Source organism: Phragmites australis, chromosome 10 (assembly GCF_958298935.1).
Source record: "Phragmites australis chromosome 10, lpPhrAust1.1, whole genome shotgun sequence".
Taxonomy (NCBI): Eukaryota; Viridiplantae; Streptophyta; class Magnoliopsida; order Poales; family Poaceae; genus Phragmites; species Phragmites australis.
Genome location: NC_084930.1, coordinates 30,936,949 through 31,007,787, shown reverse-complemented (window position 1 = coordinate 31,007,787; position 70,839 = coordinate 30,936,949). Strand labels below are relative to the sequence as shown.

General features: G+C 43.0%; 5 protein-coding genes and 1 pseudogene across 8 annotated transcripts in view; 4 read left to right on the top strand and 2 right to left on the bottom strand.

The window, feature by feature from the left end:
- The window catches only part of LOC133930698 (3-oxoacyl-[acyl-carrier-protein] synthase I, chloroplastic-like), a 10,655-nt gene extending 1,960 nt beyond the window's left edge, over positions 1 to 8,695 (bottom strand). The window contains exons 1-2 of the mRNA XM_062377409.1: positions 8,143 to 8,695; positions 1 to 402 (exon numbers count right to left, since the gene is read on the bottom strand). The exon at positions 1 to 402 is cut by the window's left edge and continues 30 nt beyond it. Coding sequence (XP_062233393.1) covers positions 1 to 402; positions 8,143 to 8,568 — 828 coding nt within the window. The 5' untranslated portion in view covers positions 8,569 to 8,695. The remainder of the gene's footprint in view (positions 403 to 8,142) is intronic.
- A 14,668-nt stretch (positions 8,696 to 23,363) lies between these two features.
- LOC133930696 (auxin response factor 16) lies at positions 23,364 to 30,320 on the top strand. 3 transcript variants are annotated; one of them, XM_062377407.1, is made up of 13 exons: positions 23,364 to 24,233; positions 24,485 to 24,597; positions 24,685 to 24,780; positions 24,885 to 24,941; positions 25,027 to 25,182; positions 25,283 to 25,367; positions 25,616 to 25,706; positions 25,794 to 25,958; positions 26,039 to 26,234; positions 26,456 to 26,594; positions 27,078 to 28,762; positions 29,461 to 29,651; positions 29,779 to 30,320. In XM_062377407.1, exons 1-13 carry the CDS (start codon positions 24,188 to 24,190, stop codon positions 29,921 to 29,923), a joined length of 3,165 nt encoding a protein of 1,054 aa, XP_062233391.1. In that variant the 5' UTR covers positions 23,364 to 24,187; the 3' UTR covers positions 29,924 to 30,320. The 3 variants fall into 3 exon arrangements, with proteins under 3 accessions (XP_062233391.1, XP_062233390.1, XP_062233392.1); XM_062377406.1 differs by having other exon boundaries at positions 24,482 to 24,597; XM_062377408.1 differs by lacking the exons at positions 23,364 to 24,233; positions 24,485 to 24,597; positions 24,685 to 24,780; positions 24,885 to 24,941 and having other exon boundaries at positions 25,045 to 25,182; positions 25,266 to 25,367.
- A 12,340-nt stretch (positions 30,321 to 42,660) lies between these two features.
- On the top strand, positions 42,661 to 46,035 carry LOC133930695 (20 kDa chaperonin, chloroplastic-like). The gene is made up of 6 exons (XM_062377405.1): positions 42,661 to 42,805; positions 43,248 to 43,428; positions 43,577 to 43,756; positions 45,054 to 45,209; positions 45,369 to 45,446; positions 45,634 to 46,035. The coding sequence occupies exons 2-6, from the start codon at positions 43,276 to 43,278 to the stop codon at positions 45,805 to 45,807; spliced, it is 741 nt and encodes a 246-aa protein (XP_062233389.1). The 5' UTR covers positions 42,661 to 42,805; positions 43,248 to 43,275; the 3' UTR covers positions 45,808 to 46,035.
- Positions 46,036 to 49,116: 3,081 nt separating this feature from the next.
- Positions 49,117 to 49,900, top strand: LOC133930235 (ethylene-responsive transcription factor ERF010-like; annotated as a pseudogene).
- A 7,781-nt stretch (positions 49,901 to 57,681) lies between these two features.
- On the bottom strand, positions 57,682 to 60,251 carry LOC133930694 (uncharacterized). Its single transcript, XM_062377404.1, has 3 exons — positions 60,037 to 60,251; positions 58,326 to 58,447; positions 57,682 to 58,254 (listed from the first exon to the last, which is right to left on the bottom strand). Exons 1-3 carry the CDS (start codon positions 60,185 to 60,187, stop codon positions 57,934 to 57,936), a joined length of 594 nt encoding a protein of 197 aa, XP_062233388.1. The 5' UTR covers positions 60,188 to 60,251; the 3' UTR covers positions 57,682 to 57,933.
- A 109-nt stretch (positions 60,252 to 60,360) lies between these two features.
- Positions 60,361 to 62,832, top strand: LOC133930693 (protein GET1-like). 2 transcript variants are annotated; one of them, XM_062377402.1, is made up of 7 exons: positions 60,361 to 60,564; positions 60,791 to 60,870; positions 60,980 to 61,050; positions 61,220 to 61,290; positions 61,381 to 61,462; positions 62,073 to 62,122; positions 62,425 to 62,832. In XM_062377402.1, the coding sequence occupies exons 1-7, from the start codon at positions 60,484 to 60,486 to the stop codon at positions 62,509 to 62,511; spliced, it is 522 nt and encodes a 173-aa protein (XP_062233386.1). In that variant the 5' UTR covers positions 60,361 to 60,483; the 3' UTR covers positions 62,512 to 62,832. The 2 variants fall into 2 exon arrangements, with proteins under 2 accessions (XP_062233386.1, XP_062233387.1); XM_062377403.1 differs by lacking the exons at positions 62,073 to 62,122; positions 62,425 to 62,832 and adding an exon at positions 61,573 to 62,066.
- Positions 62,833 to 70,839: the final 8,007 nt, after the last annotated feature.

Genomic DNA, 70,839 nt, shown 5'->3' with positions numbered 1-70,839 from the left:
ACCATCACGGTCCTTGTCCCAGGGTCTGGATGCTGTTTTAGGGTCATCATTCCTCTGTGACAGTGCTCTACATGCAACAAACCCGCCGACACCAATAGGGATTATTGCGGCTTCAGTACCACCAGCAACCATTATATCAGCTTCGCCTCTGCGAATATGATTCGCTGCAGCGTAGAAACAGTAGTTCGAGGTAGCGCATGCAGTTGAGATAGAGTAGTTTGGACCCATGAAACCAATGTCCATTCCAAGCAGGGCAGATCCCATGTTTGTTATAGCATATGGGATAAAGAAAGGAGTTATTTTTCTGTATCCCTTCTCAATAAGATTCTGAACACCATCAGAAAACACTGTGAGGCCACCCATACCGGTACCCACAAGCACGCCAGCCCGGGCCTTGTCAATCTGCCAGAGGGAATTTTACACCAATTAGCACCAAATATCCTTCTCCAAAGAAAGTATGAATGACAATAGCAAATCTTGCAGGATTAGTAAAAATATAAAATGAAGTTAACAAAGCTACTATCAATACTGAACAAACCACAGAAGTTTGCTGTGCTAAAAGTGAATGTTATGCAGGGCATCACGTATGGCCGACACAAGGCCCAGGATTAGTGCTTGCCGATAGTTTTGGTTAGTTTTCAGTTAGTTCGGATTGGATTTGTTAGAATTGCTTTGGATTGGATTTGTTAGGATTGCTGTTAGTTTGTTTCAGGATTGATTAGCAAGATTGTAAGCCGCTTCAATATAAAGGAAGGCACCTCAATGAATAAAGGCAAGCAGAATTGATCTCCTATCTAACTCCCGGTGCTTTGTTCTGTCCACCATAGCTCCAGGGCAGCAAGGGATCAAACCTCACCCTCCTGTCGAGCACAATTTCTTCCTGCGCAACCATTCCCAGCCACTTAGCCATAACATTATGCTATCAGATTCCATTGATCCTGGTACCGCCGCCATGGGTGAAACCTCCACGCTGGCCAACTGCCTTTCAGGCGTCGCTGGACACCATCGTCACCAAACTCACCAAGATGGACTCCACGCTAGGCGACGTCGCCCAGCAGCAGGCCGTGCATCACGTCGCCATCACACAGCTCGAAACATGGCAGCGGGAGCTCGTTCCAATCCGCAGCGATGACATGCACCATTGGCGCGATGAGGCGTGCCCTACTCGCGCGCCCATGCCGAGGGCTGTCACGAGTTCCCTCCATTGTTCCACAAGATGGAGTTTCCCAAGTATGATGGCAAAGGCGACCCACTGTTGTTCATCAACCGGTGTGAATCGTACTTCCGCACCCAAAGGATTGCAGAAGAGGAAAAATTGTGAATGGCCTCGTTCAATCTGTTGGACGCAACGCACCTATGGTACATGCGCGTTGAACGCGAGGAGGGCACACCATCTTGGCGCCGCTTCGCCAAACTCCACTTGCAGTATGGGCCACCCATGCATGCCAATCCTCTTGGTGAGTTGGCAGCTTGCCGCCGAACGGGCACGGTGGCCGACTACCAGTCGCGGTTCCTAGAGCTACTAGCTCAGGTACGGCTCTCCATGTCTGGCCTGCAGGAACCAATGAGCATCGATGTGCAGATGCAAAATCCGCAGTGCGTGGAGATGGCGATGAGTCTCACGTGCATTGGAGCGACAAAAACATGCGGTGACCAGGGGCACACGCGGCAAGTGTCCCCGCGCATCCGCACCAACTCCGGAGGCACCACCCTTAGGCTTCACGCCCGCAAGGATAGACAAACCCCAATCTTCGACCGCAAGCGCGGCAGATCGCACGGTGACGGTGGTGGGGCGCATGATCCGCCGCCTCTCGCCAGAGGAAATGGAAGAACACCGTCACCTCGGCTTATGCTACAATTGCGACAAGAAGTACGGTTGCCGCCACAACCAATCGTGCAAGTGCTTCTTCCTCCTCGAGCTCAAAGACGACCTCCCTGACCCCAACACGCAAGACGACACCACCGAAGAGTCGTAGATCTCCCTGCACACCATCGTCGGCATCCACACCAGCGAGACGATGCATGTGTCCATCTCCCTCGGCTCCACGGTGCTCACCACCTTGCTTGACTCGGGCTTGACTCACAATTTCGTGTCTGAATCCATGGCGGCGCACACCGACTTGCGATACCAACTCTGCAGCAACCTCCACGTCACCGTCACCAACGACGAGCGCGTGCCATGCGTCGGGGTGTTCTGTCGCGCCATCTTTGCCATCATCGGCGAGGAATTCGTAGCGGATTTCTACATCCTCCCGCTCAGAGGGTACGACGTTGTGCTAGGCACTCAATGGCTCGCGATACTGGGACCTATCCTATGGGATTTCAGTTGCCTCCCCATGTAATTATGGCACCATGATCACCGGGTGTCGTGGCACAGTGTGTTGGGTCCCGCTAGCCCCCAGCTGCATATGCTCACCGGCCACAAGCTCTTGGAGGCCATGCTCGCCGAGTTCAGGGATGTCTTCGCCACACCTACAGGACTACCACCGCTACGGTCCCAGGACCACCGCATTCATCTGTTCCCTGGCATGACGCCGGTGGCCATCCACCCATACCACTACCCAGCCCTGCACAAGGATGAGTTGGAGTGACAGTGCCTGTCGGTGTATCAGGAACCAGGGGTCCCTGAGTCCCGAGACCAGGCCGGCCATCCGCCACGCGTCACCATCCCGCGAGGTCTACCCTGCAAGATAAGAAGAAGCTAAGTCCCGGGAGAAGGTGCTCGGGGCCGCCGCCTCTGGTTCCCGAGCACCCCAGTTCCCTGATGACCCGCAGAGTCCAAGTACAGGGAAGGAAGTACTCGGAAGGGTCCTCGCCTACCCCCGAGTACTGTAATCCCCCGATGATACAAACAGCCAAGTGCTCGGGAGAGAGTACTCGGGGCTGCACGTGGCAGCCCCCGAGGACTCGGTTCCCCGAAGTTTTCCCCCGAAGTGCTCGGGAGAGAGTGCTCGGGGCTGCACGTGGCAGCCCCCGAGGACTCGGTTCCCCGGCAGCCCCCGAGGACTCGATTCCCCGGAGGTCTCACCGAAGTGCTCGGGAGAGAGTGCTCGGGGCTGCACGTGGCAGCCCCCGAGGACTCGGTTCCCCGAAGGTCTCGCCGAAGTGCTCGGGAGAGAGTGCTCGGGGCTGCACGTGGCAGCCCCCGAGGACTCGGTTCCCCGAAGGTTCGCGCAAGATCGTCCGACGACCCGAAGGGTCCCATCGTCGGGGTGTCAGCCAGTCAAATGCCCAATGCCGCATTTAATAGGCACGCGCGGCCTGACATCCTGACATCCTGACATTCTCAGCTGCCAACGCCCTAGTATCAGGCCCTGCCATGCTCTGGCAGGGGAGCGTGGGGCCATTAAATGCACGGGTCCCGTCCCGTTTCACCCGGGTGCCTCGGGATAACGTTGCCAAAATCGAAGCGCTCTGCCTGCCACCCTGCCCCGGCAGAAGAACAAGACAGGGTGAGCGCACCGGGCACCTCTGTGGCTGCCCGGTGGGCCCTCTTAATAGCGCCGGAGGACATCTACAGTAACAAATGGTCGGATGCACGCCGCATTTTTCCACCGCCTCTATCACTTCGCCAAGACGGAATGATGACGCCTTTCTCCGTGGCGCCTTGGCACTCGCACCCCCTCTTTCCCATTCAGGATAAGTCGAGGTCGGCGCGCCTATAAAAGGAAATGATGGAGAACACATAAAGACAGGCCCCCGAAGCTCAGATCAAAAGACGAAGAACATCACAAACAAGCTCGAGCCAAGCTAGAACACGAGAGTCTCAAGCTCTCTGTAGACAGCTTACCCCTGTAACCAGATACATCCTTGAAGAATTCCCTTCAAGGAAAGGTATAGCACTCACACAGGAGTAGGGTGTTACGCCTCCGTGCGGCCCGAACCTGTCTAAACCCCGGTGCACCCATCTTTCTTGCACTAGGACGATCATCTCCCACCACCAGCCACTGCATTTATTTCCGCTCCCATCTATTTCCCAGACAAGCTCGTTCAGGATCATCCCCCCGACCGAATCTTTAAAAAAGGGGTCTCTCGGGATCCCTGCGACAGGAGTTCATCCTCCAACAGTGCCGGACAATGGAAGAGCAGGATCTCATCCAACGTGCTTTCTCCTCACCGGTGCTGTTGGTGAAGAAGGCTAATAGGTCCTGGAGGTTCTGTGTTGATTACCGCGCTCTTAACGATGACACGGTGAAGACAAATTCCCCAATCTTGTGGTGGATGAGATGCTCGACGAACTTCATGGCGCAATGATCTTCACCAAGCTGGGCCTCCGATCACCAACTTCATGGCGCATGCACCCGGAGGATGTCGAGAAGACCACCTTCCGCACCCACAACAGCCTGTTCGGCATGACGAACACACCGGCGACATTCCAACCACTGAGGAACGACGTTCTACGGCCCTTTCTCCAGCAATTCATCATTGTCTTCTTCGACAGCATATTTATCTACAGCTCGTGGTGGTTTGCCCATCTTCGCCATGTATGTGCTGTCATGGAGGTCCTTATCTCGCACAAGCTGGTCATCAAGAAGACCAAGTGCTCCTTAAGGAAAAATTCGGTCACCCATCTCGGCCATATGGTGTCGACCGATGGGGTGGCCATGGATGCAAGCAAGATTTAGGAGGTAGTTGACTAGCCCACACCACGCTCTGCTCACACCCTGCGCGGCTTCTTGGGCCTCACGGGATACTGCCGGAAATTCATCCGCGAGTTCGGAACGGTCGCAGCACCGCTCACCCAACTGCTGAAGGACAACTTCGAGTGGTCCCCAGCGGCCGACATGGCGTTCTCGACACTCAAGAGTGCGCTCACATCAACTTCCCTTCTCTGGCTGCTGAACTTCGATAGGCCTTTCACCATGGAGTGCGACGCCTCTGGCACGAGCTTCGGCGCGGTCCTACATCAAGGCAAGGGACCTATCGCCTTCTACAGTCGGCCAGTGGCGCCTTAACATCAAGCGCTGGCGACCTATGAACGTGAGCTCATCGGCTTGTTCAGGCCATCCGGCATTAGCGGCCATACCTTTGGGGACGACAGTTCATAGTAAAAAATGATCATTATAGTTTGAAATATTTGCTCGATCAGCGCCTGGCTACAATTCCACAGCTTCATTGGGTGAGCAAAACCCTAGGCCTCGACTTCACGATGGATTACAATCCAGGGAGCCTGGACGTTGTGGCAGACGCTCTCTCTCGTCGCGACGCAGACCAGGGTGTCATGCACGTCGTCTCGGCGCCAAACTTCAACCTCATCAGCGACTTCCACACGACAGCCTCCACCAACCCAGCTCTGGTGGCGCTCGGCGACCAAATTCGAGCATGCCCCCTTGGTGAGCCTTGGGCGCTCACGGACGTGCTGGTGAGTACCAGCACCACCTGTATGTGCCACCGATGTCTCCCTTGCTCCAGGCGGTCCTCACTACGGTGCAAGATGACAACCATGAAGATGTGCAAAAGACCTTGCACCGTTTCCGCCGTAATTTCCATACCCCCCACGAGCGCATGGTGGTGCAGGAGTTCGTGCGTGCCTGCGTAACATGTCAGCACCACAAGACAGAGCATTTGCACCCGGCTGGCCTCTTGCTTCCTCTGCCGGTGCCCAGTGCAATTTGGTCGGATATGTCCCTAGACTTCATCGAGGGACTACCCAAGGTGGGCGGCAAGATGGTGATCCTCACGGTGGTGGACTGATTCTCCATGTATGCTAACTTCATCGCACTGACGCACCCGTACACCATTGAGTCCATCGCAAAGGTGTTTTTCACCGAGATCATTCGCCTCCATGGGATCCCAACATCCATCATCTCTAACAGGGACCCGGTGTTCACTTCCACGTTCTGGCAAGAAATGTTTTGAGCCATGGGCTCCAAGCTGCACATGAGCTTGGCTTTTCATCCGTGGTCCGACGGGCAATCCGAGGTGGTGAACAAGGTGATTGCCATGTATCTACGCTGCATAACGAGGGATCAACCGCGGAATTGGGTGCAATGATTGCCATGGGCAGAGTGCACTTACAATACCTCATTCCACTCGGCTCTCCGCGACACCCCGTTCCGCATAGTCTATGGCCGCGACCCGCGTCTCTTCACTCATATGACGCAGGTGATGTTCGTGCCACCACAGTGACACGCACGATGAAGGACCGCAACGAGTTCTTGGAGGAGGTGCACTTTCGCTTGGAGCAGACGGAACAACACGCCAAGCGGACCTATGATCGCGGTCATCGCGACGTCTCCTTCAAGATGGGCGATTGGGTCTGGTTGCATCTTCACCACCGTTCATCAGCTCGCATTCCGGACTCCATGAGAGGCAAGCTACAGCCGCGTTTCTACGGCCCGTACAAGATCGTCACCCAAGTCAACTCGGTGGCGTTCCGCCTCGAGCTCCCTTCCACAGCTCACATTCACGACATCTTCCATGTTGGCCTCTTCAAGAAGTTCGTAGGATCACCACCTGATGCACCACCAGCTTTGCCACTACTACAAGGCGTGGTAATTCCAGTTCCGACACGCGCGCTCAAGGCCCGCCTCTATCGCGGTGTTAGCCAGTTGCTCATGAAGCGGAACGGCCTATCGGACTCTGCTGCTTCCTGGGAAGACCTGGACTCCTTTCGACAACGCTATCCAGCGTTCCAGCTCAAGGACGAGCTTTTGGTAGAGGGGGGAGATATTATGTGGGGCATCACGTATGGTCGACGCAAGGCCCAGGATTAGTGCTTGCCGATAGTTTTGGTTAGTTTTCAGTTAGTTCGGATTGGATTTGTTAGGGTTGCTTCAGATTGGATTGTTAGGATTGCTATTAGTTTGTTTCAAGATTGATTAGCAAGATTCTAAGCCGCTTCTATATAAAGGATGGCAGCTCAGTGAATAAAGGAAAGCAGAATTGATCTCCTATCCAACTCCCGGTGCAAAGCACCGTTCTGTCCACCATAGCTCCAGGGCGGCGAGGGATCAAACCTCGCCCTCCTGTCGAGCAGCCACCTAGCCATACAGTAAATGTGACTTAGTCCTTAGTCTACATATCCTACTTCGCTATAAATCGCAACAACCCAAGGGAATCATCAAATGCAAAAATGAATTGCTGCAAAGCTCATGTTTTGGTACAGATTAAACTTATTGTGTCCAACCAATATTTTTTACAATAAAAGTACTCCATTGATACAAATTTGAAACCAATTACACACACATATCATTATGAGTCCAACTAAATGTACTTTGCAAATAGTGCTGTTGTGAATCAGGATTTGTAAGACATCTGATATTCCACTTATTGAACCAAACACCAAGACAAGTTACTCGCACAAGAACCCTCCCAACATCGCACAAATTGTTTTCACTCAAATCAAAGTAACACCTCCATTCTCTATGTCATTCAACACCCAACCAGCTCTAAATTAGACACTAACCAAAGGATACACCAAGAAGCAAAGCAGATGAATGTCATTCTCACTAAAGAGCAAGTTTGCCTCTAATCCACCGCAGTTCTAAAATAAATAAATGTATCGCTTTAGCCAATTTAAAAAAACTGAACGTTGCACTTTTCAGCCCCAAAAATATAACGTGTGCTACCAATCTGTGCTGTCGCTCAAATCCTGACAGAGTAACTCAATGGTGAGATCACACGGGCTTCACACTTTCTAGATTAGACAACGCTCCCAACAACCTTCTTCAGAAGGAGTTCCCATGTTGCTTGCAAGATTGAATTCAACTAACTTTTACAACCAAAACAAAATTATTACTCTTCACTCCCTATGATCCCAAAATTGGATCGACTAAAACTACACGAACCAAATACTAGCATTCACCAGCTTCAGTTCCGAAGTAAGAAAGCTTGATCATCTGTTTGGCATCAAAGAGTAGAACTGATGACCCAGGATGCCACATTTTACTTTCTTACTGCTCGAGATCTACCCGTGACCCGGAGATCTCAAACCAACAAGTGAAAAGGGGCCAGCATCGCACAATCAATCAGCCAACGTCCCCTGATCTATCCAAAGCGTAAAACTCCATGGCACTTTCTCTAACCAAAAGTTCCCAACTTTACTAGCTAATTAACAACTTAAAGGATCACTCGTTATATCTGATCCAGTAAAGGTGCAGCATTTTGAACAATAAATCGAAACTGTGTTGTCAGCGCTACCTTCTCCATGGGCTTCGAGCCGTGGGGCAGTCCGGCGGCCTCGAGCGCCTTCTTGCCGCTGACGATGCAGTAGCGGAGGCAGTCGTCGAGGCGGCGGTCGTTCTTTCCGTCGATGTATCCCTCGGAGGAGAAGCCCCGGATCTGGCCGGCGAAGCGGGTGGGGAACTTGGACGCGTCGAAGCGGTCGATGGGACCGATGCCGCTCTCCCCGGCGAGCAGGCGGTCGTAGTAGGCGTCCACGTCGTTCCCGAACACGGAGACCAGCCCCAAGCCCGTGATCACCACCCGCTTCTTGGGATCCGTCTCCCGCCGCGGGGCCGCCGCCGCGGACGCGCGGACGGAGACGCGCCCCGGGAGACGCCCTCGCCGCGGAGCCGCCGCTGGGGCCGCGGCCGCGGAGGCGACCGGAAGGAGGAGGCTCTGCATGGCGGCGGCGAGAGGTGGGGAGGAGGAGAGGGTGGCGGCGATGGAAACGAGGCGGAGGAGGGAGAGGAGGGGTTCAAGCGGTGTGCTGGACTGCTGGCTGCGAGATGGAGGGGTCCGTTTGTGTATGTGTGGCCGGTGGGGTCGTGGGGCCCACAAGGGGGTTTGGGGTCGTGGGGCTTTGGAGGCTCCGGAGGAGGGCGATGGGTTCCGTTTTTCTCAACGGAACGGGGGCGGACTTTGCAACGGAACTCTTGTTTGCCCTTGTGATTAGTGTAGCAAAGTTCACGCCTTCCCTCATTGGAAAATGGTTTAAGTGCAAATTTTTTTCTTTCGATGCTTTAGAAATGTTGATATGTTAGTTATTTGATCGAATTCTGGTCGATGAATTCATGAGTGAATAAATCTAACGTACGAGGGTTCATGGCAAACAAATTTTAAACGGACATTTATATATATATGGATTTAAAAATATAAAAAAACCACGGTTCGGTAGGCGAGCTGCGTGCCACGTCGATTCGAAGCATTTAATTAGGCCTGGCCAGGGCCCAGGGATCCAGGTCGCCTCCCATGAGTCCATGACGGGCAGGAAATGTTTGGTGGGTTTGGGCAGGTGGCCTTGGCAGGAATTTGTCAGTGAAGCGGCCGGTGAAGTACACATTTCAGTACGTGCTCCTTCACTACCTTTGCCCTTTGGGAGAAAACTATAAGTATTTATCCAGAATTGAATGAGAAAGACAATGTTGACGGAGAAAGGTAGAAGCAAGTCTGTCGATAAGATCATTTCCAATAGTTACTTTAAATTTTTATTTTTAAAATATTATTACAGCATCTTTTATCACTATTATAGTATCCTCTATCACTAACACTGTAGTGGTACTGTATCACTGGATAGAGATCGGTTGGAGATGAATTTTCAGTGCTACAGTAGACCGTAAAGTACTGTAGCACTGGAATTTACAGATTGATGACTCTGTTGGAGATGGCCTAATTGCACTACTGGCACGTACAGTTTCAGTTAAAATTAGAAGAAACTTAGGATGTGTTGGAGGAGAGGGTGATTGGTTGGTTGGTGGTATAAATGGATCTTTGTTTTGTAGATGCGTATAATTTTAAATAGAAGCATATTTGTTTACTCGTATGTACTATTATAGTTTGGTCTGATGTATACAAATGTACGTCCGCAGCTTGTTCCGGGAGAGAAGCTTGATTTAAGTTTCTCTCCGCAGCCTGGTTGGGCGGATGCAGGCTATTGCATCCACTTATGTAAGCGGGTTATCACGTCCTGAAACTGTAATCACGTAATTAAGCATAATCATGATTCTTAAGCATTATATTTAATTATATGTAATTTTGTTTCGAAACGCTAGAGCATTTCATTTAGAGTCAATCGGTTGAGAGAAAGTAACTCAGGAGAGCAAGAATAGAATTCGTAGCTAAAACAGATTAGTTTCTCTAACACATGAGGCCCACAGGAGTTAGCCAACCGCTCCCCTCCCTCTCCCTCTCCCACCCATGTTCTCTCTCCCTCCCCCATGCCAACAGTAGGAGTAGTAGCCCCTCTCCCTCACTCTCTCTCACTCTCACACCCTCTCCCTCTCCAGCCGAGTCAAAGAAAGGAGAAGGAGCAAGGAGGAGAAGATAGCCTAAGGAGGACCTAGTGAGCCCCTTCACCGCAACCCGCTGGAGGTCGTCGTCCCCATCGAGCTCGAGCCTTTCAATCACCTCTTCTTCTTCCTCAAGCCGACCACCACCTCCCTGATGTCATCTTGAGCTCTGGCCCTTCTTCAACTCCTACGACCGAGCCACAAACTTTGCTAGGACGTGGTGAGCATCCCAACCCCCTCCCATTTCATTCTCATGGCCGGATCTACCGGCATCAAGCTTAAAAGAGCTCAACAATGGCCACCGCCACCATTGGAGCCAATAGTCAAGTTTCGATCATTTTCGGCTTATGCATGTTATCCTATGAGGTAAAGGAGGTCAAGATGATGCTTTAGATCCAAAATCTTTACTCCAAAAGCCGTTGGAATCGTTGCCAGAGAGATCCCAGTGAAAATCAACATTTATGACCTCATCAGAAGGTTCCGGGTGATCCTAACTAAAAATATCCTAGCACCCGCACCTAGAGGTTCACCGGAAGGTCCGAGTTAAACCTGAAACATCCGTATTGTATTGTTATTATGCATTTTTCTTTTTTTCTTTTCTTCCTAAAACTTGTAAAATTTATAATAATTTCTCTATAGCTCAAAATATTATGAAACTAATTTTTTATCATAATATCCTCCTCTACCTATTAAAAAATTCTCCTGTTATGAAATAATTAATTAACTTTTTGAGATAAATTAATTAGGTTAGGCTTCAGTAATTCATCATTAGTTCTTTATAAGTCCAAATTGGTGAAACTAATTTTGCTAGTCTTCTTATGACTTGTTCTAACTAGGACAAATGTTTTCATACATTATAAAGTATATTTTATGGTATTTTATTGTATGCTTATCGCGATGCCTTCTTTTCTTTAGTGATCATCGAACCAGAGTGTAACGGGTTTTCGTAAAGGGGTTTGACATTTGATCCCAAATTGAAGAAAAGCAGCAAGTCAAGCATCTAAGCATATTGCACCCTTTGGTTCAAACTGAATGGAGTCTAAATAGATAAATTATTGTTTATGTATGGTTGCATATTCAGTGAGTTGATGTCGGACTTATATAAGTAGAATCTATGTTGATTGCATTACCTCTACCTTGAGTTGTTGTTTATCCATATCCTTGCAGTCTTGATAACATTGTTGATGTCTAATTATAAGTATGTTCGATATGCTTAGCAATGCATAGGTTATCGGTAGAAGTCGAGTAATGGTATAACCGTTGTTCGCGAGCTTAGAAATTACTTATTATTCACAAATACAATAATGATGTTGAGATGTATGAGATGTGACGATAAGACGAGATGTGAGCGGTGCTAGGGAGAGAAGCCCGGATACCATAGACTGCTTGCATCGGTTAAGCACCATCTGTCGGTGCCGTTGGCTTTAGCACTTTTCTGTACTTACAACATACCCGGATATGGAACGGGTAAGCCAAGTACCGTAAGTCGCCACGTTCATTTGACCTATTCGTCGAGATGTGAGCGGGGATGCTGTTAGGGGTGCGTGAGATTGTACCGGTAAGTCGTGGTACGCACGGGATCTAGATAGCCTCCGCATTACTCAACATGGGAACAAATGTTCTGGGTGGGTACGTGAACGGTTGATACGTGAATCATCACTCGCAACTGATGGATTGTATGGGCGGTGGTCTCGTTTCGTGTGGGTCTAGGAGTACTCCCATGCAGGATGTAAAATCAATTCGAATTATCGCGCTCTCGGTTATGAGCATACTTTTGTCCATCCGTATCGGCCGTAGAGTCACAAATGAGGGGTGATGGTTTGGTATGTTGGTTTGCGGTTGAGATGGTTTTGTTTTCATATATATGTTTATTATGTTTCTAGTTACATTTATATTTTAGTTTGTGTTAACCAAAAAAGAAAGAAGTTGTTTGGTTAAGTATAGATGCTTACACATATGTCTTAAGGTTGCTACCGCATATGAAATTACTTAACATTGTGGCCTATTCTTGCTAAATACCTAAATACAGAATTCTTGGAATCATGTTATTATATATATATCCTATATGGATTGAGTCTTGCGAGTACCTTCATACTAATACTGCTCTTTCATGTTGCAGACGAGGAAATATTAGCTTCTGGCTACTTTATGTCTGTCAATGCCGGCGACGACCAAGAGTAGTGACGTCTAATCGTGTGACGAGATTTTAGGTGAAGCTTAAGGGCATATGGCTATATCGGTCTTTTTTTGTTAGGTTTTAATTCTTTTGTTGCGTAGTTTATCTCTTTTGATGCAAATAGTTAAATGCTTAATAATTTGTAATATAATATTAATTATTCGCTCTTTCTTAAGCTTTGTTGTGATGTTATATGTTAGAAATGCATGTGTTCTGATCTTGGACACAAAATATGTGTCGGAACTATCGGGCCAGTATTCTGATTAATTATTATAGTCATGATTATGTAAATAATCGACTTCATGATTAATTAGAATATTGTTTGGACGGTCCTCACATAAGCCCACTTGTTAGTGTCATAAAATCACCTTCACGCGAGCAATCAATCAGAATCTCAGTTCTTGCATCCGCTCATACGACCTCAGATTCAATCAACCAAACAGAAACACAGCTCAGTCTATTTAGACGGATACACCCAACCAAACAATCTTCTTTTTAATACTTTTGCATCTACTCAATCTGCTTCCCCTTAGCCGGCGTATACGATCCATACGAATAACAGGATATGCGAGCAACCAATCGCACCCTTGGTACTCGAGTCTCTGTAGCTTGTTGTGTAGATACGTATAATCTTAAAAAAAACATGTTTGATTGCTCGTATTCACTGTTTCAACCCGACCTAACCTAACGAGTGCAAATATATGACATCATCTTGACTTCAGAGTGAAGCTAGATTCAAGCTTTACTCCATAGCTTAGCCCGTCTACATCAGTTTATACGGGCGTGCTAACTTATCAGTAATACATAATCATCTTTTATGCTAGTAATCATTTACAATATCAACTCTTGCATCCACTTATGTGGTTTTAGATTTAGTCGATCAAACATAAATCTAACCTAACGTTTTCAGACAGATACAACAAATCAAACACTCTCTTGTTAATAAATACTACTCTAATCAGCCTACTTGTATAATAAAACTCTATGAAACCTGTTTGGAGGAACCAAACACACTATTGGTGAAGCACTGATTCACTACACCACTATACATGCCAAATGCTGACCATCGGATCTGTAGAATTCTTCTACCCCTTTGAGTCTGACTCCGTGGGCCAGCTGGAATACACGAGCACAAATGGCAGCATGACCGATACGGTCCGAGGAACCAAAATACCAAACCACCAAGTATCAGCTTTTGAAGAGGAGAGATAAAGAGTTATAATTGTAAGTCACCTCAGCGTAGCTCTCCTCTATAAGGTACGAAGAATTGTGAACGACAGAACCCCTATAGATTTTAAAAAATATATTCTCTCAATTAACAAATAGTAATTGTCTATAACTATTAGAGATACCCTAAGATACGGCTAAAAATAGCTTATTATAACTAACGTTTAAAGACCTGATAGAATAGATATAAATAGACAAAATATTAAAGGACTAAATGATAAATGATGCCGTGGACCAGCCAGTGAACTGAACAAAGTATAGGCCCTGTTTGGGGGAGCTTCTGGCAGCTTCTGCTTCTCAGAAAAGCTGAGAAGCTGAGAAGCTCCCTCAAACAGGCTGGTTGTTGAGGAGCTTTTCTGAGAAGCAAAAGCTGGTTTCTGGTGAAATGAACTAAAAGCTGAAAAGCTGGCTGAGGGTGGCTTTTCTGAAAAGCTGGTATGCTGAGAAGCTAAAAATTAAGCCCATAAGCCAAACCGCTTATCTCAGAAGTCATAAGCAGCTTTTCAGAAAAGCAGCTTTTCAGAAAAAACTCATAAGCTCCAGCTCCCCCAAACAGGACCATAGTAGATTACCAGGAAGTAGATCGGACGATTCAGATCTCCAGCACGTGATGCAAGCTGTGTCCATCTCACCGGCCAGGCGGCAGGGCCGACGACGCCGTTCCTAAGAAACAGCCACTCAAGCTTCATAAGATCATCTTTAATTATATTTCTTTCATTTCGTTTATTTTTCGATTCTCTTCTCTGTTCTTATTCCTTTTATTTGTTCGCATTTTCAACAGCTTCTCTTCGAGAAGAATCGTAAAGGAAAAGAAGAGAGAATCCGTCCTGAAAGGAATAATCTTGAGAATTCCTTCGTGATAGGGACCGTGAAGGGAAACCGTTGAAACGCTGAAGGGAACAAAAATCTCTTCACACAAGAAAACCGTTAGCCGTCGTAAAAGAACATGCTTTAGCTTGTATGTTTAGCTGAGGTAGTTGTATCTTTTGTTTAGCTGAGGTAGTTGTATCTTTTATTTATCAGTGATTAAATTTGAGGTTTGGTTTTTACACATCTTATTAAGTTAGAATTTTATTTTAGTGATAGATGACGCACAATGAGATATTTATAGTGCCTTTATCAATCCTCAAGTTTTATATCTCTAGTATTCAGTAGGTATTAAATAAATACATATATAATGATATAAGTATATACGTATATCTGCGTATCACAGTAAGTTTTTTAAAAAAAGTTTGCTACACAAGCGTACTACTGCGTACTCACCGTAACGCTCTCGCTATGGGCTGGACCGGTTGAGAATTGCCACAAGGCTTTTTACCGCATAATCAATTGTGAGAGCGTTAAAACCGGTCCTGTTGAGAATTGAGATGCAGTTGACTATGGGCTGCAGATGTGCAGACGATGGACCATTCCAAATGTTGTGATTTTACCATGTATATTGGCCTATTTCACAAGGGAAACGGGGGCCCAAATTATGCAATATATGGGCGAAGCCTGTCTTGGTGGCTGGAAAACTCTTCAGGGCTTGTTTGGCAACATGGTGAAATAACACACGTGTGACCAAATATACGTTTGGATTGGGTTAATCCACCTCCAACTACCCAATCCACATCGGGCTTAAAACCAAACCAAGTTACAATCCAAGGAGTTATTTGGGTGTTGTTCACGAATAAATCCCGTTCAGCCTTTTTTTTTCTGAGAAAGGCCTAAAACAATTCGAATGAAGAAGAACCAGAAATTCCAAGAAAAAAGAACTCAAAGCAGCTCACAATTGTCAAGGAAAAAACATGAATGAAGTTTCTGCAAGTTCTCGCATTTCATCGAACCAGCGGCGGTACATGTCTGAGGTCACATGGTGGCCGGCAGGAGGAGGCATGCACAGGCCTGGGTGGCACGGGAGATGCGCGCTCAAGCCTGGGGCAGGCTGCAGGCGCATGAAGCAAAAGGGGAGACGGGGAAGGAGGATCGGCGAAGTACCAGCCGCTGGGGGAGAACATCTGGAGTCAAGTAGGAGAGCCACCAGAGCTGTCTGTGAGGTGAGCAGCGCACGCGAGAGGACGGACGCAACTCGCGAGAGCCGAGCTTTTCCTGTTCCTGGCCTCGACTGGTGGTGGTTACTTCTTTCGTGAATTGATGAGAATTTGATCGGGATTTCCCCCATCCACGCCTGAGCCAAATGCAATTTTTACCCACACTAGGATCGTTTTTGTCACCTGTGGATTCCTCCCCCGGGGTGGCCGGGATCGGACCTCGATCCCTCCCCGCGCAGCCAAACGAAGCCTCAAGCATTTTTTCCCCGGCCATGGTTTCAAGGTCAACTAGGGATACGACAACGGGATGGCCAGATCAAGCTTCATATATAATCCCAGGCTCTTGCTGTTTTCAGACGGAGCAGTATCCGGTCCGCTCTGCATTGAACCAACCGAGACTCCAAATTGATTTGGACAGGACTTGAGATCTCCGGCCGGGGCCCTGCCGCCCTAGTAACAGCATTGAGCCTTCACAGTCATGTCAGTTCGTTGCACCTCGCCTCCTAGAAACAACGCCACTGGCCAACTGTCCTGTTGCGTGCTGTGAGTCTGTGACACTTCAAATTCAGCCGAGTCTGGTTATATCTTCAATCGTATTCTTTTCCTTTTATTCTTTTTCTGATTCCCTTTCTCATTTTAATTTTATTTTATTTTTTTTCATCTTTAATAGTTTTTTTTAAGAATCGTGAAGAGAAAGAAAAGAGAATACTGTCCTGAAGGGAATGATTCTGAGAATCAATTCGTGACAGAAATCGTGAAGAAAAACTATTGAAACGCTGAAAAAAACAAAAATCCCTTTACAATAAGATTTTTACTCGCGACAGAAATCTCTTGGGCGTGATCTTAGATAGCTGTAGCTGCATGCCTGACTTTAGCCTTCACCACAGACACAAACGCGTGCACGACGAGATACGAGAGTGGTTCAGATGTCGCTCGCATAGTTGCTTGCATGGGACCGTGCACTGCTCTCCTCGACAGCCATGCATGCACGATCCTGCCGGAGCCAGAGGTCCTGAACCGGAACATGTAGCCAGACTGAAAAGACCGCTTGGGGCCTAGTGGTATGACCAATCGAGCGAGAGAGCGGTCGTAGATGCCAACCAAGAGCATTCACACAAAAGGTCCCCAGATCAAGCTTAGGACAAGATAGGCCGGCCGGGTGTGCAAACCAATGTACTTGCTACAACCAAGCTATAGCCTGGAGTTAGCAGTGATGATTGTACCTCTGTCTATCGGAATCATAGAATCTTAAATTTATTACTGGTATATCTCACTAATGTAAAAAAATTCGATCGTAGACAACATATCTATCGACACTGAAATATTTATAGTAATTTTATTAATCTTTCAGCTTTGTATAAGCCTGTGTGAGATGATATGTGTGTATCTTTCAGCTCCTGTTGTACTGGGTAAAAAAAAAAGAGAAAATCTACGATTTATCATCGAATAACTACTAATTCTACAATCCGTCATCGAATAAATTCTGTTTACTTCTATACCATCGAATAAATATTTCAGTTCCTTATATGCCATCTGCTTCCGATACTACCTCCGCTGCACTGTTTATGAACAGTATGAACAGTATCCGTGAATAAAAAAAGTCACAAAAAATATGTTGATTTTTGTGCACGCTCTATAATTCATAATCAACCCGTTTTAACTGTATTCACCTAAAAATACTGTATAGAATTCAAACTAAAATTCTTCAAAATATACTACTTTTGTAACTTCTTGCAATTTTTAAGCCTCATAAAAATTTACAAAAAATCTGAGAAAATTTACTAATATTCCTCTAATGTGATGTAATAATTTCTAAAATTATCTCCCGCGGTGAAAAAATTAGTTCTATGTAATGCACAGTATTACAAAAGTAGCTTATTTTGAGAAATTTTAGTTTAAATTTTACACAGTATTTTTAGGTGAATACAGTTAAAATGGGTTGATTATGAATTATAGAGCGTGCACAAAAATTGACATATTTTTTTGACTTTTTTTATTCTCGGGTACTGTTCATAAACAGTATAGCGGAGGGCAGTATCGGAAGCAGATGGCATATAAGGAACTGAAACATTTATTCGATGGTATAGAAGTAAACAGAATTTATTCGATGATGGATTATAGAATCAGTAGTTATTTAATGGTGTATCGTAGATTTTCTCTTAAAAAAACTAATGTGCTTGCATCCCTTGTGCCGTCGTGTCGATCCGACCGTCGATCTTCCGGGAGGCCCGGGCGCTCGTGGTGTATGGATGGGTAGAGACTAGAGACGCACGCACGGACCCACGTACATTGCCTCCAATGGCTAGCTATCTGGCTGCCTCGATCCTGCGCCACTGATCATCTTGTCGGACCATCGAATCATGCATGCCAATCAATCCGGCAAAGTCAACAACGGTGTGGTGTAGTGGTGTGCTCTCCGTCTCGTCAGTTAAAAACTTAAAATAAATCATGCTGGGTTAGTTGTGGCGGCAAACCATGCTAACGCAGCAGTTGAAACCGCTCGATGTACTTACCATACATGAATGTAAAAATTTCAAAGGATTCCTGTGTGAATAATATTGCTTTCTACGAAGTCTCTGTAAAACTCCGGCATTTCAAAGGGTGCTTCAACGGGACGACAAGGTCACACGTGCAGTTCCTGCGACTGTAGACCGACTTGTGGATGACGAAATTTTAGCACGCATGCCGACGGAGCACCCAACTCTGCTGCTGAAACACTACTGTTGTTATATAAGTAATAACCATCCCTTGTCGACAAGGGCGTACGCACATAAAGTGTGCATCGTCACATGCCCGCACGTACTGCCGTACCGGCTACTTTTGCACACGGAGAAACGGATCCCAGATGCGAGCGAGAGACGTCGTCATCATCACGTACAAAGCTACTCCTAGCTTAGCTTTCGCAGGACCGGCCGGCCGGCCGGCGATACGACGTCGTGTGAGCATGTGGCCGCGGGACAGCGGATGGACCAACCAAAGCAGCTCAGTTATGCCAACTGCTTACTCCTAGCCCGTGGTCCTAATCCGTATGGCGCCCATGAACTCGATCGTATCTGTACGCGCAGCACATGGCGTTACCGGTGCCCGGCCGGCGATCTCCCTGACACCGCCGCACATGCCCTGCCGGGTCCCTGCTCAGCCGCTGCTAGACCGGCCTGTCCTCGACGCGTGACCACCTTGGCTTAATTAGCAACCAACGCAACCACCTTGGCTAATCAGGTCCAGATGCACGCACAGGTTGTCGGTGCACGCATGCTTTTGCCATGAAACAACGCGGCAATGGGGTTTGCGCGGAGACGGGACACGGGCGCCAGTTTCCCAGCGCGTGCTGGTGCACCGCCGGACACAACACATACGAGCGAGTAGTGCCTTTTTACTGCAAACCAGCGGAATCCTCGGACGTGCGTGCACATTGGCAGGAATCGTTGCATGTGTGACCAGATAAGTTTGACATATCTGGACTTAGAGCATCTCCGACCAAGCCCTCATATTTGACCCCCTATCCCTCTTATTTAGGGACTCCTCATCCAGATTTCATCCCCTATTTCTCAACGTGTTCCAACCGACCCCTCATATTTGACCCCCTATATTTGAATCATCTCTATTTTATTAATATCCGGTAACTCTCTCTCCTCTCTCTCCCCTCTCTTCCTCTCTCTCTCCCCTCTCTCCCAAATGAGGGGTTGGATGAGGAGCCCCTAAATGTAGGGGATGAGGGAGGAGATTTGAGGGGTCCTCAAATAAAGGGGGGTCGGATAGGGGGTCGGTTAGAGATCAATTTTTATCGTTTTTTCCTCAAATGTAGGATAGGGGGTGAGAAGAGGACTTGGTTGGAGATGCTCTTAGCTACCATATCTAAGTTTAGTCACATTATAGATTTTCAAATATTTTTTAAATGATTGTTATTAGCCACACTTTGTTAGCTACGGGTCTACACATCATAAATTCATTTTTTTAACTAATTTTATCACATATCTGATTAGAAATTTATTAACCATATTTTTTATAACAAGTCATACTTAATTAAGCTTAGACATGATAAATATAATTATAATTCAACTTAAATGAGAGTAAATTAAGCATGTGTTTGGTTCGCTGGATGAAGCCACCCAGAAGATGGCCATCCAACTTAAATGGTAAGGTACCTTTGGACAGGGCCCTTTTGTGGGTGTGTACATAGATTCCACTGCAAGTATTGGTGTAGTACAGCGCAGTGGTTATAAATATGATGACATGTCGGGTTAGTAGTTCTTTGAAGAGCGTAACAGAGATTAATAAAAGCAAGGGATGCATTATTGTTCATTGTTACCATCAGGGCTTGCCCCTAGAACAGGGGTTAAGAGTTAGTAGGAGGCACCAAAGACCACGGAACTGGTCTTCCATTGAGTAATAGTAGATGATTGGAGTAGGATATGCTAAAACTAACATTGTGTTGCTTCTTTGTAGTCCAGCTAGGCTCGCTTCGAGTTGGGGCTGTTGGGCATGTGGCAAGAAGCTTGAAGGAAGAAGCTAGGATTAAGATCTTGTTTCGTGCTAGCGCAGTGTATTATTATGCTCTAATGTTTGGCCGAATTATGGGGTCAATGATGGATCTTTGGTGCATGTTTCGTGTCAGCTTTGAGCTCAACAAAGGTCTATAAGCCGGACTTGTGGTCGAACTGTAATGTACTGACTCGAAGTACCATGGATTCCTCTGTTTTTATGGCGCACCTCAAGCTTCTGAATGCGAAAAAAAAATGTAACTTGTCAATGATTTCCCTTCAGAGTTTAATGATTGCGGGCTAATCTTTTCCCACATGTCGGCAATCCGTTAGACCATGTCCAATAAATTCACTTCGCGAAAGTATTTCCATTTCCTTTAATATTTTAACGGTTTCTCTTTACGGTTCTTTTCATGAATAGATTCTTAAGATCATTTCCTCGAGGACGAGATTTCTTCTACTTTTACTTTACGAATTTCTTCGAAAGTAAACTGTTGGAGATGAGAGAAAATAAAGGGAATAGAAATAAAGAAAGGAATCAGAAAGAAAACGAAATTAAGAGAAAATAGTTAGAGATGGTCTTACGTAGGAGCAAAACAATCTTTTTTTTTTAACACCGAGCTCCTTTTATCTAGGGTCTTTATTGAAGGTCATACGAAGGGTGCGACATCAGGGATCAAATTCTGATGGACTCAACAACACCCTACTGCTTTCTCACCACGCTCCTTGCATGTTCGCAGGAGCAAAACAATCTGGCATAAAAAAAGAAAAAACAAGTTGACTCTTGAAAAAAGTATAAAGAAATAGACGAGATCAATTAGTATCATAACAACATTCCTAACTATATTCTCTTTATTTTGTTATTTTTCTGATTCCCCTTCCTATTCTCATTCATTTTATTTTCACCCTATCTTCAACAACTTCACTTCAAGTGGATCCGTGAATAGAAAGTAAAGAGAATTATATGGTGAAAGAAATAGAGGTGAAAATCACTAAGTGATAGGAATCACGAAGTGAAACCGTTAGAATACTAAATAGAACGAGAATCCATTTACGAAAAGAACGAACTGGTGAAGGGATTCAATCGGAGATTGTCTAACTTCAATTAGTAGACAACAAGGCTAACAAGAGAAGAATAGATTAATAACATGATGCCATCCCAACATTGAGAATCAACATAAATACAGAACACGATAGAGACATAACCTGTAAGGTCATTTTTAATAGATACTCTAAAAATCCATTCCTTATAATAATATTACAGCATCCGTTAACACTATTACAATATCATCTATTTTTTTTATCTTCAACAGCTATCTTATTTTCTACCTTCTATTACTCTCCTTCTTACCTCGAACCCATACGTATACTCTAGAACCAGTAATACAGACTCCTGTTTCCATCGACAAATTTGCCGATCGCTGCTGCCACCCGTTTCCCTGTAGCACGAGAAAAATCGATTTTGCCGATTCCGCTGGACACAGATGCGGCGTCGTCGAGCGGCAAATCCCATGTCAACAGCAATACTGTAAGTAAACCTGCTGTTACTGTTGATCCCATTCAACCCCTAACCGCCAACGATTGGTGATGTCCGTTAGAAAGATGTCTCCCAAACGACATTCATATATATATACTCAATCAATGAAATGAACAACGATTTTCCCGTTCGATCTAATAGAATTCGACTACTGTCTATTCTCATTCAATACCTGCAACGGGCCACCCAGTTTCTTGTGGTGGTAGCAACTAGCAACTCCTCAAACAGTGGCCAAGAAGCAGACATTACTCCTACCAAAACCGGAGTAGGAGAGCATTCAGCAGCTCACGAAAACCAGCTCACGAGAACTAAGAAACATCGATTCTCGGGTCAGAGCGCTTCTGCACGGGACGTCACGGCCTTGCACGCACGAGGGACCGCGTGAGACCGAGGCAGGCGCACCGGAGCAGGCGCGCCACGGCACCATGGTGATCCCGTCCCACCTCGCGCGCCCGGCTCTGGGAGCCGCGAGCAACCACGGGCGCCGCCATGCGTTTGCGTGCTCTGGTGCGCACGGGACGGCAGCCGGCAGGTGGGGGCTACGCGATTCGTTGGGCGTGGCGCGTGCCGTGTAGCTGGACATTGACTTGGGCGGCGCGAGCGAGGGACTCCGGGTCCACGGGGAGCGGCGCGGGCACGGCGCTGCACGGGCCGGGCGCGGGTTCCCGAGGCCGCCGCGCCGTCCGGGGAGGGAGACGAGCGCCGTCCGTCCTTCCCCTGGCCCCGATCCTGCGGGGGCAGATCCAAAAGAGATCTCTTCCCATGTACTGCATCCCAAGTAAACAAGTTTTGTTGTACCCACTCCTCCTAGTTTATGCCTAATTAAGAGGCGTATCAAGTTGTTACTCCCGTGTAGTGACGACTCAGCCGGTCAAAGCATACACAGTTGTACGATGGCCGGATGACGGTCTCGTCCTCGCCCTCATCATCCATGTTGCATGTGCCATGTGGCCTTGTCCACTTTAAGTGTTTTCTTGGAACGCAATATTCTTAAAACGCAAAAATAAGAAAAAAAATAGAATTAGAGTTATCTAATAGTATTTTGAATGACCGTATATAGATGGAGCGTAAAAAAAACAAAAGAATCAGAAGAGAGAAAGACATAAAGTAAGTTTTATAAGAGGTTGGATCTCATGTTAGAAATCCTCCAAAATTCCTATGAAACAAGCCATTTCATAGGAATTTCATAGTATTTCTAAATGTTCATCCTTCATTCCAAATGTCTTCATAGAATTTTTTTTCTATAGATTTGAATCCTATGAAATTCCTACGTTTTTACTTTGTTCCAATGTTCCAAAGAGGGCCTAACTTTTCAAACATCTTGGTACAACTGTGCGCCATAATTATCTACCGGTAGCCTAGTTATAGCGCAGTAGCACGTAGGGATTTCAATTTTATTTTATATTTTTTATAGTCGAAAAAAAATCAAAATTTGTGAAATTTTAATTATTTTTTCTCTGTGGGTCTTACACGTTAATGAAAAAAATTGGAATTAGATATTTTATTCGGCTCCGAATTTTCCATAATTTCGACGGAATTTAGTCTGGTGACACGTGTCTCCAAACAGATCTAGCCAGACAAAGCGAAACGAACTCGACGCGCCTGCGACCGATCGACACCCACATCCGTTCCGTGCGCCACTAGAGCACGCCGCTCGTCCCCCTCCACACTTTCTCCGTGCGCGCCGGTGTGGCTTGTCGCGCGGCGCAACCATCCACCATCGCCATCGCCACGCCGCGCGCGGCCGCATCGCTCTCGCGCCGGCACGAGCGAACAAAACAGCCGTCGCGATCCGCCCTTCTTGGCACAGCACGGGCCCGACACGGCCGCGGCCGCGGCCGCAGCAGCGCCCGACCCCAACCCACACCCACCCGCGTCGCGGCGCCAGTTTTTTTAATCCCCCGCCGCTGCCGCTGCGCGCGGCACGCCAGCGCGCACGAGCCGACGATCCTGCCGGCTGCCTGCCTCTTCTACTACTCTTCTCGTCCCGTGCGCGCTCGAGCAAGCCAGCGAGGAGACCCGCCATCCGCGCGGCCATTTTTTTACCCCGCCCCTGCCGCTGCCGCCGCGGCACATCGCCAGCCCGCCCCACCACCCGGCTCCGCGCCCCCCGGCCCCTGGCCCCCATTTTTTAAACCCCCTTTGTCTCCCTCCTAGTCATCCTCCTTCCCCTCGGCTCCCAGTCCCAACTCCGCAGCTCCCCGTCCAACGCCGCTCGACCAACGGAGAAACCGCGGGGACTCGGAGGCCTGGTAGTCTTGGGTGCTTGGGAGAGCTGACGGAAGCTTCAGAGGGCGCCTGAGTGGAGGCGCTGTGGATGAGCTGGCGCGCCGGTACGACGGCGACCGGGTGGTGGGCAGCGAAGATTCATTCGGCGGATTACGCTGCTGCCCACCTTGCACCTCTGCTGACCCCGCATTTTATACTCCGAACTGCCTCGTGCCGCTCACTTGGGCGCCTTCCTAGCGACTAGTTATTAAGTTCATAAAAGGTGGCGGTGGGAAGAGAAGGGTGTTGAATATTCGCGTATCCGGACAGGAGATTTGGATCGGGATCTCGGCGGGATGAAGGATCAGGGATCGGGCGGCGTCACGCCCAGCCCGGCAGAAGGTGAGATTTTCCTTTCCCATGCTTGCTTACAGCCCAATTTCTCGTGGATTTAGGTCACTCAGCTTAATCATTGCTGGATTCAGCATCTTGGCATGATTCATGGTAATCACCATTGAGGTGTTCTGCATTTGCAGTGAGTTCCAGTGGTTTGTTGCAGCTAATCGTAGTTCATGGCTCTCATATGAATCTTCCTTACTTGACCGTGGTATGATGCAGTGTAATGATTGGGTTTGTGTGCATTTGCAAAGCAGGGGAAAATAAACCCATCAACTCCGAGCTGTGGCATGCTTGTGCCGGGCCCCTGGTGTCATTGCCGCCGGTGGGCAGCCTCGTCGTGTACTTCCCGCAGGGCCATAGCGAACAGGTGCAGCATTTATCAGTTTACTGCAGGAACGAGCTGAGTCACCGAGTAGTTTCTGAAACAAAATCTTTTTTGGTAAATCTTTGTTAGGTCGCTGCTTCAGTGCATAAGGAGCTGGACACCATCCCAAGTTACCCCTCTCTGCCTTCTAAGTTGATTTGCAAGCTTCTAAGCCTCACCTTACATGTATGTCGGTGCTAGTTTTCCCCCCATGTAGTCTAGCTGTATCCATTCTTTTTTATTTTTTTCTATTTTACTAATTGGGAACATAAAACATATTTATTGTGCAGGCAGATTCTGAAACTGATGAAGTTTATGCTCAGATGACGCTTCAGCCTGTAAACAAAGTATGTGAGCGGATCTTAAAATCTTTTTTGTTGCTGTTTATCTTCCATGACAATGAAACACCTTTTTTTCTCTCTTAACATCTAGTATGATCGAGACGCAATGCTGGCATCCGAACATGGTCTGAAACAAAACAAGCAACCAACAGAATTCTTTTGCAAGACATTGACAGCAAGCGATACAAGTACTCATGGGGGATTCTCGGTGCCACGCCGTGCAGCCGAGAAGATATTTCCACCACTAGTATGCAGAGTTTCTTCATAACATTGAAATAATTTTGATATATCTATTAATTTATCAGATGCAACAAATACCTGCCTTACCAGGGTAACATGTTCGATAGGACTTTACGATGCAACCGCCAGCCCAAGAACTCATTGCCAAGGATCTGCATGATATTTCTTGGAAATTTCGACACATCTTTCGAGGTATGCAAATTGCTATGCACAAAGAGTACATGCACATGAACTTGGTACTGCATATGAATATACTTTTGTCACGCAGCTGTGGTTCAGTGCCAGAATTTTTTATGGATCCATTGTTTTTCAGCCCTTTGCAGCTATTAGCGTTCCAACTTTTTTATTTTTCAAGAAAATTTGAAATCTATACTGGGACATGGTGTCTAATCAACCAGAAACGCTCTGTACTTACCACTCTACCGTACCTGTACATGCAGGTCAACCGAAGAGGCATCTTTTGACAACTGGTTGGAGTGTCTTTGTCAGTACAAAACGGCTTTTAGCTGGCGATTCAGTTCTCTTTATAAGGTAACATCACCAAATTCATAAATTAAAGGACCTGTATATCTAAAAAAATCACAAGTAACATGGATCCTACACATTTTCTTTTTTCAGGGACGAGAAATCTCAGCTTCTCTTAGGCATACGGCGTGCTAGCAGACCCCAACCAGCTCTGTCATCATCAGTTTTATCAAGTGACAGCATGCACATAGGAATCCTGGCAGCAGCAGCTCATGCCGCTGCAAACAGTAGCCCATTTACTATTTTCTACAATCCAAGGTATTTTAATTGTTAGTTGTATCTTATATGTACTCCCTGCCAACAATTATGACAATTAACTCAAACTATTCTTCGGATAGGGCAAGCCCATCAGAATTTGTCATTCCTTTAGCAAAATATAACAAGGCTTTGTACACACAAGTGTCCCTTGGAATGCGATTCAGGATGCTGTTTGAAACAGAGGATTCAGGGGTTCGAAGATATATGGGCACGATCACAGGCATTGGCGACTTAGATCCAGAGCGGTGGAAAAATTCTCATTGGCGAAACCTTCAGGTTTGTCACTCATCTCTGTTTTTTTCTTATGTCTGTAGTGATATCCATGTAATTCAGCTACACTGAGTAAGAAATTAGCTAGAACAAGAAGTTCAAAGTAAACCCTGATACTGTACAAGTGTTTGATAAGATTGGCCGTACACCGCTTGGAAATGATATTTGAAGACTGTATCATAAAGGACAGCAGTTTCACCTGACTTCATCTCCCTTTTCCAAATTAGGTTGGTTGGGATGAATCAACTGCATCTGAGAGGCGCACCCATGTTTCAATATGGGAGATCGAACCAGTTGCTACACCATTTTATATATGCCCACCACCATTTTTCAGGCCAAAACTTCCTAAGCAGCCAGGAATGCTAGGTATGGATACAACTATTTAGTCAATGCTATAGGTATGGTAGGAACTGTTCAGGAAATAATCCAATATGTAGAGATTCTCAAATTTACGCCTTCTAATCCTATTTTAGTTGTACTTTTGTTGCATTCATTAAGTGGATTGACTGGCAAAGTGCCACACCGTGAATTTAAGTTGGATTTAAATATGTTTCCTGAATAAGTCACTTCTTTCTTGTGTATAAATTTGACACATCAATTATCAGCAAGAAGTGTGGGCTACTTGTTGGGCATTAATAATATAGATCGCATAACCACACAAAACTTTCTTTCGAAATTTGGTTGTTAATTGTTTTGTATAAACTCGGTGTTATTTGTGAGCAAGAATTCTGGCCTACTTGTTTGCTATCCTTGTGTATGAACTTATTTCTTGATCAACTCTCAAGCTAATTTGCACTGTTTCTTTCTTCTGAAGATATGGTTCATCCTCTTATAAAATGAATCTTGCAGATGACGAAAACGAGGTTGAGAGTGCTTTCAAAAGAGCTATGCCATGGCTTGCTGATGACTTTGCTCTGAAAGATGTCCAAAATGCATTATTTCCAGGCCTGAGCCTAGTTCAATGGATGGCTATGCAGCAAAATCATCAGATGCTAACAGCTGCTGCCCCAGCTGTACAGTCACCATACTTGACCTCTAACGCATTGGGTGTGCAGGATGGGATGAGCACTGTCAATGAAGACCCAACAAAAAGATTGAGTATGCAGGCCCAAAATATTGGCTTGCCTAATATACAGGCTGGTTCAAAAATTGATCATCCTGTAAGTACCTCTTTGGCTCAACGCCAACAGCAGCCTCATCATGTATTGCAACAACAGCAGGTCCAACCACTGCAGCAAAGTACTGTGATTTTACAGCAACAGCAAGCCCAACTGCTGCCGCAGAATGCCATTCACTTGCAGCAGCAGCAAGAACAACTCCAACGGCAACAGTCACAGCAGTCGCAGCAGTTGAAGGCTGCAGCATGTCTTCAGCAAATGGACCAGCACAAGCTGAAAGAACAACAGCCTTCAGCTGGACAAGTTGTCTCGCAAGCACAATTGTTAAACCAGATTTTGCAACCATCTTCATCTCAGCTACAACAGTTAGGTTTACCCAAGTCACCTACCCAGCGCCCAGGATTACCAGGTTTAACGACCGTGGGTTCTTTGCAGCAACCATCATTAACTCAGACTCCACAGGTGCAACAAACAGCAGACTACCAGCATGCACCCCTACAAAGTCAGCAGCCGCAAGTACAACAACTATCACAACCAGAATTGCAGCTGCAGCTGCTTCAAAAGATTCAACAACAAAATCTGCTATCTCAGCTGAACCCACAACATCACTCCCAGCTGATGCAACAATTATCTCAGAAAAGCCAGGAGATTCTCCAGCAACAAGTTCTTCAACATCAGTTGGGCGGTGCTGATGCTACGGGTCAGCTCAAGCATTTCCAGCAAGCACATTTAAACCACATCACAGGATCCCTGACACCGCAGCAGCTTGTAAGATCTCAGTCAGCACTTGCCGAGAGTGAGGAACCATCAAACTCAACAGCTCCATCTGGCAGCCGTATCTCACCAATAAATTCGTTGACTAGAGCACACCATGGAAGCAGAAATTTGCCTGACGTGCCAACAACACCACACATTGATCACTTACTTCAGGAAATTCAAAGCAAGTCAGATAATCGAATCAAGAATGATATGCAAGGTAGTAAAGAAACGGTCCATGTATCTAATCGACATCCTGCTTCAGATCAACTTGATGCATCATCTGCTACCTCTTATTGTTTAGATGAGAGCCCACGAGAAGGCTTTTCTTTTCCGCCAGTTTGTCTGGATAGCAATGTTCAAGTTGATCCAAGAGATAACTTTCTCATCGCGGAAAATGTAGATACATTAATGCCCGATGCCTTGTTGTCAAGAGGGATGTCTTCAGGAAAGGGTATATGCAATCTACCTTCTGGACAAAGGGATCATAGGGATGTGGAGAACGAGCTATCCTCTGCTGCATTCAGTTCCCAGTCGTTTGGTGTGCCTGACATGTCTTTTAAGCCTGGGTGTTCAAGTGATGTTGCTGTTACTGATGGTGGAATGCCAAGCCAAGGTTTGTGGAATAGTCAAACACAGCGGATGAGAACTTTCACTAAGGTTGGTTACTTGGTATCATTTACTTAAGAATGCTTCTATTATGCATCCTATATATATATGCACGCACTCAAATTGTGGAGTAATCTACTCTTTTTTAAAAGTATATTTGGTGCAGTCATCAAAGCTGATCTTATCTGCTGCATAATTTTCAGTAATACTAATTTGGACATCTTCCTGCAAATTTCATGTGAAAAGACGTCTTTATTAACTAATATACAGGTGTTATGGACATTAGTAGAGTACTGTTTTTAGCTCAGGTGCAGAAAGTTGTTTGGATCAAGGAATATATATTTGCATGCCACCCTGTAGTATGCATTCCACGTAAGGGATAAAATGTCACCTGATGCAAGATGGCCGCAGACCCACGCCGAGTGTCATTTTTCTGGGTCACAAACTAGAGGGCAACATGTACCTAAAAGCCCCGATGACCAATTGTCACGTCATTCCATACAAACAGCGATCAAGTTTTGAAGTGTTTTGTACTGTTCTAGATAGGTGTGCAATAGTATTCTCAGTCTCCAAGCCTATTTTGGTCTAGGTCTCAATATCCTGTTCAGCAGGTTTTATTCAGTTATTTCTATGTGCCAAACTGAGTAACTGACAGCTAATGGTGCAATTGGCCAACAATGATCATTTACTTCCGCAGCTGTCATAAATTCTTTTGTAACTATCATAACTTTTCTATTATATGATTGAAGGTTCAAAAGCGTGGATCTGTGGGGAGATCAATTGATATCACACGCTATCGAAATTATGATGAACTTCGGCATGATCTTGCATGTATGTTTGGTATTCAAGGACAGCTTGGAGATCCATACAGAACTGATTGGAAGCTGGTCTATGTTGATCATGAGAATGACATCCTCCTTGTTGGGGATGACCCCTGGGAGTAAGTTCCTTCTCATGGATCCAGTATTGAAGTTCTTTCATTTCCTCCCCTCGCCTCTTTGGTACCATCCTTACCATTATATATTTTTAAGCTGCCCCACTCATGAATTGGAAATCTTGATCTGCAGGGAGTTTGTAAGCTGTGTGAAAAGCATCAAAATATTATCATCTGCTGAAGTACAGCAAATGAGCTTGGATGGCGACCTCGGTTGCATCCCTCCACAAACGCAGGCCTGTAGTGCTTCTGATGATGCAAATGCATGGAGGTCATGACGTAAATACTAATGTGCCTCTTACCATTGTTTAAAAGATATCGAGAATCAGATAAAAGATTGAATACACGCCTTAGGCCTATAGCCATCTGACTAACAATATCGGTGAAAATACTTCTGGCAGAAGTAGTTCAGCAAACTGCCTTATTTTGGAAGTCTTGATGCTTCGTTCCACCAAAATTGGGTAATTGCTCAACATAACCCGATTAGCTTCTTTTTCTTTTTGGGGATACTAGACTGCTTTGAATTTGATAAGCTACCTTTTTTCATTGGGACCTACATTCATTGTAATCTTACAAATTGTTTGATTATCATTGTATATATGTATTGTAAGAGCATCTCTAATCGGTCCTCTATATTCGACCCCTTTATCTTCATATAGCGGTTCTCTTTATTCATACTGATCTCCTATTTCTTGATGTATTTCAACAGACCCTCTAAATTTGATCTCCTATATTTCTCATCTATATTTTACTACTTTCATGTAATTACCATATTAATTCTAATGGATATATTGCTAACAAATTTTGACCAGCATCTTTTTTTCTCGATGCCTTTTTTTTTTCCAATAGCTGCTATTTTTTTTTCTTCCTAACGGGTATTTTTTCCCAACGATTATTTTTTTTCTTCCTAACGGCTATTTTTTTTCCTAACGGCTACTAGTTCCAACTCTACATATACCTAGCCAGTTCTCTGGTTGCTGCTATTCACCAAGTCTTACTCCTTGTAGTTCTCTTTTTTGGTCGAAATGAGTCATCGTTTTCTAGGAGATTCATCGTCGTTGTCGGAAGATAATGACGATGAACTTATTCTTGCTACACTACATTAAGCACACACTCAATATGGGCTTATAAATGTTGCACGATCTGGCAGGATCTGGCAGTTTTGTGCCTAGACGTTAGTATATCAACCGTAATAGAGAAGCGCTAGACATTGGAGGCTATACGAAGACTACTTTTTAAATACTTCTACTTATGATCTAACTTTCTTTCATCCCAGGTTTGTAAATGGTATATTTTTGTTTGTTCATCATTTTTTTATCTTCTTACGTTCGATTGATTCTTATTTCTTTCTTCAGGTTTAGAATGGCTTGTTCTCTATTTCTTCGCACACTGCAAACTGTAGAATAACACGATGATTATTTTATGCAGAAAAGAGATAGAAACTGATATCTTGGGTTATCTTCTATAACATTTAGGATGCTAACTTATAGAGTAGCAGTAGCTAACTTATAGAGTAGCAGTAGCTGCTACTGATGGTTATATTTGGATTAGAGAAAGTACTACTATAGAGTCTTAAAAGATTTGTGAAAGCTATTGTTGAAGTCTTCGGTGATGAGTATCTGAGATCCCTAAATGATAATGACACAACTAGATTACTTATAATTGGAGAACAAACGGGTTTTGCATAGGTTGCATACAATGGAAGTGGAAGAATTGCCCTGCAACATGGCAATGTGTGTTTACCGGCCATGTACACGAGCCCACCATTATTTAGAAGCCATTGTTTCACACAATCTTTGGATTTAGCATGCCTTCTTTGGTTTACCAGGGTCTCATAATGATATTAATGTTCTTCACCGTTCATATCTGTTTGTAAAACTAGTTAAAGGGTACGCTCTAGAAGTGAACTACACCGTCAATAGTCATAATTATACATTGAAGTATTATCTTGTAGATGGCATATAACCTAAATGAGCCACATTTGTGAAGCCAATACCATCTCCACAAGGGAATAAGAAGAAATATTTTACAAAAGCACAAGCAACAGTGAGGAAGGAGGTGGAACGAGCCTTTGTAGTTCTGCATGCCCGTTTTACCATTATTCGTGGACCAGCATGATTTTAGGATCAAGACACACTAAGATAAAATAATGATAGCTTGTATCATTAAGCATAATATGATCGTTGAAGATGAGCGAAATATAGAAGGTGACAACCATTTCGATGGAATGAGAGAAGTTGTGATAGTTTCTCATCATCCTACGCTTGAATTGCAAGAGTTCCTTCGAACTCGTCAAGCCATTACTAATAGGGAAACTCACTCACAACTTCGTGATGATCTAGTCGAGCACCTATGAAAAAATATGGAGGAGTGTAGTATATGTAGTTGTACCAATATATTTGCTACCTATCATGTACTATTTTTAATTAAGTATGCACTTGTAATAATGTAGTCAGTACCTATTATGTAATGTTTTTAAGTATGTATGTAGTTGTAATAACGTATGGTAATATATGCAGTTTTCGTATCACACAACAATATCGGTCATACAACAAACATAATAGTCCATACAACTAACATAGAATTCGTACAACACACTAAAAATTCATACAATATACTTAAAGTTCAAACAAAATACTTAAAATTCAATATATGAAGTAGCTCAATCCGAGCCTATGCTAGACCGCCGAGCGATGATCTCATCCTGCAATCTCATATAGCATAGTCGTTGTCACTCACTCATACCACCGAGATCCATATTCATCATCTTACCATCTTCAATCCTTCTCCTTAACGCAATATCTTGTTTTTCAGTTCAATCTTTTTCTTCTCAAGTGCAAGCCTTTGATCATAGCGCTCTTTTTTTGCAACCTCTTTCAAGGCTTCTACCTCTTTCTTCTTAGCCTACATATTTTCCAACGCTTCCACGTAAATATTATCTCTAGGAGGATTTGATTTTTACCTTGTCGTTGTCGCTCCTTCTCCACCTTCTTACCTCTTGGCCTAACCACGAGCTCTGAAGTATGACCCTCTCCATCACCCTCTTGATGACTCTCGTTGGTCTCAGGAGTGGACGATAGGCTTCTCGTGGCAGACACCTTCTGTTTTTTCTGGACGCACTTATCCTTCCACTTTTACTCGTGCTGCAAGATATTCCAACAATTTAACAATCCGAATGATCTGCTCTTCGAGTCTTTTGACTTATACAATTCACATGCATGCATTAACTACACATGTAAATATGCCTTATTAGACTTGCACCAACATATGAAATGATAATCAAATAAAGAAGAGAACATTATACTTTATCTTGCTCTGTCACCCTGCTTTGCCTCATGTTTTGACTTAACATCCATAAAACTGGTTAACACCTTCTAGTATGACAAACCAACGGTACTTGAGAGAATTGAAATTACGATCAGATGTAAAGTCCTTGCGCTCATGAAAATAATTCGTAATTCTTTGCCAATACGTAGTATGAGATTGTTCGTTCTCTTGTATAGCATCCAAACTAACTTCTAAGCATGCCGACACCAACATGTTGTCTTCTTTTATACTGATTTTTTTATCTGGCCTTTTTTGCTTTTTGGATGCACCGGCTTCTACATGTGGCAGTTGTTGCTCCTCAGGTGAGCTTACAAATTGACTATCATCCTAGTACAGTCCATCCATTGTTTTCAATGTTTTGCTCACTCATTAATTCCAAAAAAACCATCCATTATTTTAACCTGCACTCGCATAACAAAAATGGTATCATGATACTAATTTCTAGCATTGCAAGATATAAAGTTAATCAATTTCTAACACCGCAAAGTTGTATCATGGCACAAAGGAGGCCAACCCCCCCCCCTTTCTTCTCTCCCAGCCGGCCTCCATCTCTCTCCAACCAGCCTCTCTATGCCGGCCCTCTCTCTCCCAGCCGGCCTCCCTCTTCTTCTCCTAGCTGGCCTCCCTCTGTGTCGGCCCTCTCTCTCTCTCTCTCTCCCAATTGGCCTTCCTCTTCCCCGGCTCTCTCTCGCCTAGATCTAGGAGGTGGGGCACTGTAGGACCGGAGGCGGCGACACAGGTGGCCGGTGGCGCAGGGCAAGCGGAGGAGATGACGGTGCATACCTGGCATGGTCGGCAAAGGAGATGTCCGTGGTGGGAAGGAGCGGTCGTTGAGGGATAAGGAGCCGACGACCAATTCCTAAATCTGAGGATCGATGGATGCAAAGTAGGGATCCCTCAAAAATGAGGAGATGGATGAGCGATCGATTGGAGAACCGTTTGAACGTTTTTTTCGCTAAAAAATAGGCTAAGGGGTAGGATAAGGGCTCGGTTAGAGATGCTCTAAGAGCAACTCCAATCGGCTCCCTACACTCCTCCCTATCCTAAATTTTAGCAGAAATAACAAAAAAAAAACCTCTCCAACTGGTTTCCTATCCAACTCCCTATTTTTAGCTCTCTATTTACCCTCTTTTGCTCCCCACATCTAGCACATGGGAGAGATTCCCTATCCACCTGTTGCTTCTCTTGCGCAGGTGAGGAGATGAGGGGGGGGGGGGGAGAGCAGATGAGGGCTTACAGGCGATATGAGGAACGGTGGCGTCCTGAGGGTGAATTAGGGTACTTAAAAACATAAAATAAATTGGCTCTAAAAACTCCACAAGATAAATATATATTAATTTCTATCTAAATGTGCCCTAGGTTTACCTAGTGTGTCTACTCTATCTCTCAAGAAAATTGTAACCTATTCTAGCAAGGTAAATTGCAAGTATGTAAATGCGAAAATGTGAATAAGTTAAAGAGATAAACTCGACACAAGGGATTTTTATCCTGTGGTATCGATAGCATGAATGTCACCCCTAGTCCATGTTAGAGCTGCACAAAGGATATACTCATAGTCGTCAAGTCTCTTCCGGTCATAGCTCTTGAGCTATTAAGTCACCAAAACAAGGTCTCAAGCACGATGAGCCACCAAGGCACCAAGGCAAGATCTCATCACTAGCTTCTCTTCTGATCACTTGCCACCGTGATCACTTCGGAGCTTGAGCCACCAAAGCAAGAGTCTTCGCGTCCCTGTACACATGTCTTGTCGCCGCTCCACACTACGTCAGAAGATCAACAAGCTTGAGCCACCAAGAACCAAGATGTCGGCGAATCACCAAGACTCCACGGTGCCGGTGTACCTCTTGGTACAAGCTAGGATCACTCCTTGATCCCTTCTATGAGATTATAAAAGATACATTTAGCAACATATGTTAGTCTAAAAATCACAATCCATAGGATATACTATCCCTAAATATGTGGATAAAAGTTTTGAATATTTGTGAGACATATGCACTTATTATTAATAACAATGGAAAGGATACCATATAGATTTGTTCCTGGCACATAAAGATACTAATTGAGAAACTAATGTCATGAAAAGAACCTACAATTAATAAATCATGTAAGTTGCTCATACGTTAGAGACAAGCACAAGCAACCTACCATATGAAAACTAGGTATTGCAATAAATTGAAATATGCATATACAATCCTAGACAAGGCAATGGTTCAAAACATGAACAAAAATTTAGCTACCATTACCTCATTACTTTTGGATGATGATTTGAGTATATGATGATCATGATATTCATCGAAGCACCCAAACTTATATACTTGGCTTCTTCGATTGAACCTTCACTTAATGTTCTGAGCCAAGTCTCCAAATCCCTGTAGTTGCCTCAGACTTCATGTCTTCTTTAGAATCCAAACCGATTTGGCCATTTCATGTTGGTAATAACTTCCTTGGGCACCTAAATAGGTTAGTTCTACCCTCAATTCTTTCTCCTAACCATATGTGCAACCACCTTGCCATTATTCTTCTTCTTGAGCTTGTAATGGTTGCTCTTGGTCTTGGTTTTGTAGTTGGACTTAGTGTAGATGTTAGAGGTCTTGTTGGAGAGGTTCATTGCTTTCTTCTTCTACTTGGCCTTCTTCTTGATTTGGTTGCATTGGAAGGACTTGTGGCATTCTTAATGACATTTGAAACATGTCATGGTGGATCTCTCCATAAGCTTCTTCACCATGATTTGTATGGTTATCTTGAGTAGATTGGATATGATTCTTGTCATTTAATCTTGCTAAGTCCTTCTTGAGCTTTTTGACCTATTACTTGAGCTCATCAATCTCTTACGCAATGAGGTCATTAGACTGTTCTACAAGAACATTATTAACACATATCTCATTGCAAAGGGGTATGCTAGATAAATCAATTAAATCATCACAAGAAATGCAAGCATCTACCTTAGGATTAAAATTAAATAAAGAGGTAGATTGCTCCAAAAGGACCTTGTTTTGAGATTCAATGCACTCAAATTTAGCCTTAAAATTATTATGCTCATTGTTTAGCAAATTGAATTTGCTCAATAATTGTTTATAATTAGAAACAAATGTAGCATTAATATCATTAAGTGCAATTAAATTTTTAAGCTCTTTTGATTGTTTCTTGAGGGTCCTTTGTTGATCATTCATCAAATGAAGGAGTTCATCATAGGAAGAAGAATCCTCATCCGATTCATCATCACTTACATCGTTATTCATACTTTTGGCCATAAGACACTTGTGTGATGACTTGCGTGATGATGACTTCAAAGAAGAGTTTTCTTAGAGGAGTGGGTGCCAAAGCTCTCATCACTTGAGCTTGAATCTTTATCTTCACTCACCTATCTTCCTATACTTACAAATACTTTGTTTCTTTTCTTTGTCTCCATCTTACTCTTGGTCTTCTTCTTCTTCTTGATGGGATCAATAATTTTGACCAAGTCTTTTAAGAGATTCGTTGATCAATTTTGGTATTGATCTTCTTGATGTTCTCATCATCCTCATTTTCATCATTTTCGCTTGAGCTTGACTCTTGCTCTTGCCTCATCATCTTCGCCTTTATTTGTGGGCATGGTGCTTTTGAGAGCAAGGTTTTTAGCGTCGGATGAGAAAAAGGATTCCACTCATATGTTTGTGGTTATCTCATGAGCGCTGATCTTACCGAGTACTTAACTTGGAGTCATCTTGTTGATGTCGTTATTGTCATAGATAATGAAAACTATCAACTTGTATTTTAGAAGAAGAGCTTAAAATATTGTTCTCACCACTTGATCATCGTCAATTGGCGTCAAAACTAGCTCATTTATATCATTGACAAGAATATTCAAACGTGAGTATATATCATTATCACTTTCATGGGCAAATTGTTTAATGTTATTAAGGTTAGTAGCAAGCACATGATATTTCTCATTGCGCATATCATTTGCGCCTTCATGTATTTCAAAGACTATTCTAAATATCATGTGCATTGATGAGAGAATAAATACGATTAAATGCATCAACATTTAAAGATGATAAAATGATACTCTTCGCCAATGCATCTAATTTTCTCTCCTTGTTGGTGATATAAGGTCTCATCCCTTCCTCATTAAATCTCCAAATATATAGACCTTTGGCTTGTAAATAACAAGATATTAGAATTTTCCAATGGAGAAAATTTATGTTATTAAAAAGTGAAGCACTATAGGTATCTATCCCAACTCGAACATCACAACTGTAGAATGCTAAGCCTATCAAGAGCATGAGGCTCTGATAACCATTGTGAGGAATGGTGACGTCCTACAAGCAGGTGAATTAGGACACTTAGAAACCTAAAATAAATTGGCCCCAAAAATTTTATAAGATAAAACTATATTAATTTCTATCTAAATGTGCTCTAAGTTTATTTAGTGTGTCTATTCTACTTCTCAAGAGAATTGCAACATACTCTAACAAGGTAAATTGCAAGTATGTAAATACGAAAATGTAAATAAGGTAGAGAGGACAAACTCGACACAAGAGATTTTTATCTGTGGTATTGATGTCATGAATGCAACCCCTAACCCACGTTGGAGCTCCATAAAGGATATGTTATCGGTCGCTAAGTCTCTTCCGGTAATGGCACTTGAGCTATCAAGTCACCAAGATAAAGTCTCAAGCACGATAAGCCACCAAGACACCAAGGCAAGGTCGCACCACTGGCATCTCTTCCGATCACTTGCCATCGTGATCACTTCAGTGCTTGAGCCGGTCTCCACGTCCCTGTATACGTGTTTTGCTGTCGCTTCACATCAAGTCGGAGGGTCAACAAGCTTAAGCCACCAAGGCTCAAGATACCGGCGAGTCACCAAGACTCCAAGGTACCAACGTACCTCTCGGTACAAGCTAGGATCACTTCTTGATCCCTTTCTTAAGCCGCAACACCTAACTACAACTCACTCTAGACCTATAAGCACTAAACACTCTTTAATCTTGTGTTTATTTGCATTGGATGATAACTTTAAGGATTTTGGTGGCTTGGATGTCTTCTCAAGTGTATATGAGCTTTTTCTAAACTCTATTAGCATGCAACATGTCAAATGACTGGGTGGAGAGGTATTTATAGCCTCAAACCTGTCATCTAGCCATTTTTCCAACTACTTAGAAAAACTATTAACACCGGATGATCTGATGAGAACAGTAGTATTAAAACCGGATTATCCAGTGAGTATAAACTCAGAAACTAGCTGTTGGAACTTCACTCACTGCCTTTGTGAATACCGGACATTCTGATGTGCCTTCAAATCCATCACCAGACCTTCTGATGAGTTATCTTGATCCAGACCGCGCCACTTCTTCTCTGCAAAAAAATGCTTTGGTGCATTGATCTTCAGAGCATCGGACCTTCCGATGGGTTGTTCTTCATTCTTAAACACTTGCAGCCGCCTCTGCAAGAAATATTTTCGGTGTGCATAAACTAAGCATCGGATCTTTCGCCGGGTTGATCTTCAGTCTTTGCACTTGCATTCTTCTTTGCAAGAAATGCTCCGGTGCTATCCAGTGCAGATCACTGGACTATCCAATGAGGTCCTCGCCCTTCTTCCCTTTATCAGAAATATTTTGGTGAGTTCAACACACAGAGCATTGGACTATCCAGTGAGGTTATCAGCCTCTGTGCACAAAGCACAAGTGAGTGCAAACTCCTCAACACCGGACCTTCCAATGAGGTCAATTCTTTTGGGACTTCTCCAATTAAATAATACTTTGTCCCGGTTATGGTGACTTCTTGATGTATGGCATCCATATGAACTACTAATATATATTCTTGATAAACATGTTAGTCACAATAACTATGTTGTCATTAATCATTAAAATCATAATCACGATCTAATAGGGTCATTTTCGCTACAGGTGAGGGTTAACACGTTGTAAAAGCAGTTACCTCGTAAACACATATATTGTAAGAATTTGTAAGAGTAATTATCACACAAACACACACATTATAAAAACAATTACTACATAAGCACACATGTTATAAGGCCAGTTACCACACAAACACACACGTTGTAAGAATTTGTAAGAACAGTTGCCACACAAGTACACGTGTTATAAAAAAGTTATCACGTAAGTATACACGTTGTAAGAGAAGTTATCACATAAGCACACGAATTGTAAGAATTTGTAAGAGCAGTTACTACACAAGCACACGCGTTGTAAGAGCAGTTAAAAATATAGTCATAAAAAAAATATCGTTTAAATATGAAATGATTATTTGTTGATTATAAGATATTAATAAAATAGAGATGATTAAATTATAAAGAGATAAATTTAGAACCAGTTGGATCATGCTGGAAAGTAGAGAAAAAAATTTAGATAGTAAATAGAGAGTAAGTTGAAGTTGCTCCAAGACTGTTACTTCTGGGTTCTCTTTCTCGTAAGTCCCAAATGTAACTTTTCTGCACTACTGAAGTAGTAGAAGTTGTACTTGACTATTTGTAACAGAAAACTTGAGTCTGAGGAGATACTACAGTCTTGTTCTTTTTCTACTGTAGATGAGCCTGCAATAGCATTTGAGAATGTTTATTCTACTGCCTCGGCCTGAGCCTGGCTCATACTTGCACTCGCTAATCACGTATGCTAAAATGCAGAATTAACATGCTTTGTTAGATATATTTTCAGTCTTAGGGCGTGTTAGGTCATCTCCAACGGGTGTCGCAAATTCAGCTGCCGCATCACTATATGTCCTTTTGCCGATCGTATACGTCGACGGAGAGCTCCAACAGAGTCTGCAAAATCGACTTTCTCGGTGCTACAGGGAAGTGACTTCCAGCATCTATCGGCAATTTTGAGATGGATACGGGAGCCCGCATTACTGTTCACGGAGTTTGCGCGTGGGTTTGAAATGAGGAGAAAAATAATGAAAGATAGTAAATAGGGTAGTTGTTAGAGATGAAAAAATAAAAAATACTGTAATAGTATTAGATGATGCTGTAATAGTGTTATATGAGATGAATTTTTAGAGTAGTTGTTGAAGATGGCCTTATGATTTTATGGTGCCCGTACTAGGCACACCAAACAGTTGGTGGAGGTTTTCATCGCTATGGTTTGGCCTGTGATTTGGCGAGAAAAAAGCTAGCAAAGGCAAGGTAGGTTTGGGCGAACCAAAACTTGACTTCAATCAAATGCCCGTCGGAGCACAACGTTAACGCCAATTTTTTTACAGGGCAACTGCAAGCTTTCATCTAAACATGTCCTTACTCCACAACATTGAATGTTGCGGTGCTACATTGTTTAGGGGCCAATATACTGTTATTTGACATACTTCATCCGTTTAAAAATAATATATGTATTTTTTTCCAAAAATCAAACTTTATGTACTTTAATTAATATATAATTAAATTCTAAGAATATCTAATATATAAAAATTACAAAACTAAGTTTATAATTTAAAATAATTTTATACTATATAGATTTTATAGCTATAAATAATATATTTTATAAGAAAACCTTAGTAAAAAATATAACTTAGACCAGGCTAAAAAAATACTTCCATAACGGAAGAGTAGCATCAAATAGGGTGTGTGCACGGCACTATTTTGTAGGAATTTACAGCAAATATGCTAAATATCATTGGTGATAATGTTATATATAGGATCGATACAAAATTTGCTGAAACCGTTTACAGAACAAATCTAGAGTATCATGAGTCCAAAATTTACTCAGAGCATGCCAACCTATCCTTCTAGTATCCCCTACAAACTTCCTTTCCGTCGCCATTGTCACCCAGACCACATCTGTGATTTGTGGTGCACAAAACAAAAGGTCAAAAGCCAACGGATCACTCCATCGTCCGGCCTCGTTTCAAGCGGAGCCCCCTACAACATTCTAGAACCATCCGGGGTGTGCCAATCGCACCACCAACCACGCGATCGGTTAACCCAGACCCAGGTGGGACCCTGCTCCGGAACAACCTACCTGGGCGAATCCACGTGAAATTACACCAAGATTCGCCGTGTCCAAGCTCAGAGGGTTAAATTTTATTTATCACTATAAGGGATGACACATTCTTAAAAGCCACCTACTTAAGATAATATGTTAAAATATTATCTGAATCTCATAAAACTTATTTATTTGTCATTTTGAGACTTTTTTCTGCCACATGATATTTTTCTTTTCTTTTTACCCCTGTTGACATTTCACGAAAAATGTCTCTGCCCTCTCAATTCCTCTCCCTACCACTCAGCTGAGCATCATCGCCAGCCATTGTCAAGCTCTTCTGCTTTGACATGTCACTCAGTCACGCCCGTCATCGGCAGCTCTATTGCGACCTCGTATCTCAGGCTCTCAGTTGCCCTAATATGCATCCTACTGCCTTTGCCTGCTGATGGCGGGAGCTCCTCCGCTGATGGATCTAGAGATGTGGATGCCGCGGATTTGGCCTGCGGTGGCCTGTGAGCTGGCCGGGAGGTCGTTGCTGACGTTGCTAGCCACGGGATGCGCTCCCTCCGACCTCGGCGCTGTCAACCTCACCGCAGGGGCCAACTCCACAGTCGTTGTCTGTTCGTCGATGTCGACCTTGGGCTTGAAAGCCACCACCTTCACCACTATTAGACCATGCCCAAGGGAATCCCTTCACGGGCAGATTCCCGTCGTGAAGGGATTCCCGTTCCCTTCAGCGCTCCCAACGGATTCCCTTCACGGTTCCCTTCACGACGGGATTCCCAGGGTCATTCCCTTCAGGACGGGATTCTCTCTCCGTTCCCTTCGCGATTTCCCTCGAAGGGAAGCTGTTGGAGATGAGAGAAAATAAAGGGAATGGGAACGAGGAAGGTAATCGGGAAGGGAACGAAATGAAGAGAATATGGTTGGGGATAGTCTTAGTACCATCCCGTATAGCCTTATCGTGCTTGCAATCAGCAGCCTCTTTGTCCCCTTCGGATTCAACCTCGCGGCCTCCGAGAGCCACCCACTCCAGAAGCTATAAGCTTCTGGTGTGTCAAGCGAGTTTGAGGTTGACGAACACGACATTAGCATCACCGTCTTCGTCCCCATTAACGATGCCTTCGCCTGCCTCCCCACCACCAATCGAGAGGAGAGAGAAAGAGAAGCGAGTGACCTCCTGCATTGCCTTGCCGACGGTGAGCGACGACCGCCACAGTCGGGCTCGGTGGAGGAAGAACAAAGATAGATGAGATGAAACAGGGAGGGAAGCAGAGGGTAGAGATGACACTTCTCGTGAAATTCCACATCGGTAGGGAAAAAAAAGAAAAAAATACTATTTGACAAGAAAAGACCTAAAATAGCAATCGAACAAGTTTCTGTGGGACCCGATGTTATTTTGATAACATCTTAAGTGAGTGGTTTTTAGGAATATGCCATCCATCAGCGGTTAAAAAATTAATTAACCCCCTATCGGAGCAGGGTAACCCGGTGACCGTCAGACAGGTGACGCGCTGGGGACAGGGTTTGAAATATCGTTGGTAATTACTCGGCTATCGTGGTTACCGAACGATTCGATCTGAACCGCATTCATAAACCAAACGGTTACCGATCAAATTCAAATTTATAATTATTTTTTTAAAATTTTAATAAAATCCAACGGTTTCTACTGAATTCTACCAAAAATTACAGTACAATTATTGAAGTTACCGCCGTCGAGCGATTTTCGGAGTTAAAAAATACATTTGTAATCCTTGGCTCGGGGTTGGGGATAAAGTGGGGCTGGGCTTTATCTCGAGAGCACTTTAGCCGCTGCTCTGCTCTCGCATAGGGTTTATCTCCTCACCTCTTCCTCCTCAGCTCCAATTCGCTTCGCGCGCACGGCAGCCGGACCCCAAAGCGCAGTCCCAGCCGGAGGTACTAGCCACTGGTGGCTCGTGGTCGATTCGCGCTGGTTGGGTGTTGGATTTGGCGGGTTTTTGAGTGGGATTGGGGTTTAGTTAGGTGTCCTCCGATCCGATCGGGGTTCCTATTTGGCTTGTTTTTGTGGGTGGGTCTGTTGATTTGGTTGGGGTTTAGCACCACAACAGGAGGGGTTTGATTCGATTGACCTTCCCCGTCCACGTGAATCGGGTGGGCTCTAATTTGTTCCAGGCATGATGTGAGGAAGCTGGTTGACTGCCGCAGTTTTGTTAAACCTTTTCTTGCGGCCGAATCTGGTGAATTTTGTGCTTGTTTCTCAAAATTTCCGGCATTTCTCGCGTTCGGTTGAGATTTGGATTATTAATGTGCTCTTCTCGATCGAGTCGTTTAGTTTTTGACCAATTTTAGCTCAGCTCTTGTCTGTCTCAACTCGCAGCTAGTCGTCGTTCGGCGAGCGCGCGAGAATGTCGTCGGTGCGGCTCTCTGGTGCCGGAGTTGCCGCTGTGGCCTTCACGAATAAGGGCCTAGCCTCGCAGCCGTCGGCGCTCAGGATCTGCTCGTCGAGGCGCTCGTTCCGTAGTCTGGTCATCAGGGCCGCCACTGTTGTCACCCCGAAGGTATACGGGTTACGACCATCACAATGAAGTGCACTATGCATCCAATTTTTCAGTAGAATGTACACGCTTTGCATCCACAGTTTGGTAGATTCTACATGTACTTTGTGTGCTTTGCAGCAGTGAGTTACAATTTGCTACCATATTGCAGTACACTTCACTGAAGCCTCTGGGAGACAGAGTTCTCGTGAAGCTAAGCTCAGCTGAGGAGAAGACGGTTGGTGGGATTTTGCTTCCATCGACCGCACAGACTAAACCACAAGGAGGTGAAGTTGTTGCTGTTGGAGCAGGAAGGACCATTGGGGATAAGAAAATAGAGGTCGGCATCGAGGTAATTTTTTTCCCAGTGGTAGACTTGTAGTGCATATGGATATATGTCTGATTCATATGGCAAAAATGCAAAAATAGACAACATACGCCGGCGTATTTTCCAAAATAGATAACAGAGCGGCGTATTTGCAAATTTAACACCTGTATTCGGCACCTCAAAATCCGAAAACCCGATTTCAGTACCTCAAACACCGAAAACGGGCCGGCCCCACCTTTTTCGGCAACTGAGGTGCCCAATACGACACTGTTCACCATATTCAGCACCTCAGTTGCCGAAATCTCCATGTACCGAATACGACGAATTCAGTAGCTCAGTTGCTGAATTCGGCCTCTACCGTGCGCCAAGCCAGCGAGAAGCTAGGAAGCTGACGATTTTTTATTTAACTCACAATTTTTTTTGGAGTACAAAAATTCTCCAAAAATTCTAAACGTTTTCATAAGCAAACTAGAGATCACTAGCAACCTATTTTAATTGGTTTGATACAAAAAGCTTAAGCAATATTTAATTAATTTTCTCCAAATAAACCAACCATTATAAATTCTAACAATATTTAATGCCTCAAATAAATTCTAAAAAATCTAGAAAAATTCACTAATATTCTTCTCATGTGATATATTAATTTATAAAAATGTTTTCAACCCTATGTTATTTGGTGAAAAAGTGAGTTCCTTTGTAACGCTATATTTATATGCATTTTTATCATTTCATGTGATATTCTCTTTTTAATTCAATTTGAATAAAAATAATTCAACATACACAAAACCTTGGTTCTCATATTAATATTAAGCCTTTGTAATGCTTTTATATGTATTTTTATCATTTCATGCGATATTATCTTTTTAATTAAATTTGAATACAAAAATTCAAACATGCACAAAACCTTGGTTCTCATATTTATTTTGGGTCCCATTGTATAATTAGTGTAAGGGAAATGTCCCACAAGGCAGATTTGGTTACAAACGCATGTGTATTTGGTTGCTTACAAATATGTTTCTCAACCAGTTATGTTCTGTTTTGTGTTTAAGATACGTTAACCTATTGAGATTAGTATAACTGAGCGCAGTCTGTGTAAGAAGTTCGCCTTTATCAAACTTGTGATCCTCACAGTCCAGCTGGAGCTTGACAGCTTAAGTACATCAAGTATGTCTAAATGCACGACAGAGAAGTTGAATGCACCAATGCTGTAAATCTAGTTATTTTAATGCGCCCTGCTGCTTAAGTGCTTATTATTTAGCATACTGTTTCCTGTGGTTCCCCAAGAAAATACTCTGCAGTAATTTGTATGCTTCTCATGCAGATCGGGGCTCAAGTTGTATATTCAAAGTATGCTGGGACTGAGGTTGAATTCAATGACTCCAAGCATCTCATTCTAAAAGAGGACGACATCATTGGTATTCTTAAGACCGATGATGTGAAGGATATGAAGCCTCTCAATGACCGTGTTCTCATCAAGGTATTCATATATTCCCTGTTAGCTGTACAAATTTTGTATGCGATGTTATTGATTATAGGTAGTAGACCTGGAGATTTGTGAGTTGTTCTTATATCCTGCTCTTATATCGTATAGCTGCCCTTTATTATTTACATTTCTCCTGTCTTGTATTTTTGACAGGTTGCAGAAGCAGAAGACAAAACTCCTGGGGGTCTTATCCTAACTGAAACAACTAAAGAGAAGCCATCCATCGGAACGGTGAGTTCTTACCACAAGTTTGCTTTTAGGAATTATATGTAGCTGCAAACCTAAATTGTTAGGGCCACCTGTTCTCTTTTTAGCTGGTGCGAGTTGTAGCTTGCAGAAGTCGAGATCTGCAAGTTACAAGTAGCACTAGCTAAACATATTAACGGTCTGAATGCAAAACCATATTTTGCCGGTGCAGGTTGTAGCTGTTGGCCCTGGCCCTCTCGACGAGGAAGGCAAGAGGCAGCCACTGTCAGTGCCGGCGGGCAGCACCGTGCTGTACTCCAAGTATGCAGGAAGCGAGTTCAAGGGCGCCGACGGCACAGGTTACATCGTTTTGAGAGCGTCCGATGTGATGGCTGTTCTGTCCTGAGCCTGTGGTTGTTTCACTTTTGAGTTCGCAGTAGACAGTAGCAAGTGGTAAGATCGCTTTGTGGTGATCGTCGCTTTGAGCAAATGATGTTCCGGAAGAATCCTAGGATTGTGTGGTTACAATTTACGAACTACTTGTGGTGTATAAACAATCGTCCGCTGGTAGACTACTGAGCTTATTTGCAATGGATGTTCTGGGGGACAAAATCCCTCTCTTCCCCGCCTTCAATTTTCTTGCACTCCGGTGATATTCTCTAGGGACTGTTTAGCAATTTTTCAGCTACTAAAAAGCTGTCATGTGACCAGAAAAATCGGACAGATATTAAAAAAAATCTGTTAGATTTCTTAAATAGGTTGACCATTAATATAACGGGTTAAAAAAAATCCAAAATCCAATAGCAACGAGATTGGAAACTCTATTATCATAAGTGTAGCAGATATGCTTAAATAATAAGCTAACAGATATGGTTAACAATCCATCCACTCTATCTTTGATTTTTCACAGCAATCGTATAACTGGTTTCACCATTAGAGCTCAAAATGTAAAATTTTTCACAGCAATCGTATAACTGGTTTCACCATTAGAGCTCAAAATGTAACAAATATATAGTATCATAAAAAATCCGAACATAATAATCACAAAATTATGATTATATGATGAGTAATTTCAAACAATTACATTAAAGAAAAAGCAAATATATAAACAAATGGGGAACATATGCAGACTCACATTCAAGAGTGTAATTGGTATTGGTAGATCCAAACATAGTAATTACAAAAGGAAGATCACCAACATCAATCAAAAAAGATTGTTGCCAACTCTGAAGCATATCAGATGAAAAAAAGAATTTTTGCAAGCACTATAGTGAAACAAATCTCAACGTATCAACATATGAATTAAAAAATAGTAATTCTTAGTTGCACTTATGTTTACAATGTTGTCACTGTACAACAAATCATTGACAATTTAAACTCAAATGTTCTTACTTCTTAATGTCATCTTGAGATAACTTATTTACCAACTTCGCACCAACATTCCACAATTTTATGTAGTTGATTAAAAAACACCGTAATCAACACTACATAAACAAAATCATGAGAATAAAGAGACTATAAAAACATAGTAATAACCACAATTCAGTAAACTTACGTATTGTTTTCTTTTATATGGATAACCAATCTTGAACATGTGAAAAATCAGCACAGATAAGACTATCATATGCATGCTTGAAACACGGCACCTATATTCATACTTTATAAATTTATGAGACAAACAAACCGATATAGCTATAAAAGAGAGAGAAAAAGATGGAGAAACATAAGCAAAGAGAAAGAGAGATAAATTAAAGAATGAGAGGAATAGAGAGATTATATAGAAAGAGAGAAGGATAGAAATATATAAAGACAAGACAAGAAGATATAGAGATAGAGAGAGATACATAGATATAGGTAGAGAAATAAATAGAGAGAAAGGTAGAAAGAAAGAGTGAATGAGAGAGAGTGTGAAAAAAAAGAGAGATAGAGAATAAGATAAAAATAGATAAATAGAGAGAGAAATGTAAGGAGGAGAGATATAGAAAAGCAGAAAGAGAGATAGAGTAATTTATCTAGTTGCAACATATTTACACAATCATGCATGTTATAATAACTATTTTATGAGTTGACATAGGATCACGTAAGAAGACTAACAAATTGGTTTCATAATTTTTGTATTAGCAAATAATTAACTATGCATTTAACTAGGTTTAGTAAATACATTTTATCACAGACAATATATAACTTTTTTATGAGTATAAATACTTTTATAATGTAGATCATGTTACAAGAAAACCATCAAAATTTGCTTCACTAAATTTGAAGCTCAAATGATTTAGTTATGATTTTACAAGATTGAGCTATTTTTTGGTTTTTCTTGAACTTGAGAGGTTTCCAATAAAACAGAACAATTTTTGATCAAATTCGACTGGTTTTTGAGCACAAACGAATTGCAGGAAATGCGGTCCATTCTTGGCACAATTTGATCGATTTTCGGTTCAAATCGAGCAGTTACCAAATCACTAATTCGGTCGGTTTTTGCTTCAGATTTACAAATTTGACAGACAACCATTTACAACATTCACTGTGTCATCATGCACCATTTGCACTAGTTCATCTCCATTAATCAAGAAATCTGCTTCATCATTAACATGTTCATTCATCCTGTCGAGGGCCTCTCATGGAGGCCGCACCCCACTCCTAGGGTTTGTCACAAGGTGGGGAAATCAAATGTAGGAAGGCGACGTTCGAGAGGCGCACAACCATGGCTGGTCTTGGCAGTTGGGTGACTCCAGAGGCTACTATGCTCAGCAGAACCAATAGAGGCTGTTGCGAAATTCTGTAAAAAAAAAAACTCGAAATCAAAAGATAAATTAACATAAAGAAACAATCTCGAGGCCAATCGATCCCTCTTACCCTCAATTTCGGTGAAAATTGATTCCCAAACCCTAACCCAAATTCGCGAAATACCCGCCTCCAATTCCATGCCATTGGATCACCAGATCTTGCACTCGACTCTTGCATCCCTTTTGTTCCTCTTGGACATCCTGTGCTCAAAACGGGCGACATTAGTGTTGTGGAGACACAAGGGGCATACAAGACGGGCATGCCTAAACATATGGATTCGGTGCAGGTTAGACAAGTGCGGGGCAAAAGGAGGGGAAAGACATACATTATGCATGTGTAAACATGCCCACCGCAACCAAGAAAATTCTATAAGATCTGGTCTCACAGAAAGACCTTATCTGGTACATACCATATGTTCACCTCTTTCTTCTTAGTTGTACGTGCCAACAGTTAGATCAGAGAAGGACGGATCAGGATCTTATAGAGATCTTTCGGTGCAAGATTTTATAGAATTTTCTTCTCACCGCAACACCCTAGTGACATATCGGTGACTAAGCATGCAATGCCACGTGGCCCTCCACTTCAAAATCATGTCGAGCCAAAGAGAAAGTTGGAAGACTGAAATGGCCGGCCGGTTTGATAGTTGGGAAACGAAACTGAGCCTCGGAACAAAGAATAAGGACGAAAATGACTTTCCGCCAAAAGATTCTGGACGAAATTGGTCCATCTCCACTCGTTATCCCGGGCCGGCCAGCTAAGCAAGTTTAGCTACCCTGCCCACTCGTTATCTCCGGCCAGGTCAAACGGGCCGAACAGTATAGATCCCGCGGAGGCGCGCGCCAAGTAGCCTCGAGGCCCGCACCAGTTTCCCATGCACTAAGGAGACTCGTGACATGTGCTGGCCAACGCGGCGTCGTCGTCGGGGCAGATGAAGTGCAAGGGCGTGCGGCGGCGCAAGTGGGGCACGTGGGTGTCCGAGATCCGACTGCCCAACAGCCGGGAGCGGATACGGCCGGCTCCTACGACACGCCGGAGAAGGCGGCGCGCGCGTTCGACGCGGCATTCGTCTGCCTCCGGGGCCCCGGCGGAGTGCATGGGCTCAACTTCCCGGGCTCGCTGCCCGCCGTCGGCCGGACCAGCCGGCGCAGTGTGTCGCACGCCAACCGGGCCGCCGGCGCCAGCGTGGCTGCGCGGGAGGTGGCAACTGATACCACCCCGGCTAATGACGCCGCGCCCCATGGAACGTGCAGACGCGGCGTCGAACGCCACGGCCGCGGTTCCGCCGGAGGCGGCAACCGATACCACGCCAACGCGTGACGACGAGCCGACTGAAAGTTCAGAGTGATGGTGCCGGCGGCCCAGCTGCAGGTGTCCGCCGAGAGATTCGACTGGTCGCAGCTTGTAGCTAACCCGCCGCGCCGCTCTTCTCGCCAACCGTGGTGGGGAGCCATGCGTACCTGCAGGTGTCACCGACGGCAGCGGCGGACGTCGACATGGAGGATACCGAGAGTGGATCATGCCCCGGTCTTTGGAGTTTTGATTCTACTCTCGTCACTGATCACGTTGACAAAGAAACCCTCAACTTCTCGTGACTACCTACTGATATTTTAGGGATCTTTGGCACCATTCAGGACAGGCCATCTGTCACTCTCCTCTCATGAGGTTGACGCCGGTCAACTAGTCAGTGTGATTGGTTGGCGACACGTGTTTGATCAACTAGTCAGCCAGGGTGTGATTGATTGGATGGCTCAGAGGCCCATCTGGTGCAGCCTCCAACTGTTCGGGATGAGATCCTTGATGAGTTATGTTTATACATCAGCGATGAAGTTATCGTGATGTTGATATCAGAGGATCCAGATCTATATTTGGTTGGCTGACTATATTTCACAGTGAACGGAGAGGCACATCTATGGCATGGTAGCGAAGGCGCTGAGATTGTGAAGAAGTCAGCGTGTGTCTTGTAATTTTTCTACTGGACAATTCGATGATAAGTTTGCAATGTTTATCCTTCTGATTTCAATGACCAGTTCATGAAAAATCTACAAGTTATTGTCCAGATTGCAATGTAATTGTCTGCTGAAATTTTGCCCCATTTCCTTTTCTTTATGTCCATACTGCTTGTAAAATCTTCGAAAATGTTAGTATTGTGGTACTTAGCCATTTTCCCAGCTACAAAACAGACCACGTTTGAGTTGAGGTAACCTGTTCCAGAGCTAAGGTAACTAAGGTAACTCTATATAGGGATGTGTTCATCCGTCTCTCCTATCTAATATTTATCAATGATTTTCTTACTCATCTTATGATTTTTTTCCATCCACTCATCTAATATAAATCTTAATCTAAATGAACATCTTAATAATCTATGCATCCATAATGGCTAGTGAAATTTTCCTTTCCCCATGTGAGCTACAGCAAACCAAACACAAGCACAATTCAACCTGGCTGGACCAAAACCAGCAAACCAAACAACCGAGGGCGCATCTACGAAACCTGGTTCGAGCTGGCTTGCACCCGAGCCCTAGCCAGGCCCAAGGACATCCACCCTAGTGCATGCATGCTTAGGTTCGTTTTTTTTTTTTGCATGGCAGGTTGAAAATGCAAATTCAATCATTTTAATATGCTAGTTTCTTTTTCGAGGGATAGGGAGCACCATTTTATTTCTAGAGATTGTTCGTGTATCACTCAACTAAATTGAGGGTTTTCAGTTGAATATTGGATCATTGGGAGATAAATTTATATCTATCTAGGTAGCGGACACATGTCCCATTTATATGACACCAGAAGCCTTTTTCACCAATTCTCCATCTCCCCATAGGTCGAGATTGGATCATGTCACCCACTCACCCATAGCTCGCCTCTCAACCTTGCTACCTCATCCAAGGATTTCAATTTTTTTTCATAATTTTTTTTCAACGATGAAAAGACCTAAATTCGTGAAATTTCATCAAAAGTTTTGTCATTTTTCGTTATCTCCTTGTGGATCTCACATGTCAGTGAAATAAAATCTTGAAATTAGATATTTCGTTTCCCTCTAAAATTCATAAAATTTCACCAAGATTTTAATCTCTGTCCTCACCCATAGCTCGCCTCTCAACCTTGCTATCCTCACCCATAGCTCACCTCTGGCCTCACCTGTGCCAACTGGCAAGTCCTACCCCCTGAGGCCGTGACCCCCTCTGTCGTTGCCGCCTCTGCAATGGCTCCTCCTTCCTTGACCCGCCTTGCCGTTGCCTGCAAACGGTATTCGACATGGCAGAAACTTTTTCAGTGTTTGGAGACCTGTTGAACAATATTATGCCATTTTTAAGGGACTTTGGATATATCGTTTGCTAGACAAACGGGAACAGGAGAGGATAGAAGTGTTGCTCTCGTTCGAACCGAAGGCGATAAACTCTCCAAGTCTCGTTTTGTGTTATTGTTGTTATATCACGGTTGTGATACATTTTTTGGTGTTGGTATTGCTACTATAGTTTTTCTAGAGGTCATAAAAGAATTGTTTTTATCTATTACTAGTCTATATAGTTAAAGATTTTGCCCAGCTTCTTTGGTCCCGTGCTTTTTAACTCCTTTCGGTTAAATGATGCATCACTTAGAGCCTGCCTAAGTCCCCCCCCCCCCCCCCCACTTTTGTGTGTGTATGCGGGGGCTCGGAATGTTCATGATCAAGAAAGCAGTGTCACTGTTAGGCAGCTATAGCAATCACTAAGCAGTGGAACTAAGATGGGACTGTATAAGCATCTAGACCTCTGATTTGAATTTTTTTTTATTAAAAACAACATGATCATCATGACTAACCTGCTTTGCAGGACGAAAGTTAGGTTATAATGATGATTCTTAGGTATTCTCATCTCCTATATTGGTTTTCATGGTTATCATCAAATAATATGCGTAAAGATTAAATACTACTTCATACGATTACATATTAGATGTTGTAGGACCGAGATAGACAACTAGGGGAGCGACTAGAGGATGAATAAGCGTCTTATAAATTTCTTGCAAAATAGATGATATACTTCTTGTTCATCTAACACTGTGCAAAAACACACAAATAAAAGCATAAACTTTAGATGAGATAAAACGAGAAAAAAAGTTACATAGCAATATAACTTCACGAATGAAATATGAATTATAGACTCTATTCAAGACCATTTCATATGTTTTTTTTTTTGATAAAAACTTAAAACTTGAACGAAGAACAAAGCAAAAAACAATCACTGAAAGAAGCAACTCTGCAAGTTGATGGTCTAGAAGCAAGGAGATTCAAGATCCTCTCAAATACATAAGTATATGAACGTTTATGTCTCTAGCAACAAGAAGAATAACTTCCTAAGGTTGAAAAATTGTAGCTTAAAGGTAAAAACGAAAATCAACAAGAAAATTGAAAAACTTACACCGAAGACAAAGGAACCAGAAGAAGGAGTAGATGGACACAAACTCATACGAGAGAATAAACTTCATTAAGCACAAAGGTCAGCCCGATTTTCGACAGATTACAAATTGTTTCTCTCATAAAATCTCTAGCCTATTACAAAGACTAAGCCTATCATCTTTTCTCCTCCAAAATATATCACTAGGCTCTCAAATAGCTGGCTCAAGCCTCTCCCATAACTCTACCCCTCTACTTATAGCCCTTGGGAGCTTTCCTTAACCCTTAAGTTTTCTTATTCCCAAAATACCCTTCACCAGTAGTGTACCCCTAACTACCACCAGGACATTTTGGTCTAGATTTCGCTCCTTTCATCGAACGAAAACAACTTCTTCATGACTTAACTTCAACTCGACATAAGCTTCGTGATGATCCCATGTGACCCTCCAGTCCTCCCGCGGTTTTGTGGCCAAACCGTGAAACCCTAACACGTTTCTCAAAGCGTGACCAGCCGACACTTGCTTTGCCTCAAGCAAGCACTCTGATGTCGATGCGTATACTTTGTTTTACGATCTTGACCACTGGCAAGTCTCTCTCTCTCTTCCGATCCCTCGGACCGCCTTGTCACTTGCACCGGCATCCCCTTCGCTTGACTTTGTCAACATGCCGTCTTCATCCTTCTTCATATATGCTTTGCTTGATCTCCACGTGTATCACTATGATCACCCTTGACTCTACTCGGCCTCCTTGTGAAGGTGATATGCCCTAGAGGCAATCATAGAGATGATTATATCACATGTTTATGTTCATGCACTTCTGAATAATGCGTTATTCCAAAAATGACTATCATTTATATTGATCAGCAAGTATGTGATTTGTTTGTGAAACTCTTTATTTATATCGTGATGTTATTCTAATTTGATCCTTTGTCACATATCAAGGTTCAGTCGATATGATCTTTATGTATACTTGGAGTCAATATATCCTGCTAGGGACCGTTATTGACTTCGGTTTGGAAAGAGTTTCCGAGTCGCAGTTGTTTGTACATGAACATAACAGGTCGCACACTTAATGGGTTGGAACAAAACATGTGAATTGGATTCGTATATGATTTTGATTGGATTGTGATCCATGAGGTGTTAGAGTCCTAAAGGGCTTTCAACGTGGGAGCTCATTAGCGATCCCTATATAAGGAGAGGCATGGGGTGGGGCGTGAGCAAGGGAGAGCCACTTCAAAACCCTAGTCATAACCCTCCACACGATCTCCTAAAACACTAGCCGTGCGTTCGGTGCTAGCACATCGATACTCAACGATTTTGCCCAGTACGTATGGATATTGTAGATGCACTGCTGCTATCGCAATGTTGATCTCCTCGGCGTGTAGATCTTAACGCTGCTACTCGGCTGGTCAACATACTTGCTCAGAGCTAGTCGAGGACACGACAGATTTGCTCGATGGCTGGTCGAGGAACTGGTCGAGTAGCACGACCACCTGCTCAGAACTGGTCGAGGAGCACGACCACCTATGTGAGGCTGGTCGTGGACCTGATCGTGAAGCTGTTCGAGGAGTTTGACGCGCATGATATTGGATCGATTTACTCCAACTATTCTTCCGCTGCACTGCACATCAAGTAGTAATGATCTATAATCTCCTACTTGCATGGTTTTCTGGGTGAGTGTGGTAGATTTTTTTTGTTTTAGGCTAGCATAACCTACCCGTTCCCCAACACCTTGATCGTCCGGCATTAAGCCTCCCACTTGGTCTCGATCATCTCGTTGTCGATCGCCAAGTCGCATCCATCACCTGCACATCATGAAACAAACAAACATGTTTCTCCCATTCCAAACCATCTCCAGGTTAGCTCAAAACAAAAATCTTCAGTTGAAAGCACATTCCGCAAAACTCGAGAACACTGGATGCTTCGATGTGCTCTGGGACTGAACACCGGACCATCCGGTCAGTATAGCTCATTCTGTGTGTTGAAAGTTTTTCTCTATGCAAATATTTGTCTGGTACAAAACTCTGATGCACACGCTCCAATCACTGGAGCATCCGGTGCGTTCAACTTCTCCAGATCATGCTATCTGCAAATATTTGTTCGGTGAAGCCTCCGGTGTTCAATATACATACCACCGGACCTTCCGGTGAGTGTTACTCACCTGTCCACTGAAAAATCTACTCTCTAGAAAAATTAGTCTGGTGAGCACTCCTTGTCAACACCGAAACATCCGATGTCCACTTTAAATTTTGGCTCCAAACTTTCTATCCTACAAAAAATATTCCGTTGCTCACCATCACCACAACGGATCATCCGGTGACCCTTTCAAATTTTGTCGCCACACAAAAATGCTCCAGTGCTTCCTTTACTTTCATGCACCAGACCATCCGGTGCAGCCAGAATTCCAAGCACCGGATAATCCGGTGAGGTTTAAATTCTTGAACTCAAAGAAAATTGCCAATCCATTCTTCCTCCAACTCGAGTTAGTCATGAACAAGAACAATCATCAGTAAATACATGCTAACTAAGTTCAACTTAACTCGAACGTTGTCAATGACTCATCACAATCAAATCAAGGCACACCTTAACTTGGTTTCTCAGATGTTGTTGGAGGGTTTTGAGTAGGGTGCTTGAAAAGCTGTTGTTTAAGGATTTTATGGGTCATCTAGCTCATTTTACCCTTGCAATTACTCCAATCTTGCATGCACCATTAACTTCATTCAACCGTTGCTTGCTCTTCTCAAAGCACCATTAACAGCCCTGCATGCACCATCAATGGAGTTCATGCTTGGAGTACTAGCATATTTATCGGATGTTGGGAGTACTAGCATATTTTGTATCGTGGTTTCTTATGGTTGCAAGGGTGGTGAAAGAGGAGGAGATGCAGGAGTATTTGTATGAGACTGAGAGCTAGCTTGTGGCGGAAAAACTAAGTAGACGAAAGGACTTCTGGTGCCAACTTGCGCCAAAATGGTTAAAAAAATCGCGCAAGCTGAAGTCACAGCAGGGACAAAGGAAATCCGAAGGGAGAAAAAAATGCAATCGCTGCAACCGGTACTCGAACCCTGAACCTCTAGAAAGCAAAGCTAGGTATGCACCACCCTACCCATCGACGGTTGTTGCTGTATTGAATAATCTCAGGTAGTTGAGTTATGATAGGTAAAATGTTAAAAAAACAACCTTACTTAAGTCACCTTGGTATCCTAAATCTTGTTTAAAATGACATGTAATATGAAACCGGAGGGAGTATTTAGTTCTAAGTGTCACAAGGAGTTGGGCTGACATTTAGAGTAGATACATTTTTTGTTTTTCCTTTGGCTGCACTATTAAGAGGTTGAGGATAGTAACTTAACCTAGTATGAGTTAGAGAGATAGTTATGATACATACTAGTCAAATCTAGCACCATGTAGCTTAGATGAAGCCCAACAAAGCGAAGATCACAGATGGATCAAAATTTGGAATGAAATGGAGAAGTTCAAAGATTTTGTGAACATCGGATAATCTGATGTTAACATCTGAGGATTCACTGGAGGATCTATATAGACAGCAATTTTCAGGGGAAATTGAAGTCATGTTCATCATATGATCTGATGAACACCGGAGGATTCACTAGAAGGTTTATACAGAGAGCATTTATGAGGAATCCAATTGAAGTTCTACACATCATATGTTCATCGGAACAATGAACACCGGATGTTCCAATGTGCATCGGAAGGTTCACTGGAGTAATTACACAAAGACATTGTTGGAAAAGGTTGAAGATGTTGTGCACATAGGATGGTCCAATGTATGTGTTCAAATCTCACCGGATCATCCAGTGAGTATGGCCGTACAATAATGGCTATTTCCTGGGCAATGTCAAACTCTAGGCACTAGATGTTTTGATGAAGAGAAGGAAGGTATCATCGGATCATTTGATGAGTTGAGGGGTAATGACTAGTTGTGGTAGTTGGTTATAAATACACATCCCTCTGCGCTATGAAGACTCTCTTAGCTGGTGGTTGAGCTCAGTTACATCCTTAGAAAGTCAAGAAGAAGAAGAAGAAGCACTTGAGTGATTTCTAGACTCTTTAATTGCAAGATTAAGGATATCATTAGTGCTAAAAGAGTAGCTAGTGTGCATTCAATCTTCTCTTTGGCTTAGATTAGGTCGAGTGAGGTTCTTAGCTTGTTACTCTTGTGATTAGCATCACCTAAATAGCTTGGTGACGTTTGGACTTAAGGAGCTTCATGGTGAAGTAATTGTTGAAGCCCCAAGATGATCATGCACGAGTTTGAAGCCACTAATCTGGAGTCCAACGAGGACTAGGGGGAGTTCCTATTCTTCAATACTTAGGAAAAAATTGAGTCTCCCTATCCCTTCTCTTTACTTTGAACAATTTACTTCTAGCATTTACATTTTTACAATTTTCTTTATTAGGGTTGCTTTGCTAAAATCGGGATAGTGCTTGATTGGGCTTGCATATCTTTCACCTACAAACTAGTGCACATTTAGCTTAAGATTGTTACTTTCTCTTGCAATAGTTTTTAGGGTTAGAAAAGTTTTAGAACCCAATTCACCCCCTCTTAGGCATATTAATCCTACAGACCAGTAGACTAGAAGTGCTCTAGGACGTAGCATCTGGATTCTAGATGGTCATTTAGCTTCCCTTTGAAATTTGCCCAGCAATGCAAAACCACATGCATTTGTGCGCACATGGCTTATCTTAGCCTTCCATTCCTCCAACCCGATATTCATATATTCCTTGATTCTCCTCACATGCCCCATGGTTTTTTTCATATATTTCTTGAGCACGAATCTCAATGCAAATTAATAGTCCTGATCAGTCTTCTGTGTGTAAGGCTATGTGAAAATTTCCCTTTGGCAATTTGCCTGACCTCTTATGCGTGGTTTCATAGTCTAGTTCCATTCTTTCTCTTTTCCTGATCTTGCCTAAATCAGGTACATAAGGTTTTGCAGATGGACCAACTTGAGCTGCACTAGTAGCTGAAAGCAGATCAATTGGCATCTAGCTGAAATGGGAGAATATCGCGGTCATGTTCTAGTGCAAAGCTGCCATCAGTTAATATACACGTTGATCAACTGCCACCGTGCTTCACTTTTAGAGCATCACACGGAACAAGAACAGCAGTGAAGATTATCAATGGATAATTTTGTTCCGATGAAATGGGAACTGTAACTCAATACAGATGAAATCTGGAATATATGATGGGCAGAGCTCATCAAACTATGATGTTTCATGCACCTGCCAGGCTTCTCAGCAAATGAAATTTTCCAGACAAACATAGACTTCCGTCCTAACTTGTTTTTGCGAGTCATAAAAGTATTTCATATCATACAGTGATTTTCAGTAGAGCAAATTGCACTGGCAAGGCTGTCTAAGATGGTGCAAGGTAATTGATGAAAGTTTCAGCCTTAGGAGCCAAAGCTTTTATGTCCTCACGCGTTGCCAGTTCATTGTCCTCAAACTGGAATGCTGGAGCACAGGTTACACCAACAAACGAATAATGCAGCGCAGGGTCTCTTCCAGGAGTCTTGACAAATACACTTCCATCTTCCGTGAAGGACTCAATATCACAGGTCAAGAAGGCACCGAACCACACATTTGGAGGGACCGTATATTGTGGTTTCTGCCCATGTCGTAGATCAGGACCAACAACTGTCATCTTGATTTGCCCATCATCGTGCACCTCAAACACCTGGATGAACAGAAGAGCTGAGAAGTGTTCTTAGAGAACCAGGCATCTCATTTTCAGATTAGTTTGCAGACCGTGAGAGATTCTCCCATGTAGTAGTGCCAGGTTTCAGCACAAGGGATGCGGTGCAGCCGAGCAATTTCCCCAGCAGGCAGCAGGAAATAGATGGAGCTGCTCACAGCACGGTCCACCTTATCTATAAGGAATGAAACACAAAAGTAAGAAATTAGGGAAAATATTGTTGCTTAATCCAAGCTATTATTCAGATGCCTAAGCACAACCAAGTGATCAAGACATAATGTTCTTTGTCTCAAACATATATTCGATATATCAGAGAAGTATTTGCATTATGCAATACTCCAAAATCATGAGGCTCAACGAGGAAAGTTTACAGTCCATGATAATTATGCACTAAGATGTGACATACTATGGGTATGAGGGTATCAGCTACTCTGTTTCTTTGGTGGTAAGGCTCATCTGATCCGAATGAGATGATCTGTGGTGTATCATGGCACTGAAAGGGTTTTTATAGGCACAAGGATGTGACATACTTTGAATGCTGATGTGTCAGTTTCACACCCCAAAATTAGAAGCTACAGCAGAAGTACAGTCCAATATTTGTGGACCAAATGGGTAGCTATTGCCTATTTAGGCTAGCTAGGATGATGTCGCGAGGTCACAAAATTGCTGCTATGGGTCGAAGATGACCAACACTTTGGCTTGGTTAATGGTTACAGTAGGTATCATTCACTTGACGGGAAAGAAGCAGCAGGACAAAAGCTAGAAGAATAATTTTCTCATCACAAGTTTATCAATCAATGTTTAGTGGAGATGCTCAAGTGTATGCATGGTTCAGAAATCAACAGTACCCGACTCCAAGATGGTTTAGAAAACTAGCACTAATGATGGATTACCAATAGTTGCTTGGAACCCTAGCAATTCTTTTTTGTACGGAACCCTAGCGATTCTTTTTGAATCATCCAGTTAAGTGGCTAGGGAATCAGATAAACAAGGGCCTATATATGCTAAGTTCAGGCCATGTCCTTGTTACTCTTACAATTATTCTTTGAAAGAATGGAAGGGACCATTACGAGTAGCCAACTCTACCTAAATTTTCGCTGTAACACAAAGGCAGGGTTGAGTTTTAAGGTTAAGGTGAAGTCGCGAAGACCTCTTGCAGATAAGACAACTGTCAGAGCCTCAGAGGAATCATCTTGAAGCTAATAGAAGCAGTTTGCACTTCCCAATCAGTTTGGACTTTCGAGAATCTCGACTCCCTCAGTGAAGCACAATTGCACAGATTGCATCAACTTCTAACGTTTGAGAATCGGCAGCTATTCTTTTCCCGAAAGTAAAATTCGTAGCAAAATAAAAGGCTCACTCGGTTGCCTTCTGAGGTACACCACTGTGATGATCTCGATGCAATCTTAAAAGCTCATAATCACCCCTTACATACAGCTACGGGTTACTTCAAGACAATCACGCTATTTACTTACCTAAATCAAACTAGAACATTGAAGCATGCGTTAGGGAAACAGATCACCATCAGGTCCATCATCTACCCCCCTCCCCCCCAACACACCCACCCACACCCACACCCACAATTCACAAAACAGACACCGATTACAGCTACTTGCAACTGTCACTTGTGCTTCTACAATTCATAAAGCTTTAAGTACGTCACTAGTACTGGATCCAGTCGAAGGAAACGCAGGCAGAACGCGGGATCAAGAAACCTAGGCAAACGGTTACAGCTGCAGTGAACAGTGAGTGGCGCAAGCTTACAGCAGGGCGGGAGGGTGGACTTGGGGAGGGAAATGGAGGGGTCGCGGAAGGTCTCCAGGTAGAATCCGCCGTCGGGGTGGCGCTGCAGATCCAGCGCGGCGACGATCTCCGCCGCCGTCTTCTTCTCCTCCGCCGTGCTCGAGAGCGCCATGGATTCTCGGGGTTGGTGCCTCGCCTTGGCCTTTGCCCTTTGCTTCTGCTCAGGTGTCTATAACTACCGTGTTAGATTCATCTGAGCCGTTGATATGCGACAAGGCTGCAAAAGAACGGCCTGGATTTATTCATAAGGGCACAACAGACCTGGCTCATTCGGGCTCTCTTCTAGCCACAGACAGGAGAGTGAGGACTGAGGAGACCGGCACCCACCCGACCGCACCAACCCGCCGCCACCGCCCCGCGCAGCCGCACTAGCCGAGCCGCCTCGCTGGCCAGTGTCCACCGGCGACCATGTCCCCGGCGGCTTTGTTCGTCTTCCTCCTCGTCTCCGCGCTGCAGATGCTCGACCGCGTCCTCGATCTCGCCAGAAAGGTCGGTGCCAAGAAAGCTCTTTTCTTTTCTTGTTCCAGAAAAGATTGTTCTCTTTGGGGGGGGGGGGGGGGGGATTCGATTTTGGTTAAAGTAAGGAGTTTATGAACCATTCTACATGGAAGAGATGCTTGGCTCCGTGATTATTGGATCTGTTACCTGCTGCAATTCCGACTGTTTTCAGTTAATTCTTTTCCAGTAATATTGTCCTGACCTGTTGATGTTCCAGAGGGGATCATTTAGTGATGATCAGCTCAAACTACGGATGGAGATCACGCAACTTCTCAAGGAGGCTAGTGCACTGTCAACGTAGGCCATTTGGATACCCTTCTCCTGTGATTTGGCTATTTTGATATAGTTGTTCTTCAGACCTTTTTATTCTCTCCTATCCCTCATTGTTTTCCTGCTTTTGTCGCAGGCCATCGACGTTTGCGCAAGCTGCGAAACTCAAGCGGCTGGCTGCTGCTAAAGAGAAGGATATGGCAAAACGTAAGGGTTGAATTCTTGGTAATGCTTCAAAAAATCGTTTCCTCTGATAGTACCTGATTCTTGAGGCCCTTACAGATGTTGATTTGAAAGCGGAAATTCATTACCCAGTGGTAATTAGTGTAGAAGTGCAAATGCAATTAACAAATCTCTCTATTTCTCTATTTTACAGTACAAGAGCTGAACATTAAAGGGAAGCAGTCATTATATGACCAATATGGAAGAGTTCTGTTGATCACCAAGGTGCATGATGATTCATGTAGTTTTTTCCCTTCATCATTTGATATGTCATATGTATAGCTTCAAGAGTGTCTCATCAAATTCACTTTGTAGGTTCTAATTTATGGTGTGCTCATTATGTGGTTTTGGAGTACTCCTGTAACTACTGTTCCCCAGCATCTGCTACAGCCGTTCGGTATGTTAAAGCCATTTATTAGTTATCATCTTGTTTTAAAGCATGGTTCGCTACCTGAATCCTGAAGTTTGCTCACGGCACTATGTTATGTGACCTTTACTTTAATGCAGTGATGGCATTTATTGGATTAGTTCTATTCTATCCAAAAGATAAGTATGCTTTCAGCAGAAGAATAATCTGCTTCAAGAAATTATTCCCCCTTTTCTGTAAATTACTGCATGCATTTGATAAGTTACTAAAATGAGCTTAATAGTGAGGTTAGTAATCACTAAACACATATGAAGGGTTTGACAATAAGGCTTTTTTTCAGTGAAAACAATTAGGCATTTTGCAAATACTCAATACATATGTCAATTTTTGGATCAGGAATGTGAATAGTTGTTATAAGACTATATACTGCTGTAGTTCTGTGGATCTGTGCTGATGTTAAATTTGGGTATAGTTGTCTTTCTGATTGATGAGTGTTGATATCCTTATTCCTTAGTACTTAACATGGCTGTTCTTGGCAACAAAAAATTATTTATTGCCTCCTTTTTTTTATAATGGGTCATTTGCTATGCTATATAGTTGAGAGTTATCTAGAAGTTAATGCTTCCAAAATGCTTCTCAGGAAGGATGTTTTCCTGGAGAGGTGTAGATGCTGCTACAGGCCGCGTTGTGGTAAGTATCATCAAACTTTTAACTTACGGGCCTCGATGTACTGTCTATTTGGATTGAAAATTCTCCCTTGGCGTCAGTCTTATTAGAAGTTAAAGGGGTAGGATTACAAAGATAGGACATGGCGATGTTTCAAATTCTAATGTATTTCACCTGTTTGGATTAGTTTTGAAACTGACACAAACATCCTAGTAAACTTTGTTGTTCGGCCATTGGGGAACTTTTTTTTTACTAGATAACCCAGGATATTTTTGCAGGAAAATGGAAGTTGTATCATCCTCTAATCCCTTATTGTGCTGGTGCAGGTTGGAATTCTCCCATGGCTATTTTTGACCTCTCGTGTCAGCAATCTGCTGAGCCAAAAACTCGCACCCATATTTCTGCATCCTTAGCTCCTTTGATAACTTAGTTGTGGCTGTGTTTTCCATTTCGCAATATTGTATAGCCTCTCTCTATCTACATCAGTGGACTTCTTGGAATGCGAAAGTTGGTAGGGACTTAGTAAACAAATCAACGAGATTATCACATGATTTAGTTTGCAAGATTTCTATCTCCCTATTATTTTGCAATTCATAAGGAATAAACAATTTAGGGACAATATATTTGGTTATATTGCTCTTTATGTAATCTGTTTGTACTTGAGCAATGCATGTAAAATTATCTTAATAGATAATAGTTGGTGATTCAATGAAACCAATATTGTATGCAGTTTATCATTGTGCGAAGCCATACGCATTCACGTGTTGTTTTATATAATGCAATTATTTCAGAATGATTTATGGATATAGTCACTAGAATCATTTTGACAACTCTTATGAGAAGGCTATATCACTATAAAATCAGTATGTGATCTGATGTTATGGAGATCAGTTATATAGCCCGTATCTGAATATCCCAATATGGTCATATCTTGATTTTGCTAGCAGAATAAATCTAGTTCTTTGTTGCCATAAAGATATCTGTCGATATCCTCTTTGACTCCCACCTAATGGTGTTATTGGGGCTGTGCAAGTTTGAGCTAGCAAGTTATCTACAAATGTAATATTAGACTTATTGCGATTTGCAAGATATATGAGCGCTTTGATGGTACTAAGACAAAGAACGTTAGATTTAATATCTTTTCATTATTAACCCAATGTATAAATGGATGTTGATTCATATTTAGGGATTGAATAACCATGAATGTTTTGATGGATATGATTATCTAATATCATTTGGATATTGGTGGACGGATGGATAAATGTTCAAAGGGAATATGCTCAAGTTATAGACTTAAGCGAAATTTGGTTTTTACCAAAGCCATTCATCTCAAATTCCGTCTATTAATGTTGCATGTTTTGTCGTGTGTGGTTTGGAGATGATATGAAATCTAACTGAGATTTCATTATAAACACAAGTATGCAATCATCGTGGTTAGAGTAACCCTTCTGCAGAAGGAACTTAATAAGTCGGTTGTACCATATTATTTTTGACTGATTTAAGCCATATAGTGACTTTTAACTGTTACACAGTACATGTTGTGGTTTGCGTTTGTATTCGGAATGTCTAGTCCTTCGGAGACTTTCATATATATGTCTGAATCAAGTGACCCATATAGATATGCAGTCGCTACATCGATCAACTGCATAGATAGATGATTTTGAACTCCTAATTAAATTAGATGTTGAAATATGATTCCATTCATTACTAGAGAATAAATCTCATTAAAATCAATGACGGGTTTCTGTGTGAACCCTTGTTCTACAAGCCACACTTTATATCTCACACTTCGTTGTTTTCGTTCTGTTTGCGGACGAAAACCCACTTGTATCCCACATGGAAGATGTTACGAGGAGTAGGTATTACTGATGTGAATACCTCTTTTTGGAGAGTGAGCACAATTCTGCCTAGATTACATCCTTCTATTGTGTCTAGTCTGAGCGCTTGCGGCACTCTACCATGGTCTTGGGATCTGAATCATTGTAAATGTCGTTTGCAATCTTTGAGGAGAAGTATCGACAATTGTAGTATTTCGGTCGAATGATTCTCTAGAATCGATATAATTGATGAAAATTTCATCTACCTTTCTGACCTATTGTGATTTCCCCTTACAATAGAGTTGCGGTGTTCCAATGTCTTAACATCAATCTTTGTCTACACGGTTGAGCTGGGATGTGGATGCTGATCATCCATTGGATGTATAATATTTATAGCCTTGGGTGTTGTTCAACTTCACGTTGATTTGCATTTACTGTTTTGGATGAATGATTCATATATTTCCACGGTGGCTTACGGGAAGCTTTGTCCTTTTTATCGTGCTTGTCCCTCTCTTATTTTGATTTGGGAGTTGAGTGATTTTGTTTGGTACCTTAACTCTTTTCGGCACATTTCTAGTAGGAATGTAAGATTTGGTGACACCTTTGTTGTTAGTAAATGCATCTGTTAGGTTATTTGTAATATGTTGCAAATTTATGATTCTCTAAATTTGGAGTTTAGATTCTTGAGTACATGAATCTGTGAAGGAAATGTCTATGACATTCTGTACCGAATATGGCCCTCTTAGGGCATGTAATGTGATTTTAGTGATTAATAACAACATAGTCAATGGGACTAGAATGTTTGTCAAGTATATACTTTAGTAGGTCTCAGGATACAACACATGAAGAAGCTACCACAACCGGGATAAAGATTTAACGACGAATGGTTCAACGCTCTAAAGGGTATACACACTGGAGCATTTGTTGCAGAGAAGGTTGCAGCTGTTGAAGAATGGAGTTAACACACCGGAAGGTCTGACGCTCTGAAGGGTATACATGCCGGAGCATTTGTTGCAGAGAAGATTGCAACTGTTGAATAATGGAGTTTAACACACTGGAAGGTCCAGCGCATGAAGACCTTGCACCCCGGAGCTTTTCCAGAGAAAGAAGTTAAAGAGACTACACGTCGGATGGTCTGGCGCTCTGAGGTTCTACACGCTAGAGTGTTTTGTGCAGAGAAGAAATGACTCGGTTGGCAGAAGAAGATATGCACGCTGGATAGTCCGGCGATTAAGTGGTGAACACGTCGAAACATCATGCGTTCACAGTGGGTTTTAGTGGATATCCAATGGCTAGTTTTTGAAGAATGTACATACCGGATAGTCCGGGGTGTACAATCTGTCTACACTGGATCATCCGGCGTATACAGAAAAGTTGAGCTGTTGGAGCAACGGCTAGTCTGCGGGGTTGAGGCTATAGATACCCCTCCATTTGGTCATTTGAGGGTGTGTCTATCCAGGGGAAGCTTATAGATACTTGTGAAGACATCTGAGCCACCAAAGTGCTAAAAGTGACCATCCAAAGCAATTAGCACATAGATTAGTGAGTAATTAGTGCTATTAGGCCTAGAGAAAAGTGTTGCTAGGTGTTGCTATCTAGAGAGTGGATCAAGGAGTGATCATATTGTGTACCAAATGGTACGTCAGCACCTTAGAGTATTGGTGACTCATCGACACCTTGGGTCTTGGTGGCTCAAGCTTGTTGACGCTCCGACTTGGTGTGGAGTGACTGCAAGAAGCTTGTACAGGGACACGGAGACCCTTGTCTTGATGAATCAAGCTCTGAAGTGAAGACGACGACAAGTGACCAGAAGAGAGACTAGTGGTGAGACCTTGCCTTGGTGGCTTGGTAGCTCATCCGGTTTGAGATCTTGCTTTGGTGGTTTGGTGACTCAAGAGCCATGACTGGAAGAGTCTTAGCGACCTGGAGCATATCTTTGGTGAAGCTCCAACGTGGATTAGATGTGATATTTGTACCATTGAAACCACATGATAAAAATTCTTTGTGCCGAGTTTGCTCTCCTTACCTTATTTAAGTTTTCGTATTTACATACTTGCAATTTACCCTCCTAAATAGATTGCAATCCCTTTTAAACAGTTGAGTACACACTAGATAAGCCTATAACACATTTAGATAGAATTTTATATATGTTTATCTTGTGAAGTTTTTGGAGCCAAATAGTTTTAAGTGTCATAATTCACTCTCCTCTTAGGACATTATCGATCTCTACACATTCCAATTGATTTTCTAGCATTCTTTTTGGTACTTGAAAACCCCCTTAATGTTGGGAATTGCCCCTTATCAAATATACAATCAATGTACCAGGATATAAATAGGTCCCCTGTGAGGGGCTTGATGTATTTTATAATCGACGGAGAGTTATACCCCACGTAGATCCTCAATTTCCTATGTGGGCCCATTGATGTACGATGTGGTGGTGAGATCAATACATACACAACGCAACTGAACTTTTGCAGATGGAAAATGCTAGGAGGATTTCCACGTACTAGCTGTAGTGGGGAACTTGTGTGATATGTAATTGGTCGCAAATGAATTAAGTTAGCAGCGTGTAAGACTGCATGACCCCTACATAAAGTTAGTAAGTTGCAATTATGTAATAATGGTCGTGCGATGCGCTTGACTCTCTTGATGAGAGATCTAGTCAAACCATTTTGAGTATGGACGTATGGTACTGAATGCTAGACTAGAATTCCTAGGGTCACACAATAATCATTGAAAACACGTGAGGTGAATTCTGCAGCATTGTCCATTTGAATGAATTGTATCCTATGTTTAGGATAATATGCTCATAATTTAATAATTTCAGCAATTATTTTGGCAAATGTATGGTTTCATGTGGATACAAGATACACATGTGACCATCGTGTAGATGCGTCAATGAGAATAATAAAGTACCTAAATGATCCAGATAATGGTTAGATTGGACCACATATATCGCTTTGAATGCGTTCAAGGAAGTTGAGTGGTTCAACTTGGATTTTAAGATAACAGGGTCTTAAAATTAATTTCCCTATGACACATACAGGGCACACAAAATCCGATGATTGTGTAAATTTGGTAGTATTTATGTCATGACCAATTGAATTGCTGATAATTTTTCGCATCATCCCAACGTCAGGATGACCAAGGGGATCGTGCCATATTTGGAATGTGTCTACATTCTAAAAAATTGCCTTATACGCAACATGTGGTAATAGTTTGATGTATGTGTAGTTCAATCCTGATGATAAAGAGGAAATTTTCTCTAGTATTTATGTGGCATATCTGTTATTTTTTGTAATGAGGAGATATTCCTCTTTGTTGTCAATATGAGTTTCGATATGGAAACTATTTTGATGGATATCTATAACTTAGTAGGGTACGAGTTGAATCAAGGTACAATAGTACATCATTGATTGTGATTTGAGTACTCATAAAAAGGGTGATTATAGAGCGAACATTGCCAACAATCATAGCATCGCTTCCAGCGATTGTCATAATATTTCCTTTACTCTTTTTAAGAGTTAGGAAATATTTGGTTTCCTTAAGTATAGAGTTAGTAGTATAACTATTCACTAAGCATATTTTCTCTTTTATCGGATTGTCCCCTGTCACGTCCCAATTCTGTGATCATGTCATTAAATATAATCATGCATCATGTTTAATTGCTAAGCATATGATGAGTATTTGTTATTCTAAATGATGGTTTAACTTTTGTTTAGAGTTATAAAAATATCCGATTGTTGAGTTTTCTTTTAGTTTAACCTCTGCATGCTTTGTGGGTGAATCCATTTAAAATGGGTTCATCTCGTTTTGTAATCGCGGCACAAAAATTCTTAGAATTTTTGGAGCATTAGAGCACCTTATTTTGGGATATTAAAATGGGGAGAGCAAAAAGGTTTTACAGCTAAAATGTGCTTTTTCTCTTACATGTGGGACCCACCTAACTGGTCCCACCACCTCACCTCTCTCTTTGGGCTGCAGCAGCACCTTTCTCCCTCCCCCTCACTCCCTCACGTGCTCCCTCTCTCCCAACCGAGCTGCCCAAAGAACAACAGGGCTGCTGCTCTCCCTCCCTCAAGCTCTCTCCTTCTCTTAAAAAATCTGCCCTCTAGAAGCAAAAGCAAGATACGGATGTGTTGCCATGGTGTTCTCCACCTTTCTAGCTTTTCATCCATCCAATTCGTTCTCGCATGCATGAAGATTTGAGCATTTTCCAAATCGATTTCATCACTCATCTCCAGTGAAATTTTTTAGCAGCAGCTTGCCTCTCTTCCCCAAGTCATTTTCCCTCCGATTCTTCCCCAACCGACATTCGCCAACCTCCAACAAGACCTAGGGTAAGTCTCCTAGGTTTTTCATGTGAGAAGGCACAAATTTGTTGGCTTTTGGAGTTGTGTATGTGTGATTGCGAAGTGACATTGTTCTTGCTAAAATGGAGCTAGTATGAGAATGTTGGATGAGTAAGCTAAAATGGAGCTAGTATGAGAATGTTGGATGAGTAAGAGCTAGTGAATCGAGTTTGTGGAGTGGGTAAATTAGATCTAGAATCAATGCTTTAGTGTATATATATGCTTATGTGAAATAGGTTTCGACATGCAAGTTGAATTGGCAAAGAACTCGTCGTAAACTCGCATTCCCCTACAGCTCGGAAGTTCCGGGTAATCATAGCTAAAAATACCCGAGAACCCTACTTAGAAGTTCCGAGTATAGCCCGGAAGTTCCGAGTTGATCCGAGCAAATTTAACCGAGAACCTTCGCTCGGAACCTCACTCGAAAGTTAACCCGGAAGTTCTAACCTTAACCTAGAACTTCCAAATTTAATGTTCATCAGACGTTTTTCTTTTCTTTTTTACTTTGCTGATAGCTTATGTATTTCGTAGTTAATTCATACGAACTCTAAAAATCATAAAACTAGTTGCGTCAGCTTCGTATAAGTGTGAACTACATGTTGAAAATGTTGGAACTCAAAAAAAAATGATAATTAATTAATTAATTAAATGTGTTTCTATTTAATTAAATCACAATACCATGTCCTAAAATTATGAAACCACTTGGAAAATTCATGTTATGATCAGTTCTTTCGAGGAAAAATTTACTTTGGTATGAAAGTGTTGTTTAAATTGTCGAAGTTTTTTAATCTTAATAGCTAGCTTAATTAAGGTCCTTTTTGAACATACATGAAATAAATCATTTATACCATAAGCTAATGAACCGTAATTCAAGTGATTCTTGTTGCATCATGTTATATTTTCATGGCATTCGGTGCATGTATTATAACATTTTATCATGTTAATTGTGATTCACCGTTCTTTCTGTTAGCAATCGACGAATCAGAGAGCGACGGGGGTATTCTTGAGATGGAACCTGATTGTGATTTTGTGTGTGAAGAAACTAAGCACCTATGTCTAATTTGATAATTTATGCTTTATGTAAGTTATGCATACTAGCTAGTCGTTGTCGGGTTTTTATGGGTAGATCGTAATTGTTGCATCGTCCTACCTTGGAATTGATTATCTATTGATCCTTTGTAACCCAGGTTGTCGTTATGTGTTTGTCAAACATAAAATGAACATGATGTGCTAAGAAAGCTTAGGTCATCGGTAGAAGACGAGCGGTGGTTCAACCATCGTTCGTGAGCTTAAGACTTTTATTTGTTCACAAAAACAACGATGATGTTGGGATGTATGAGTTGTGAGGATGATATAAGATGTGGGCGATGCTATGGGTAGGTCGGGGGAGGAACCCGGATGTTATAGACCGCTTGCATCGGTTAAGCATCGTCCATTATTGTAGTTGGCCTTGGCATTTTTCATACTTACCACATGTCGATATAATGTTAAGATAAGCCAAATACCTGTTGTAGTTTTGACCTTTTGGCTTATTGGCCTATGGTGTCGTGGGCATAATAGGCTTGTACAGGTAACATCGTAAATGTTTTGTGGGCATAATAGGTTTTTAGAGGTATCTAATTTGCTCGAGGAGTAGTTTTAGCTACCTCCACACCTTTAGGCGTATCTAGGGTGCTCCGGGAGTAGCCCTAGTGGACTTTCACACCTATAGGTGCATGTTCAAACGGTTGGGGCTCAATTAGAAAAGGTTGTCACTAGTACCCCTTGTGTGTACTTTAGTAGGTAGCACAAACCGAATGATCCTCGTATCGTGTGGATAAAGATGTACTTCCTGCAGGGTGTAAGATCAATTCAAATTGCCGCGCTCTCAGTTATAAGCATGCTTCTGTCCATTTGCATCAATCATAGAGTTTCAATATTGGAATATTATCATGGTATGTTGAGAATGGATGGTGATGTTGATGACGAGTTGAGATGGTTCTAATGATAGATGTGTTATGTCAATGATCTCATGATAGAATGTTGCTTATTGTTAGGTGTAGATGCTCACACCTTAAGTTAAATTCTACTTTGCACATGAAATTCATTTAACCTTTATGGTTGATTCCTTGCTACGCATCCTTAAATGCATTTCCTTGGAGTTAGGTTATTATTAAGTACCCATTATAGATTAAGTCTTACGAGTATCTTCGTACTCACGCTGCTTTAATTTTCAGGTGAGAAAGAGTTAGTGTTCGGCTACTTCACGCCCGTTGACGTTGGAGATGAGAAAGAGTAGTGCTACCTACTCAGGAGATGTTTTTTGGGGTTGTGCTTATGGGCACATATCACTACCCATCTTTTGTTGTTCATGTGTTTTTCCGCTGCATAGTGATTGTAACCCACTAGGAGATAAAACTGTATTTTATCCTCCTTGTGTTCGTTATGTAAATTATTATGAAATTGTAATCACTTAAAGACTTGTAATCTAGTTTTATTAATCATTGTTTATTATGTCTTGATATGGTGAATCATAGATATATATAATACATACAACTTTATTGAGTATCAATGTGCAGATACATTATTGGAA

Coding starts and splice junctions, on each gene's coding strand:
- LOC133930695 (XM_062377405.1), top strand. CDS start 43,276: ATGTCGTCGGTGCGGCTCTCTGGTGCCGGAGTTGCCGCTGTGGCCTTC. Junction 43,757..45,053: donor AAATAGAGGTCGGCATCGAG/GTAATTTTTTTC, acceptor CTTCTCATGCAG/ATCGGGGCTCAAGTTGTATA. Junction 45,447..45,633: donor AGAAGCCATCCATCGGAACG/GTGAGTTCTTAC, acceptor TTGCCGGTGCAG/GTTGTAGCTGTTGGCCCTGG.
- LOC133930693 (XM_062377402.1), top strand. CDS start 60,484: ATGTCCCCGGCGGCTTTGTTCGTCTTCCTCCTCGTCTCCGCGCTGCAG. Junction 60,565..60,790: donor TCCTCGATCTCGCCAGAAAG/GTCGGTGCCAAG, acceptor TTGATGTTCCAG/AGGGGATCATTTAGTGATGA. Junction 62,123..62,424: donor CTGCTACAGGCCGCGTTGTG/GTAAGTATCATC, acceptor GTGCTGGTGCAG/GTTGGAATTCTCCCATGGCT.
- LOC133930696 (XM_062377406.1), top strand. CDS start 24,188: ATGAAGGATCAGGGATCGGGCGGCGTCACGCCCAGCCCGGCAGAAG. Junction 24,234..24,481: donor CACGCCCAGCCCGGCAGAAG/GTGAGATTTTCC, acceptor GCATTTGCAAAG/CAGGGGAAAATAAACCCATC. Junction 25,707..25,793: donor GATTCAGTTCTCTTTATAAG/GTAACATCACCA, acceptor TTCTTTTTTCAG/GGACGAGAAATCTCAGCTTC.
- LOC133930694 (XM_062377404.1), bottom strand. CDS start 60,187: ATGGCGCTCTCGAGCACGGCGGAGGAGAAGAAGACGGCGGCGGAGATC. Junction 58,448..60,036: donor GTCCACCCTCCCGCCCTGCT/GTAAGCTTGCGC, acceptor CATTCCTTATAG/ATAAGGTGGACCGTGCTGTG. Junction 58,255..58,325: donor ACATGGGAGAATCTCTCACG/GTCTGCAAACTA, acceptor CTGTTCATCCAG/GTGTTTGAGGTGCACGATGA.